Raw genomic sequence first — 72,089 nt, 5'->3', positions numbered from 1 at the left:
GGATGAAGATTTTGACATGATATGGAAACAAATTTATAATATTAAAGATCCAAATGTAATAATAGATGTTGATGACACTAATATTAAGAAAATAGTTGAACATGATAATCAACATGATGAATTTGATACTATTTCCCCACAAGATTTTGCTGATAATGTACATGACATGGTCAAAGATATCACTAGAAAAAAGGATGAAATCACTATAGAAGATATGCCTGATTAGGACCCTACCAAGCATATAAGAAAAGATGAGGACATCATTGTTAGAATTTTTAGAGCATCTAAGGGGGGGGAGTGGGTGAATTAGTTATCCAAGGTCTAGATGTACAATTCAACAATCAAACACTTAAACAAATTTAGATCTTATCATTCATTAGCTTTGTCTCTATAGTATACTTTCAATAAAATCAACTAGCAGTCTATTGTCTTAAATATAAAAGACTTATAGAATGAAAATGTTAACAGTAAATCACCACATATAATGTCCACACAAGTTTGACACTGGGATTTAACACGGGAACCCAAATTGGGGGAAAAACTACCAGTAACATGTCACCAATCTTTGCACTCTTCTAAAGTGATCTTTACTAGGAGCCAACCCTATTAAAGGTTACAAAATACACTATTAAATGTGACCTTATTAAAAGATTTAATCACCCTACTAAGAGTGGCCTTGTTAGAGGACTTTAAAAAATTTCATTAGAAGGTCACCTTGATTAAAGGATTTACATATGATTGTTAGGTCAACCTTGATTAAAGTATTTTAGATACTGATAGAATGGTTCTAAAGTAAAATGATGTAGGAGCATACTGGGGTAGTTGGATATCTTGCATGATTAAGGGATTTTGGTCGGGTTGAGTAGACCTATTTGGGTCTTGGGTATTAATTTTGATGTATTTAATAATTATTGTAAGCCTTTAAAGGCATTTGGTGTTTAATTCTTGTTGGAGGCTAACTTGTGGCTCTTCAAGTAGTTAATGTAAGGGATATTTAATTTGTAGCATATTAGGCCAACTTGTGGCTTAGATTGTTGTAAGTAGGGGTTGTGGTGAAGTCTTTAGTCATTATTCATCCATCTTGGAGAAGAGGAGTGAAATTTTGAGAAGGCTAGTAGAGGAGTGAAATTTTGAGAAGGCTAGTAGCAAAGGCTTGGGAAACAACTAGATTGCTTGGTGGGTTTGCGAGTACCCATTGGATCTTCCTTGGAGGTTTCTACTAGAGTGTGGATTTAGACTAGATAGGTTTTAGATTGGATCTTGAGGGATCTTGCAGAACTATTACTTGCTTTGTATTTGGTTGTAACCAAGAAGGCCTTATAGCCCAACACATAGCATGTAATCAATTATATCTATGAATAAATTATTGTTGCTTGGCTTCAAATCTTGAACTGTTGTTTATCTTCCATTGTGTTGTTATTAGTTGGGGGCTAGGACATCTCTTTTGGGGATTCTCCTACCTTGCACTACATCAAGCAATATTAGAGTGAAGGTTGTTCTTGAGTGTGTAGATCAAGCATCGAAGTTGAGGCAATTTGTACTAGGGTTTTGTGAAGTAGATTTATTAGGGTTTTCAAAAATCATGGAAGATGCCTCTAAGAAGATTGGACCCTAGGGTGATTGATGATCTTAGTGATGTTGTGGAAGAAAGGATCTTGGAGAGGCTTAATGCAGATTTTAGATCTGAAATAGAGGATGTTAAAGCCACTTTTAGATATGAGATCGTGTTGATGAAAAGTGATATGATCGCTAAGATCATAAGTGCTATAGGTGGTGTACCTCGATATATGGGTATTGAAGATGGTAATGAGGAAGCTATTGAAGACTTTGAATTTACTAGATCAAGTGGTGAGGCAAAAATTGATTGTGTTGAGAGACCTATGAGAAATAGGGTTGGTCAGTTTGCTAGACTTGGATATTAATTAAATTTGAGACATAAGATGGAGGTTTCTAATTTCTCTAGTACTTTGAATCCTAAAGACCTGATTGATTGGATTGGTGAATTGGTCAACTACTTTGAGCTTGAGGATATTGTGGATCCACCCAAAAAGTAATGTTGGCACAAACTAAGCTGAAGGGACATGTTGCTCTTTGGTGGAAGGAGCTGGAAAGAGACAAAGAAACTAAGCTAAAGGGACATGTTGCTCTTTGGTGGAACGAACTGGAAAGAGACAAAGAAAAAGAAGGTGAAATGAAGAACACTAGATGGAGGTTTATGGTAACTAAGTTGAAGGCTAAGTTCATTCCTATTGATTATGAACTTGAGTTATTTAAGAGGTTGTAGAATTTGAAGTAGAAGGATATGACTATGAAATATTATACTGAGGAGTTCTCCAACTTGACTATTCAATCTAGGCATAGAGAATTGTCAAAGGAGAAGGTAACTTGGTACATTAATGGTTTGAGATTCAATATTCGAGATGAGGTTGGTATGCTAAATATTTCATCAGTTCAAGATGCTTATCAGTATGCTTTGAGAGCAAAGGAGAAGTTACAGAGGAAAAATCAAGGTAGTTCTTGAGGGAAAGAGAAGTAGGACTACTTGGAAAAGGCTAAACTAAGTACAGAAGATGAACCAAAACTTGTTGATTAAAAAACAAGGAAAGGTAGAGGTGATTTTAAGTGTACTTGTTTCAGATGTCATGAAGAAGGACATAGATCTTATGAGTGCCTACAAAATATTGGTGACAAAAGAAGTATTGTTGTGGATGAAATTGAAGACCATGAACCTGAGCAAGGTGAAATTTTATTGGCTTGGCAAGCATTGGTTGCTTAGAGGACATTTGAATCTTGTCAAAGGAGTAATTTGTTCAAGACTTGTTGTAAGTCTAGTGGTAAAGTCTACAATGTGATTGTGGATAGTGGTAGTACTAATAACCTTTTTGCTGAGGAAATGGTTCAGAAACTTGGTTTGAAGAGAGTGAGACATTTTTATCCTTATAGAATTGGCTGGTTGTGAGATGAGCATGCTTTGGAAGTGAAGGAGTAGTGCCTAGTTGATTTCCAGATTGGACAGTATAAGGATCAAGTGTTGTGTGATATTGTGGACATGAACAATTGTCATATGTTGCTTGGTAGACCTTTGCAATATGATTGCAAGGTTGTGCATGATTGTTTCAAGAATGTGTTTACTATTGAGAAAGGTGGTAGGAAGCATTCCCTGATTCCTTTGTAAAATGAAGAGGTCGATAAAAGGAACCTGAGTATTGGTAGTCAAGTTGAGTCAGAAGATTCTAAAAGGGTTAGCAATCAGTGTGGACAGAAAATCTATGGGACATTGAGGATGGAGGTGAAGAAATAGAAGAAGAGAAATGGAAAGAATCTACAAGTTTAAGACATTCAGGACATGTATGTGAAGAACCAGTTTGGGATTTTTGTGTTGAATCCTAGAAGATACTCTTCTAGCAACTAAGAACATCTTTTCGCACCTTCGGAGTCTGATGTAGGAGCATCCTGGGGTAGTTGGCTATCATGCATGACTAATGGATTTTGGTGAGGTTGAGTGGACCTATTTGGGTCTTAGATAGCTAATTTTGATGTATTTAATAATTATTGTAAGCCTTTAAAGGCATTTGTTATTTAGTTCTTATTGGAGGCTGACTTGTGGCTCTTCAAGTAGCTAATGTAAGGGATATTTGAGAGGAGGCAGTAGAGGAGAAAAACTTTGAGAAGGCTAGTAGTTAAGGCTTGGAAAACAAGGAGATTGCTTGGCGGGTTTGCAAGTACCCATTTGATCTTCCTTGGAGGTTTCTACCATAGTGTGGATCTAGACTAGCTAGGGTTTGGATTGGATCTTGAGGGATCTTGAAAAACTATTACTTGCTTTATATTTGGTTGTAACCAGGAAGGCCTTACAGCCCAACACATTGCATGTAATCAATTCTATCTATGAATAAATTATTGTGACTTGGCTTCAAATCTTACATTGTTGTTTATCTTCTATTGTGTTGTTATTAGCTGGGGGCTAGGATATCTCCTTTGGGGATTCTCCTACCTTGCGCAACATCATAACAATAGGTTTTGATTTGACAAATACAACTCACTTTGCAAACTTAGATCTCAATTCAGCTCAAATATCAGTTCACTAATTGGCTTTATTGTCATCTTAGTATGTCATTCACTTGACAACCTTTCAAGCAATCAATCTTCACCTCTTCTCAACTCTTCTCACCCTTCTACTTTAGTTCACCAGTCAATAGCCTCAACAACTTCTCCAACCTTCAACAACAGTGAAAGTTAGTCCCTATACCTCTTTAAATAGGTAGTTCTAATATTTTTTTGCTTAAACACCACCATAGATTTTAGGTTTAGGTTAGATTCATTGAATCCTTCCAAAAAAAATTCTCCTCCTTTTTTTTCTAGAAACTTCTCCAAACTTCTCCTTCAATTCTCACATAGAAACACACAAATACAATTTATCTTTATTTGAATTGTCTAGGTCATCCATCCTTATCTTCAACATGCTTTCCATATCCTAATAAATCAACTATATCTACTAGAAATTATGATTTCTCATAAATTGTTGGAATGTTGCCCCTTGGTCACCACTATGTTGTGATACTCAATCATCACTAAACTACTTGGTCACTACTAGATTTCTTTTTCAACGCACATAATGTCACTTGGTCAATACTGATGCTCAGTCAACACTATTTCAGCTTGGCACTTACCATGGCTCGGTCCACACTAGCATCACTCAGCATGTATTACAAGTTCTTTAATCTTCTACTTTACTACTCAGTCAAGCCAATACATTTGGTATATCTTTTATCACTTCTTCAAGGCTTTAATATAATTGTCTTCATCTCTTTAAGTATGATTAAACAAACACTTTATCTTGTCAAAGTCTAACTAGTCAAGTGTCCATTTACAGTTTCCTCTTTAGAACTCAACCTTTCCTCTAGGTTATTTTGTTATGACCAACTTCTCAAATTCTCTTCATCGAATAAATAGATATGACACTCAAATCATATATAAAATTGTCTCACCAATAAGGTTTGACATCAATGAAAATATAGCAATTGTTCCAATTTTAGTTTCCAAGAATTAAATTGTCTATCAAGATAGACATGGAGGGAACAAAATTAGATGATTCTGCACATGCATGTATATCTAGATTTTATCCATTTATTCAATAATTAAAAGAGTTCCCCAAATCCAAGTATCCAAGTGAAAATGATACATGAGTATTGGATCCTTAAACATGTTAGCAGATACAACAATGAACATCGAGGGTTAGCAAATAGAAGGTGAAACCAAGAAATAGGCTCAATAAATAGAAGGGGGAATAAAAAAGATAATACTAAAGATTGTAAGAATCTATGTTAGAGCAGAATTTCCCCAAGACCAAGGAACTCAAAACACAATCACAAATTAGACCACAGTATGATCAGAATAACTATATAGTATTCAACTCTATGTTGTTATGTACAAGTACACTAGGAGTGCCTCAATATAAAGGCCTCTAAGATGCATCTAGAGTGCCTCAGAATTAGCACCATGATAAGTCCAAAAACTAGGCACATGTCCACCAAATATGTATTATCCTCCATTATGCACGAAATTAAGTGTGATGATGTGAGGATAAGCCTACAAAGGTGAGAACATGCACATCAGTGTTGTAGAAAGCATGTGCTAAATTAGGAGTGCAGAAAACTGTGTTGTCTACATGACAACTCAGGGTATAATGCAAACTCCTGTGGTGTAGACACCATGTGCATAAATAGAGTGGCGTACTTCTATGTTGTCTACATGACAACTATAGAAGATGTACAAACTCCTAAGTGTCTCATAAAGAGAAATAATGAAATAATGAAAAATAATAAAATAATGCTCTAACCTAAGTTAACTTAAGTAAAGTGTAAATAGTAAATATCTATTTACACCAACAAAGATGATGAAAGTGATACTAAACATACTAAAATTGGAGATGATTATATGGAGCACAATGTAGATACATTTGGAATAGGAGATCTAGCATTAGCCCATGGACCTCTAAGTGAGTAAATAATTAGGCATTGACAACTTGCACCAGCAAAAATTTTATTCAATTGTCAAGCTTTTCATTGTATCCTGTGTTTCTACAAACTATGGTTTTACAACTAACAGAGATGAAAGTACCAAAGACATCGAGTACTACTATTCAATACAAGGAGGAAAAACAATCACCATCGAGCATGGAATTAGTACTAGTTATACCAAAAATATCTACTGATGATCAAGAAAAGAAAAAGGGTAAAAAATAGAAATAGAGACTATAGTGAAAAATCTAAAAATTCAAGTTCCATGGCCACATATAGTGTGCCTGAGCACCAGAAAAGGGAAAAAACTTAAGAGAAAGGAGCCCTATGCAATTTGGTCAAACCTAGCCACCTTGGAAGAGGAGATTATTATATTGAGCTAGGATCCTAACACTCTTGATGATGAATAAATGGCTATCTATTTAGAAATATGTAAACAAAAGAAAGAACAAGCAAGGTTAAGGCAAGAGTGTAAAAAGAAGAAGGTGCTACATGATGTCAAATATATACTCTAATAAGCAGCACTTGGCATGGATTTGAATGAAAATGCACCTATCCTAGATCAACTAGTATAGATTATTGACAAATTAAATTCTATAGACACTGATATGAGCCAATTATTAATGGAGAGAGTTGAAAATAAGTTTGATAATAAAATGTTGGCGAGAGTCTCTACAAAGATTATTATTGAACAAGTGAATCTATATACTTCTATTACACCATTAGAGACCACAGTTCAAAATGGTTCATTATTATTTCAAAACTTATGTGACACTCCATTCAGTACCTGAGAGGTTAAAGATAAACTAAGGAAACTAGATGAAGAAATGAAGTCAAGTGCAAAAGCATTAAGCAAGGACCCGAGTATGTCTTTACAACACTATACTCAAGTCTGATTTCTTCAAGGACTTCAACATGAATTGATTTAAGAAGAGAATAACATGAGAACTGAGATTAATGAAATTCAATATTTTAAATTACCTTATCTAGAGGTTATGCAAACTCACATTAAAGATGCAAAGGATCTCATAGCTACCTTGAGCTTATCTATTTCTGATAATATAGTTGCTCTTATGATATGGATGAAGATTGAACTGCAAAGCTTCGAGTTAATCAAGTCTAATTGGGAGAAAAACTTGGAAATTATATTGAAATCACAAAGATTTCTTAGCACATCTTGGTCTACTACCCAAGTAAGTATGTTTCTACATTGAGAAAAATTTTCACATAAGTGTCAAAAAAGGGGGAATACTATATTTTGTCTCTGTATATATGGTTTCTTGTATGTATTTGGGACCTATAAGGAGATATTGTAAGCATATAGAAAACACTATCAATTTTGAAAAATACAAGTTATACTGAGTTGAAGCATTGTATAAGGGGAGATTTTTGTATGGAGGATAAGTTCTTTGTGCACATCTTATTTTTGACACTAATGTCAAAGGGGGAGAATTTTTTAATCATATTTCCTATTAGTGTAAAAATACGCATAACAATTGATTCATTATGTTTCCTAAGCAATAAAGGAGGAAATGGAAGACTATTATAGTTGTACCCAAGCTCTAGTGGAACCTGATTGATACTTTATCTATTGAGTCTTAGTTAAACTTCAAGTCACACCAAGTAACTCTATTCACACTAAGAAAAGAAAAATACAATGAACCCAAAGTATGAAGCTTACTGAATTATAAAGAGGATGTTGAGTGAATGTAAATTGAGTATCAAAAATGATGAACAATGTATTTACTGAGTGTCACGGGAATAAAAACAAAATTTTAATTCGTACAGATTCAAATGCTTCTCTATTTGACCGAGCCAAGACATATAGTTTACATGAATCAAGGCAAAGACTTGTAAATATTTTTTGGAGAATGTGCACTAATAATGGATGATTCCAAGGCTGCATAAAGCAATGAAAATAAATTTGGAAATGAAAGAAAGGAAAGATGATGCCATAACCATTAATCATGATCAAAGATCAAATCAAGAAGGTTCTAAAACCCTAATTAGGTCAAGTTGTGAATAAAAAATATTACTATAAAAAGAGAAGTTGTAGACAATTCAAAGTTGTGTTGTTGGTATAATAAAATATATTTTTGTGAATGAGATGAATATTGTAGAGTAAGGATTGGAAGGATCAAGCAAACTAACTTACTAATAATAATTGAGCAGAAGAGGATCTAATCAAGAAAAGTAAGTTGCTACTATAGGTCATTTTTGCTATTTTTTAACCATTGTAGTAGTTTCTTGAATAATTGAAAAAGGCGGACTTAACAGTCTTGCATGTAAATCTCTTAACTGAGTACACACATGATAAGTATTATTAAATCCTTGTAAAAGGTAGATCCTTACAGATTTATTGTATACTACTAACTAAGTAAGTCATCAAAATTGACAAACATTGTAGCCCTAATAAGGAAACCTCTTGCTGCAGCAGCAATGGATTTTTGGGTACCATCCCCGCCCTAGTTTTCTCTCTAACCAAGGGTTTCTACAATACCAAATTCATTGTTTTGTGTGTTATGTTTTCATGAGTTTGTGTTGAACTTGATTTAGTTGATTTATTTTGAATTGTATGCAAACTATTGTATGATTAATGTTAACCAAGTAAATGTAATGGTAAAGAAAGGCTTATTTTCAAAAAAGTTTCAGAGGATCTTGATTCACCCCCATTCTCAACATCCTATCTATGTTATATTTCCAACAAAAGTATAAACACATTAAGAAGGATTATAGAGGTAAGATGAATACTAAACTCTTTTCTATATATTACTGCAATTGCATTCTTTATGGACACAAATCACATGAATGTAAGAATCCCAATCAAAGATCAAATATAAGGTCAATTGAAAGGACTAGAATGACAACAAGAAAACCTTTGGGAATGAATAACATTATCACTAATAGAATTATGTACTAAAAATGCAACAACTTTAGACATATTTCTAGAGACTGTAGATTATACATTGATCAGTTTGGATGAAGGTATGGGTATTTAGTTATTTCATATCATAATTGTAATAACTTATGATATGCAGCTAGATTTTATAGATTCAAAGGATTCATGAACAATATGAGAACCTCTACTATAAGAATAAATAATTTTGCAAGAAGATTGAATTTTAATGCATATATAATATAAATTAAGCGTATTGATAAGATATTTGTGAGAAAAGGATCTATGATAAACATAAAAGTGTGGAAGGAAATGATAGGACATCACAAAGAACAAGGTTGAAGTATTTCCTAGCACTAAACCCTCTATCTCATCATGAATTATCATTTATAACCTAAAAGGGAAATATTCACCAATAAATCAACATACCCTTGAATGATCAAAGTAAGCTATATGAAATCAGATATAGAATTATCAGTATTATGGATTCTATGTAACACATCACTCGGGGACCCAAAATAAACAAACCAAATATATTACAAAGTTTACCAATTTTTATTTATTTAAACAACATCAAAGTAACAATGTAGAAGCAATATACATATACACAACAATCATACATATGCAATTATAGTATAGATTTCACTCCTCAAGGGTTCCTTTGCATTGAATCACATTTTAAAAGGTTTTTAAATAAGTTTACGTCTCAAGTACAATGTCCATAATCATAAAATGAATAAACAAATACATAATCTCACACACACATACATAAGAAAAACTAATATGATAAAATACATCCATATAACATCATCCACTACACATGTCATAAGGTATGCAATAATAAATATAAGTACATCAAAATATTATACAACATCACATAGGATCTCAAATACAAGATACATAATACACATACATACAATATCTAAATAGAAATATTTAGGATAATAATAAGAATGATAATGATATAACTGCATCAATGAACATCCAACATCTACCAATATGATGGGGACCCAAATGGTAAGAAGTCACTAGCTCCTGACCATGTGGTCACCTAATCAGGTTCCCACTCCCACCATACATGGGAGATAATGTATGATCCAAATATAAATATCAAATCATAAAATAAATCCTAGGAAAGTACTCCTAGTAGCCGAATCTACCCCAAGGGTACACAAACTATTGATAAAGAAAGATAATCAAATTTGAAAACACAATCATATAATCCCAAAATGACCACATACCAAAGTCAGCAATAAGATACCAATTCCAAAGAAAATATCAAAAATAGAGAAATATGACACTAAAATACAACCACTTCAAAATCGAATATCATGTGCCAAAAGAATAATAACCAACAAAGAAATAATTGTCATCAATAAAAATTTACCACCCATAATAAATAAGATACAATAATGAGTATCAACTCATAATAAATACATCCAACAAGTACACCACTAGAGACAAATATAAGGATTATTGTCACATGAGCCAACTCTAAGGTTATCTCAGATGTCTCTCTAGACTCAAGTCCCCTAATGACTCTATGGGGAACCAAAATACCCTCTTATGAAGATAAAAAACTAGTCACACCTCTCACTAGGTATCATCCCATTCCCATCCTTAGCCTATACAAGCACTAAAGGAATGGGAAATGCAATATCTCTAATGCATATTTTTTATGTGAATCCAAAGGATTTAATTACTATGTTATCACTTATTACACAAATTACAATGTGTTAACCTAGCAACCACTTTGGACGCCAACCCCTATTGTAAGTAAATCCCATAGGATGCACCTAGACTACCTTCCTAACAACAATTGTGTCCCATACTACAAAAGCAATACTGATCGGATTTGATTCTTAATAGGCAACCCAAAAATAACATTGGTTTTTAAAACCCAAGTCATTATAAATAAGTTCATCAAAATAAATCTCATAAATATAAATCTTAATTTGAATCATAAAATACATCATGAAATCAAGTCAAATAATCTTAAAAGAAATCTCAAAATCCTCTAGTGCACATCCTAGTTTGGCCAACTATACTATTGGAAATATAATAGGGAATTTAAGATGTCAAGAGGGAGGTGAGTGGTGAATCAAGATCTATAAAACTTTTAACACTTCAACCATGAATTATAATTGATATCTTCACCATAAAATCTTATCTCAATTTACTAGATATCAAATCAAACATTCACTACAATGTAATATAAGATATAATATCTAATTACAAGAATAAAACTCACAAACACATAACAACACATAAGCAATTCATCAACACATGACACTAGATATGGTAACATTGAAACCCTCAAAGGTGAAGGTAAAACTATACTAGAGATGACACCTACAAAGATCTAATGTAGCAATAAAGTGTGCCTATTAAAGTTATACAAAGTTTGATCACTTTTGATGATCTACCCTATGAGGGGCCTTCCCTTTTAACAACTTATAGGAATTATTCAGTCTACCTTGATTGAAAGATTTTAACTACACAATTAAGTGAACACTCTATTAAGAGATTTACATAGGCCTATCAAGACCACTCTGTTAAGAGATTTACCCTTAAACATTTTTTAAAATGTATTAGTACCTAATCCTTCAATTTTCACTTGAATGTTGATGATAGATCTCCTCTATTCAATGTGATATCACCTTTTTGTGATAGATCTTCAATAACTCTTCTCTTAACTATTCATTGCACTTCTCGTTTGCTCTCCTAATTTAGCTTTAACTTCGTGTGCATCCAATCTTTGAAATCCCAACCATATTTCTTGTCTCCATATCATGCTTAAATAGTTTCCTTATAAATTTCTCAATTTTGATCAATGATCCAGATCCATCCTTTTTGCCCCTTAGTCCTTGTAATTTTTGATTGACTAATCTCTTTGTATAGGGATAAATTATCTGTAATTCAAGGTGTAATTACGTCTTTAACAAATGTCTTGATCATATAAATACATCTCCAGCTTAGAAAAACTAGTTTACACAAGATTTTGTGTAATTCCAAACAAATATACAAAACTATCTCACTCAAATTTAATAGGTTGTTGATACTCCACCATGTTTGTTCTTCATGTTGTCAATCAGCTTCAACTTTATTTGACATATATTGTGTTACTCGGTCACTATTACACTCAAAATATGTATGCACTCGATGTGTTGGCTCCTAATTTAATAGAGACATCAACTACTAGGTAGCCAAGAAAAATTACATCTAAGGGAAATTATCTTCTATGATGGACATAATTTGTCTAGAACTTGGGCCAACTACAAGGCTGAACTCCTTCTTCTTTGGGCTTTGCAAAGCCTAGGTGGGTAGACCTTGGATTCATTCATATGGTAAAAATTGCCAAACTAAACATCTAAATCTGTATTAAGTAGATAAAACCCCAAATATTCTATGCTTATGCAAATGACAAAGGTATGAGATAGCTAGTAACATGACCTATGAAATTGAAAAGCTAAGTGCAGGTTATCCTTTTCAGCTCTGTAACATAAAAGAGAAATAGATATTGTTTAATTGATTGATTTCAAAAAAACTCAAATATAAAACAACAATATGCTTGTAGATCCTAAGAATGATTAGTGCTTTTGCTGATTCCCAACTTCATTGGCAGCTTCATCTTCAATTGGTATTCCTTCATAGAATTATACAAAGGATCTATAATCTTCTAGCTGCTTGGATTCATCAACTTAGACTTCTGCATACTCATCAAAATTTACATTTGCACTCTCCACAATCTTATTATTCTTAGTATTCAAACACTTATATGCTTTTCTTCTAGTGGAGTATCCAAGGAATATGCCTTCATCACTTTTTGCAAAAAACTTGTCATTTCTAGTATCTTTAAGAATATAGCATTTGCAATCAAATATTTTGAAATGTTTGACATTAGGTGAGTGACCATACCATAGTTCAAAAGGTGTTGCATTTGTTCCTTTCTTGACTTGGACTCTATTCAGGGTGTAAACCACAATACTTACAACTTCTCTCCAGTACTTTAGAGAAATATTTTTCTCCATCATCAATGTTCTAGCATAGTCTATTACTGATCTATTCCTTCTTTCTACAATGCCATTATGTGGGGGATTCTTGGTGCTGATGTTTGTCTTTTGATACCTCTATCATTACAAAATATCCCAAATTCTTTTGATGTAAGCTCTCCTCCTCTGTCTGATCTTAGGCACTTCAGACTTTTACCTATTTCCTTCTCAACCCTAGCCAAGTACCACTTAAAAAATTTAAATGCATCAAATTTTTTCTTTAAGAACATGGTAGTCATCATCTTGGAATAGTCATCTACAAATAGCATTATCTATCTATCTCATAGGTAGATTTGTATTTCTATTACTCCACATAAGTCAGTATGGACTAGCTCTAGTACTTCTTTGGAAGTGTAGGTTTTGCTTTTGAAGCTTGATTTGGTCATCTTTCCTAGTTGACATTGTTTGCACACTGTGTTTTCAGGCTTCTTCAATTTGGGAAAACCTCTAACTTTTTTCTTATTGCTGATGCTAATCAGATTGTCAAAGTTAACATGACATAGCCTTTTCTGCCATAACCACACATCATAAAATTTAAAAACAAGACAAGTTGCATCTTCCATAACTAGGTAAAATAGATTACTTCTAGTTTGTTCACCTTTTCCTATCAGATTTAAATCAGTGTCATAGATTTTGGCAGTTTTGTTTCCAAATTCTACTTTGCAACCTACATTGCCTAATTGTGATACACTCAACAAATTGTAGTTCAATCCTTCAACATAGTATGCATTATCACATGATATTTTCTTTGTAAGTTTAATTGAACCTTTTCCTTTGATTTGACATGGAGCATCATTTCCAAATCTAACACTATTTCCATCATATTGAGTAAAGGTAATAAACTTACTTTTGTCTCCTATCATGTGATGTGAGCATCCACTATCTATGATACACTGATCATTCTTGTTCACACAGGTTACCAGTATTGTTACCTCATCTTCATCCGATTCTTTCTTCATGGCTACGTAGACTACTTCATCATCATTCTCATTAGAATCTTCTTCAACAATGTAGCATATTTTTCCTTTGTCCTTGTAATATCCGCCATCATCTTCTCTTTTGTTCTTATACTTGTTTCCTTCTTTGTAGTTCTTCTTATGTGTACACCTTGTAGCAATATGTCCTAATTCATTGCAATTGAAACAAATGATAGGCATCTTACCTTTGAATTTTCCTTTGCCTTTGTGGAATCTTTTTGCTAGTAGTGCTTCCAATTGTTCCACATCTTCTTCATCTGTGATGATGTCACTAGATGCATGTTTTCCTTTTCTACTCTTCTTCTTTGATTTCACCTCTTCAGTATCTTTCAATGTTAGCTTGGCCTTGAAAGAAGATTCAAGATTCTTAGGTCTGTAGTTATCAAAGTTGGACAACTCAAATGTAGTAAGTCTTCCCACTATTCTTTCAAAGGTTAGTGTGTTTCCTTGTACATGCCTTAGCTCTTGGATGGCTAAAACTCTAATAGCATAAATGGGGAGAAAAGTTATGAAATATTTTCTATTAATACTATCATCATCCAAATGAACACCTAAACTTTTTATTGCACGTACCACTTCTTTCATTCTAGAAGCATATTGAGTAGCATTCTCACCTTCCTCCATTTTTATGTCATCAAACGTTCCTCTAGGGATTTCTCTCTTTGCTCTCTAAACATTCAGATCTCCTCCATAGATATCTAATAGGGATTTCCACATTTTGAATGCAGTATCACAACCTTTGATGTAATAAAATTTAGCATAACTAAGTGCAGAGGCAATCTCCAACATTGCCTTATTGTGCTCCTTCCTTTTGTTCAAATCATCTGCAGAGAGGAGTCCAGCTCGATCTACATGTTCTACTCTGATTAAGGTTTTTGGATAATCACCTATTGATCCAAGGTGCAATTCCATTAGACTCTGCCATGCAATGAAGTTATCTTTGTTGAGCTTGGGAACTTCTCTCTTGGAAATCTTGATCTTCTTGCTTCTAGTACCTTGAAACTAAATCAACAGATGGCTATGATACCAATTGTTATAAATGCTTTGAAATAATTGAGAGGGGGGGCGGGGGGGGGGGGGGTTTAAATCAATTATTCAAGGCTCAAATGTCCAATTCAAACTTTTCTTCTAATAAAGTGTGGCTAATAAATTGTTCATTCATCCAATCTTAAACATTCCTATTCATCAAGTTTCTATAAATCAGCATGTAAGATTAACACATGACATAGTGATTTAGATGGAAACCCAATTTGGGAAAAACCACCAGTAACATTCTACTCAATTCTCACTCTTATGATGTGATGCCCTATGAAAAGCCTACCCTATTAAAGGCTACAACACACTATTAAATGTGACCTGGTTAAAGGATTTAACCACTCTATTAGAAGTGGGCCTCGTTAGAGGACTTTAGAAAATTCACTTGGAATGCTACCTTGTTAAAGGATTTAAAAATGGCTATTAAACCAACCTAAGTCCATAATATTTTTACCCTAATTGATACAATTCTTAGAGAGTAACAATAAGGGGTTTTGACCTGATTATAGCATACAACTTATCTTGCAGATTACAGATCACTACTTCAGCTCTTCACAATTTTCTTGGCTTTCAATCTCTGCAGCTCTAATAGCTTGCCCTCTTTTCAAGCCTGGTCTTCTTGAGTCTGCATGCTTAATGTACCAGTGCAATCTAACTTCTAACCACTTATCAAAGTAGAGTTTTTGTGCTCTATTCTTCCTTCTCCTTGATGTCTTCTCCTTGACACCCTTCAACCACTTCACAATTTGGCACACTAGCAACTCTTACTTCTTGGTCTGTGACTCGTTAAATAGAAATATAGAATTTATTTTCCTACTCAATTCTTTCCTCCTTTGATTTCTATTTGAATGTGTTAGGTAGGATTTATTGAATCTAACCCACATTTTGTTTCTTCTAGAAACATCATGAAGAATCCTCTTGAATTCACTCAAAAATGGTTTACATAAAATTATGTGTCACCAGCTCATCATCCTTATCCTCCAACTAGTTCACAAAATTTAAGGTAACAAACTTGTCGGCTTAGATTTGGAAAATCTTTCACTTTTCAATAATGCAACAGCTCAGCACTATTGACATTCTAGTGCTCGGCACACACTGTGTTACTTGACATCAACTATGTTTTACTGATACTCAACATCTAATGTGGATTCACTTGGCATCCAGTAAGTTTTTTTGATACTCGGCACCTATTACTTTGATTGGCATCTGAACATGCTCAGATCCTTCTATATCACTCGGCACACACTAGATTTTTCATTTTCTCAGCACTAAAAAAAAAAATTCTCGGCTTGGACTAACTTGCTCGGCACTTACTACTAAACTTAGTTTAAGCTTTGCAATCAATCTTGTTCCAACTTATTCCTTCAATGTTTTTAAGTGTGGCCAACCTCTATATCTTCAAGTATGTTATCAATACATCATGTAACCATTGTCTTAATTGATCCTTGCACTTAATTGCAAAACCATAACTCAACCTTTCCCTTAGGTGCTTTTGTTGCATCTTGTTGATTAAATCCTCTTCATCAATCAACGAAGTGATAGTATGTGGATCTTATAAACAATTGTCATTCCAGCTAATAATAGGTTTTAACATCAATGACAAAACAATGATTAAAAAAATTCTTTTAACAACAATCTCCCTCTTTTAGCAATCTTCTTACAATGATCTTTTTCAAACAGATTTCCAACATTATTTTCTATTGATACAAAGATAAATGTTGAAAGAATGGTGGAATCACAACTATGGAACCTTTTGAAAAGTCTGGAACCAACCCTATACAATGAGAGAAGAAAGAAAGATACAGAAGAAGGAAGGAGTCCTAGATCTTATCTAGAATTGACACTTGTCCACTTGAATCTACCTCCATTGATGTTGTAAAACCTCTTTCTTCTCTCTAGAACTGAAAACTAGATCAAATCCCATCGTTGTGCCCAACAAATTCACAAATATCTTTTGAGAATGATGAGAAAAGCCCCTTTCTAATAAACTATCAGATCTAGTATCAAAATGCTACCAAAATTCACATTGAACTACTTTGGAGGTAAAATATTATATAAATCATTTTGATTTTTAAAAAAACCTACACAAGAAACAAATTTTTTTTAAAAATAAAACTCTTCAATTTTTCCTCTATTTTCCATCCAAGTCAAATTTGGTTGACCAAGCTTGACAAGTAGCACTACACCATGAATTAGTTCTGCATAGACACCCTGACATGTCAATACCCTCTAGAGACCTCTTCCACTTAGGCACCATGTGTCATCACCTGATTGGCCCACAAATTGCCACCTTACCTCGGACGCACTACCACGTGTCAGCCTCCTATTTGTCATTGTATTGTTGCATTTCTTATCCAACAAGCAACTTCTCGTAGCAACTATACAATAGCCATTGATCTTTGCCATGTGGCGTAATCTGGTGCATTAATTTAAAATCTTCCATGTCAACATTCTTTGATACATGTTAGCATATTTCTTTGTCACATGTTGAGTCAGCATTCTGCCATGTCATTAAGAGAATACGATAACATGCCACGTGTTACACTAGTCCATGTCATCACTTCAAGTTGTGTGCCACACCATCTACACCACCTCAACACTCCAAACATGTGGCAGCATATTGCTTTATCACATGTTGACTCATCAATTACCACATAATCTATGACAATCTGAGGACTCGCCAAGTGTCCTCTTTTGCCACATCACCTACCTCAACATGTGTGCCACATAGCAATCTTTCATTCATCCATCTGGCTTAGTCATCTACCTTGGAATGCATGCCATGTGTCAATTTTTGATTGGTCAAATTGGTTTCCTAGTCATCATCTTGTTATGACACGTTTCTCAAGATATGCATTTTCATCATAAAGCATGTGCTTCAGATACTTGATCTACTAGGAGTATTTCTTAAAAGTAACTAAGCTCCTCCCCATGCCACCAATGTGGGATCAAAATTTTGACAAAATGGATAAGGAAAAAAACTAGTCATGCCATTTTCAACTATAAGGCTCTTGCATTAAGGATGACTTGTTTTTTATATGTTTTTGCATTGACTCCTATGAAAATATCAAATGGGTGCTAACATGTAATACTTGTTCACACATACACAATGGAGGATAATGAAAAAATAATTTGAACTCAAATATTATGGTCATCCAAATGCATTGAGCCACTAATCACTCAGTAACATCATCACCTTTGCCTAAGTTACTTGTTCATTACCATGAACCAATAGTTCATCATTTACTTTGTTGATTGGAATCACTCAAATCCTATATTTATCCTAAGACACCGCACCATAACCCTCGCTTATCAAAATTGGCAAAGGGAAATTGGGCATTTGGCAAATTGAATGTAGTTATCTTAGCTCACTAGGTGAAGAATAGTAGGAAAAATCAATTACTTTCTTGTACTTAAGAGAGTGGACTGGAGAATCCTTGGAAATTTTAACTCTTGTTATAATCTAAGAAGCATCAACCTGATAACTCCACATTGCACTATGCATATGGCATCTCTAATTGCCTCTATTGGTCATTGACCTACATCTCTTTATGTTTCAACACCCAATAATTTCAAATTCTATAAAATTCCAAGCAAGCACCAACAATTTTAAGAGGATATGATGAAAAAGTTTCATTTGTTTTGTGTCTACACATTCTCTCTTCCAAATCAACCCAACATAGATCTCCCCAATTTTAGCACTAGTCATGTGAGTCATCTCTACTTCATTCACAACTATGTACTCCTTCAATCTTTCATTAGGAATGAGAAATTTAATCAATAATTTCTAATAGCAATCCAACCATCTCAAGTGTGTGGGTGATTATCTCTATCCTATTCAGCTCCTCCTTAATTCGCTTAGTCAAAATGTCAATTTAAAGGAATTTAAACTACCCTAGCCAATTCTATCACGCTCAAACATGATCTATGGCACTCATTAGCTAGACAAATCCAAGTTGGAAAAGTCATTGGGTTGACATTAATCGCCCAAACTCATTAAAAATTCTTTAATTCAAACCCAAGTTTGCTAAAATTTGGGTCATTGAGCCCCTTTCCATTCAACATCATTGTACTGAGAATTATGCTTCATTATTTCATTTAGATGACATTAGTTTTAGGGAAATACCTCAAAACATATATGGCATGCATTCCTTTTGTTGGCATACACAAGGAAAAGGATACCCATTCCATTTAAGATTTATTTGAATCCAACTTTGAACTATGCTTTTCCAATACATATAAAACATGTTCTCCTTTTGCACAATATACTTATGAGCATCCTCCTTGCAACATGTCCATGATTTTTTATTTTAAAATACATTCTTAAAAGACGACACACTTTTCTTTTGACTTAAAATCCATTTGAGTTCTATAAGTCATCACTATCAAGGCCTCCTTTTTCTCATGTAATTTGGATGAATAACATGATTAAAATCCCTTCGAGAGATCTGCAACTTCCATAGTATATTTTCAACTTGATGAAATTAGTTGGGCCCTACAGTAGGTCTAACTATAATTTCTTTTGAACTCAAACACCTGGATTTTGAAACTGATCCTAATTGAACTTCTTGAACTAATTTAGTTGCATTTGGATCATGGATATGACCGTTTAAAACTCATTTTAACATTTATTTGCAAATTGTCAACTTTCATATCGAGAGGCCTCAATGATGGCTTTAAAAATTGACAGAATCAAGCAATCAGGGGCTGAGACCTGACATGTATACTCTTTGGTAAAATACTCCTTTCCTATGAAATTTTGACTCATGAAAACATCAGGGTCAAAACTTATTAGCCTCTAAATTTGCCTCCTCCAAACCACCCTATAAACAACCAAGTTAGAAACATATAAGTATAGTCAATTTTGGCTTTGGAAATAATTCATATGACTAGTTGGGGGCCCAAAATCTAGGGCATTGGAGATTGTCATATAGAAAGTTTATGTCTATGATCTAGGCTTATGAAAAATATCTAGGCAGCTTTGGCAAGCATTCAAAGTTGGCCTTTGGGAAATGCAAGATTGAACAACTTATCAAAACAATGGTTTTTCGGATATGGAGTTGTCTTAGGAAAACATGCAAATAGATTCATCGAGATTTGAAAATTAGCATGCTTTAAGTATCTTCTATCTAGAACATAGTGGCGAAACCCATTTTTCTCATATTTCATGGTTTTAAAATTATAACATCTCGAATAGGGCTACCAATCAATTTGCACTTTCAATTACCAATGAAATGTCAAAAATTACATTTGGAATCGTGTTTGAAAACTAGTCAAATAGATTTTTCATAAGTTCAAAATCGAAACATAGAAAGTCTCTAACCCCTAGAATGAATATCATAAATAATTCTCTCAATAGGTTCAATTTATCAAAGTTATAACTTGTCAAATAGGGCTTCCTAGAATTCTAAACAATATGCATTAGCATGACAACAGTGAACAACTACCTTTGAGGGATTCAAAACTTGGTCAAAATATATCAAAATGATTCAAAATATGAAATATAGGTTCTTTGATATGCATAGTAAACACTCCCAAAGTGATGAGTCATAAAAATTAACTAGGTGCAAAATATTCAATTGCAAACTAGGCTTCTTGTCACTTTTTGACACTTTGGCAAAAAATGTAGATTTGAGAAATGCTCAAAATGACACTTCACATAATGACTTGAAATCGAGATTTTTCATCATGAGATGCATGCATGTACTAAATGAAAGGTGTTAAACACATGAAACACATTATAGGCATAAAAATGATGGTCGGGTACATATGCATGAAAAGTTTTTATAGGGGCTTAATTAGACTTGGTTTTCAAAACAATACTCTAATTCAGTGCTTCAACTTGGGGTCCCAACATGACGTGTATATTGTCTCCTGACTAACTCAAAAAATACTATAGTAGTCAGTGACCATTTACTTGATCAACAATGACTACTACTTGACACTAAGTGCAATACAAAAATGTCTTCTTTACATTACTCGACCTATATATAGAATGACTCAATTGCAATGATGATGGACCAATCCTACCTAATAATTGACTAAGTGTTTTGCACTAACTAACAATACTATGATTTCCTTTAGGGTCAATAGTGTCTACCTTTGACATTAGTAGCAAAAACACTTTATCATGATAAAAAAATTACATTCCAAAATCTAAAATAAGTACTCCCCTTTAGGATATAATCCATACCTATAGCTCAGTCTATACATACACTTTTGATTTGCATTTTTCAAAATCTTTTACAAAATATTTTAATATCACACATCTTTTGAGTATCATTCTAACTAACTACTTATTACTCCAAAAATTTACACAAAATTTTTTTGTCAAAATCTCATAAATACATACATGATCATATGTTTCCATTCTTATTGTCATACATTTATTGATCATGTATTACTCATTAACTCTCCCTTGTTTTTGTCACAGTTATTTTAACTTGCAACTGGGGACTAGGAAGTATACCATACTTTATCAAAAATATTTTGTGGGACTTCACAATCATTTCCATGGTGCTATCCCAGTTATTCTTGAGTCCTTCAAGAATTTTTCTTTGAATCTCCAATGTAGCTACATGATTAATCATGTTGTCTACAATAGATAATTGTTGATTAGATCTTTTACAATCTTTAAGTGTTTTTGCATGACTTCTAGATCTAGAGTCAACAATGCTTGAATTATAAGTAGCTCAATCCTTATTTTTCTCTACTCCTACATAATCTCTATTGCTTGCCTTAAAAAAATATTAACCTTGAAACAAGAACTAAATTTGAATTTAAATCCAAGGTCAGTGTGCTACCACCATGTTTAAATCAACATCAGTCTTGTCCATCTGATCTCTTATTTCTTTGATGAATGATGGGACTAGCACAACTTTACAAATAAAGAGGTTATATCATAAACCAATTTCTCCACATCATCATCTTGAGTAGAAAGTTCAACCATTTTAATGGCTATCTCACTTGACACTTTTTCCATGACCTTTTTATCATACTTTCTCTTAGCTCTTTGCGTAAAATTCTATTGAATATCAATATCAGGCTCATTAATATTTTCCACAATTTTTACCAATTCCTTGATGATAGGATCCTTCTCACTTATGGCATCAACAACTATAGTGTCAAGGAAGATATCATTGATATCATACAGACCTTGTTGCTATCGATGCTCTCTTATCATCTCAACTTTCTTAGCCATTATATCATATAGATCACTTAAAATTCTCATTTTCTCCTCACTTAAATTTGATTTTTCCTAGTCAAGTATAACAATATCTTCTTCTAAGGTAACTAATTTACCTCTCATAGCCTAGGATGAGTGTCTCTTATTTTTCTTCAATTTCTTGCTCTTGGAATCTAACGTTCTTGAGCTCAGCATAGTCAGTTGAAGACCTTGAGTTTGAACTACTAGATTTGACTTGTGTGATTCTTAAGACACGTCAACATTTTGTGTTTCCTTTCTCGTATTCTTATCTTTTTTGGTTTCTCTATACACAGTTGTGGTATAGACACCTCTAATTTATCTTTAATAATAGTAATTTGGAGTTCACTAGAGGAACTTGATTTACGAACCTCCTTTTCTCCCTCTTATTGATGTCCAAAGGTAATTATTCCACTAACTAGAGCAGACTGATGTAATTGATCATTAATGCTCTTCTCTCATTTCACTCCTTGTGTACTTTCAATACCCTTGTAGCATCATTTTTCTTTACTTTCTCATGTGACTTATTTGCTTCATTAGCCAACATGCTCTATTTCTAGACATTCACATTTTTTGGATCATCATGACTATCATTTGATACATCTAGTGATGTATCAACTACTTGTTCACATACCTGTATGTCTAGCTTTGGATACTCTTTGACTTGAACTAACATAGAATTAGGATTCAACAATGCCTCTTGTGTAGGCATTTGAATAGGAGTCTCCTCCTTTGATTTTTTCTTGGCCAACTCAGTCACATCATTTGTATTATCAACAAGTTCATCCTCAACATTAATTGTCTCTTGTTGCTCACTCGCTTGAACCTTTCTTTGTATTGCTTCCTCAGGATTTTCAGCACCATCATAGTATTATTCTTGGTTGTCCAACTCAACTTGTTCTAGCTCCTTCTACTCAATTTCATTGTTCTTTTCATTTACTAGAATTAATCCAAAAATATTCTTCTATATAAATTTTCTCTATTGCACAATTATTCTTCAACATAAAGAGTGTCCTTGTCTTTGGTACAAATCTATTTCTGTACTTCTCCATAAATTTTTCAATTTTCTTCTTAGTCAATGTCAGCACAATTTGAGCTAATGTAGCTTCCCTTATCTATCTCTCAATCAGTAATGAACATTGCAACATTTCATCAATTTTATTATACAATTCATTAGGAACATTGTTCCTTGTCTCTAATGGGGTAGTCATGAAGCTTTCCATTATGTCAATTATGTAATGCCCCGCCAAGAGATCCAAAAGAATTAACCTAAATTTTTACTAAGTTTGCTAAACATTTTTTTTTTTTTTAAAGTAAGAATGTATAACATACACATCAAACACATAGTAGCGGAAGCAATAACATGTAATCATCAACAATCATACATAACAAGTTACATTCCTTAAGGATCCCAAAACATTGAGTCACTTTTAAATTTAATTAATTCTAAGTCTAACAACTACCACATACATATGAAAGAATAATCAGAAAGTCCAATGTCCATAATATACATTTGTTCTGAATGCCTCTTGGCAAATTAATTCAGAATGCTCAATCATCCACTGTACATGTCACAGGGTATGAAAGTCTTAAAAGAATATTCATATGTAAAGATAAAGTTACATCATCCTCAAATCCATGATACAAAGTATAGTAAAATAAATGAAACCATTCACCATACATGATACATCCATACATCCATAATGATAAAACATCTATCATAAAATCTAACCATCCATCATAATAATCCAAGAACATAGTGAAGGTAAATGCCAACCAAGAAAGCTCCAGCCACGGCGACTACGAACGGATCTCAATGGTAAGAGTAAAAAGCACTACCACCCAACCCCGTGGAACCTAAATGGTCCACACCCACCGCGCTGAGGAGATAGTCTCAAGTCCCAAACAAGGTATCAAAACACAAAACACAAGTACTCTCTAAGTCTGGGAAATCCTAAAAGTACACTAACTCAAAGGTTCCAACATAGATAGACATCTAGACCCAAAGGCACCACAAAGACACGTAGGAAACCTGCTATGCAAGCGGGAAAGTGTCATCGCAAAAGTCACGTTGGAAGTTACCGGAGCAATCCCTTAGGAATCCCGGGTCCCCTGTGATCCTGCGGCCACTAGTACCCTCTCATACTGATGAGGCATACTACGAAATGCAAGGTTGTAACCAAGCGTTCTCTCTACCCCATCCTAGTCTGTACTAGCACTCAAGGCATGGGAGAGAACATACAGTTATCTTATTAGGTTCATTTAAGTCAGTATTTAGGTGAGATGTTTTCACTTATTAAAACAAACAACTTATAATGAGTCATGCCTAGAGCCACTTCGGGTCTCTCATCCCTCATTGCAAGCCACTTCCTGACACTACACATAGATAACCTACCCTAGGCTCATGAAATCACAAAACACAAAATCACCTCAGTCCTATACAAGTGACTGGAAAGCATCAAAAGATAAACCACAATAGTCACATCAATTCTCCATGAGAAATTGGAAAGCATCAAAAGATAAACCACAATAGTCACATCAATTCTCCACGAGAAACTGGAAAGCATCAAATAATAATCATCATGATCACAACACTTCTCTATCAGCAACTGAAGGCATCCATGATAAATCACAATACTGATCGAAGACTCCAAAATGGTCAAGTCACACATGTCACAACATGGCATCATCAAGAACATAGAAAAACACTTCAGTCCCATCAAGGAGACTGAAAAACAACCCAAGTACAATTGATTAATGACTCAAAAATGGTTAAGTTAGGTAACTCAAATATATACACCATCAGCTTCTCACCAGGAAACTGGAAAGCAATAACAACCAGTAAAAATAATATGTCATAGAGCATACTAATCACATTACCATGGTTGAGTTAAGAAAGATCGAGACCAAATCCTCATAACATCACATTCTCAAACCCCGAGCCTCTGGTAAACGTCCTAAACTAGTCAAGCTAAAACAACCCCCAACACCCCCAAACGTAAGCAGTACAAAGAACACATAAAAAGGACAATCTATAGTTTGGTTGAATTAGAAAACACATAGTTTGAGTTAAACAAGAGGGTTTCAGTTTCAGTGTTGAGTTCAAGTAAATAATCTCATATTTCAAATTGGTTGATAATATACTATTGAGCCAATGTAAGGTCTCTATTGCCAGTTTCATATATATTTCAAGTAATAAGTTTTTGCAATTACCCCTTTATATTTAAAGTCAATTAAGTCAAAATTTAATAAAGCTAATTATTGGTTATTTATAAAATAACCAAATAATTAACATTTAATTAATCATTATAATTTAAATCCTTTAATAAATTTTAATTATAATCAACAGCTATATTAATCTTTTATTAAATATTAATTACTTAATAATTATCATACTATTAAATAAACTATATTAAATTTAATTAATATTAATTGATTTAACAACTATTAAAAATAACCATTATATAAAAAAAATCCATATTAATAAATTAAATATAATATAACTTTTTTTTGTTTAAAAAAAAAAATAGTAATAAAATATCCACCATGCGTTTTAAGGCCCGCCGGCCAAAAGGCTACGGCGCCTGCCGTGCGGCAAGTGGACTGCTGTCGCCGGCAGTCCTGCATGCAGCAGTACGCTTGCACACGCAGGCCATGTACTTGGGAATAAGGGGATGGGGTGGGGTAAAATCCCCCCCTCCCAAATTTATTGTTTTAAATTTCTTCTTTTTTATTTATTTATAAAAATTATGTTTTTATTTTAATTTAGCTTTGTCATAAGCTAATTTTGTTAAAACAATTTCTTCTAAAAGAAATCTACATATAATTTATTTATTTCATAAAATTTACTAAGTTATGAAATTTATAATTATATAAAATTATTTAAATAACTCTTCTTCTTCTTTTTAATATATATATATATTTTTTTTTTTAATTTTGATTTCCACAGTATTTTGGTAAAGGAAATTATATCAACCATATAAATTTTTAAATCTAGAATTTTCATTTTTAAATTCAAACCCTTCCCAAATTAAATCTTAATTTCTTTAATCTAGAAAACAAGGGTTTCTAATAACTCTTCTATTCTCCACGTATACAGAAATTATTGATAAGCAATTAATAATTCACAATATTGACAAGTTTAAACTTTCATCACAGAGAATTCGGATTTACAATCCCCAGACACGAAGAAGACAGGAAAGGATAATTGCGTATTTAATCGATGATCAAAACACAAGACCCTACCTGATCCTGATGCTATTATGCAATCCCCAGGAACTGTAAGAAAATTCGCTCCTCCTCAATAACCTTCTTCCGAGAATCTTTCTTTGAAATTAGCCTTCTGAAATTCGCTTCCAAAAGTTGTCTCCCCAAAAATTCCCGTCCAAAATCGTGTCCCTCCAAAAATGAACCCCAAAGTTGTGATAAGAAGTTTTCTCCTCAAATTGGGGCACTAATTGTGCATTCACCCGAGAAGACTCTTTGCTCAACTGAGTTAACTCAAAATTAACTTTTATTATCTTTTCTTTTATTTTGCATTCATCTTTTCATGCACATTAAGTTGAATTATTAAATAACTTTATTTAATATTCACTTGACTTCTATTTTAATCTTTATTACTTTTAAACCCATGCGCACTTTATGAAATTAAAACAACATTATAATTTTCTCTTATTTTATCTTTTTAATTAATTTTTTTTTTTTTTTTCAACTCATGCTTGCATCATGCAATCTTACAACTTTTAATAATTAATATATTTTCACTTTTTAATTTATTTTAGAAACTTAATTGATAGAATATTTAATTAACTTAAATAACAATAATATTTAGCATTTATTTAAAAATGAACTCTAAATATATATTATTATTAAATTGAATAAATATTATCACGTTCTAAATTTATCTTTAAACTTTTATCTCCAAATTTAATTATTTTTATTTAATTAATTTTTTAATTAATTAAATATAATTAAATATTAAAATATCATAATAATTTTCTATTAAATTAAATCATTAATTAACCTTTTTAATTAGACTTAATTAATAGAAAATACACCAAGGACTCATAAAGCAACATACGAAAACCCATCATAGAAAGACACATACTAAAAAAAAAAAAGGGTTATAATCATGAATTAACGGCATCTGACGCATTCAGAGGGTACTCAACTTGGATACTTGTCCTAATTATCAATTAGGACAAATGGCTAAAGGGTTTAGGATTTGGACTTAAGATTTTATCTCCCCTCTCTTACCATTGAGATAATGCGATAGGGTACGCTCATCCTGGCAATTTAGGGAAGTCGATACCCGGTACCTGCAACCTGCATAAAGTTCATGCATGTACAAACACAATATTCTAAGCTAAATAGATAATGGCAGGAAGTGGTGCATCGTGTAGATCCTAACTAGCAGGTGACTACGACTCCCTTCCTTAACCACATCAGAAACACCATACATAAAGAAAACAAACACGCACACCATACACATGCAGTATGGGGTAAGTATCCATAAGAAAGCACATGTGATAATAAACCATCTAACTAATCATCATCGATAACTGAAAACATTGAATAATCATCATACATGCATGAAATATAGAGTACCAAGTAATCTCATCATATAATAAACTGAGTGTAAAAACAACATCTAATAATCTCTAAAATAATAATACTAATCATCAAACATAACATTGGCCTAAAAGAGTTTGGCAAGGATGACAGAAATGCGACTTAGGGGCAGGCACTACAAATTAATAGTTTTTCAATCTTGGCCTTATCTATCTTAACTAACTTTTCACGCTTGAAAATTTTGAATCCTACCTTTACTTCCTCTAATGTTCTTACATACCTCATCAATAGTTTTAGGAGGCTTGTACATTGCAAATCTGAACTGATTAATGTCATCAAACTCTATTCTATCATCATCTTCATCATCATTATTTTCCATTACTACCTTTCTTCCTAGATTCATTTCTATCTTACTGGTCTCAACCTCTTATCCAGTAGTAGTGATCCTCCTCTTTATTAACTTCTTCCCTTGAGTAGGTTTGACAATACTAGCCACTCCTTTCTTGGGCCTTGCCTCAACTGGAATGGTAGTTGCCCTAGTTCTTTTCCTAGTAACCCTTGATGTGTAAGAAAACTTAAAACAAAGAATATAATTATTTCCATATAACCCATAATAAATCTAAAATAAACATGGAATTAAAATCCACATGCAACAGAATAGACAAAAAACCCACAAAATGTGACACTAGATATACCCTAGGAAACCCTCATTGAGGGAAACACCTAGCCTCCAAAAGTATCCATCACCATGTATTATTAAGCCAAAAATACTATTGCAATACAACCATGGAAGCCTTCAAAGCCATAGCCACAACCAAGCAATCTATGTGAACAACCAAGAATCCACACATCCCATGCCATGCTTCCAACCTTCATAAATGGTCCCTTGGCTAACTTTGTCAAGCCTTGTCCTACTTGACTCTTTCCTTTTTTTCCCTTCTATCTTCTCACTCTACACCAACAACTACCCTTGTGGCTGCTTATATAGTAGCAAGTCCCACAAAACCACCAAGTGGTATTACATAAACCATGTGCTAAAACCATTTGCTACCTAACCCACTGACCCCATATTTAATATTGAAAATTTTAATTTTTTTTCCCAATATTAAATAATTACATCAAATATTATCACAATGTTACAATACAACTCATCAATTTTATCTCATGGGAATCTTTAAATGTTGTACGTCCATCTAGGTGCAACATTACATAATAAAATATAAAAATATTATGCAATGTGTGCAACATCCATTATGTCAGCAATCTTTCACTTGTTGTATATATTGCAGAGATTCAATCTGTAGCCACATAAATGAACAAGGGAACAATCCCTCCCAGCACATCCACCATCATGGATCAAAGTACACAAAGTGCTCCAATATGGTACTCACAAAAAAAAAAAAATATCCAATAGCTCAAACATGAATGAAGCCACCTCCTATCATGTCACTGCCACTAGACATACATAGAAGTCATCCAAAGAGAAAACCACCCAACATGTCACATTAGAAGATCATAAAATCCTGTAACAACTAAAATTCCAAGCACAAAAACCTGATCCAAAGGTAATCACATATATTCGTAGTTTTCAAAATATCTATAGTTGAAATAGCACCCACAACAAGTGCTAAACCCATCCAATTATTCATACCTACCAAAGGTATACCAAGTGAATCTCACATCATCAACATATCTAATCTGTAACCTACAACCAGCAGCCTCAAAAGCAATACTTACCACATATTTACCAAGAAGCTCCCACTAAAAAAGATAATGTCAAATCTATAACCAATCTACTCACAACATCTAAAAGAAGTGAGTCCATGTAGTCTCAATGACATCCACAATACATAAACCAATAACCTGCAAAAACAACTCTCATAAAAAGTCTCCAATAGTCTCGCAAGCTCTCCAAAATCAATAGAGGAAAGAGATAAGGGAATAATCATGTCATCTCTCACATGGCATACATGAGCATAAACTAGTGATCACAATCTCCAACCAATCTCATATCTAATGTAAGTGAACCGAACATCTAGGAAGATAACCAAGACAAAAGAGAAACCATGCAAATCATAACTTGTATCATGTTCTTCTACACACACCTCTGGATGTAAACTATGCAAGTATGATCTCCTCCATAAAACCCCAACAAGAAGCCACAACAACACCCAAACCATACCATATAACTAATCATGGATGTAAGCCTCTCATAAGAAGATCAAACTCATAAACCATTCCTAATATGAGGAATATGCCCAATATAAAACCATCTCCCAAACATTACTAATATAAAAACATATGGAAATGGAGATAGCCAATGCTAAACCATCTCTCAAATGAACCCTATAGAACTAACTCATGTACCATAGCTCAAGATCCATATCCACAAAAGATAAGCATAAATATAATACACTCAACAGAAATAATAGGTTATACCTCTCAAGTAGAAAATTACCAAGTAGACCAAGAGTGGGAATGAGAATTCTCATCAAGATTTCCAAGTCTCCAACCAAGACTCAAAGAAAAATCTCCTCTCAAGTCCATATCAGGGGACTAGCCCTTGAACTTCCTACTAAAACCATCAATTTTCCCAACAAACACATCTCTAATCCAAGAGAAATCAGCATCACCGCTGTCTCTAAGTATCCATGAGCACCTATAACCAATGAATCCATGCTAACTCCAAATGAAACATAGCAATATCATGAAGTATCTAGCTTATGATCAATGTCAAAGTTCCAACCATGGTCTCAGGAACATAGTCATGACAACATGATCTAACCATCTCAACCAAAAAGATAACATGCTCCATATGAACATACTATAACATGTCACAACTCTAAATGTGTATCAAAAGTATACCATGACATAATAGTGAAACCATACTCACACCAAGGATAACATGTCAAATGAAAGCATAAACCACACCTTTACCAAGAACCATGTGAGTCCTCAAGATGCAACCATCTCCACACACCATGAAGAAACCCATCTACACATACCATGAAAAACCATCTCCATACACCATGAATATAACCAAGAACTTCATGAGTCCTTAAGATCTAACCATCTTCACACACCATGAAGATAACCAAGTGCACCATGCAAATGTTAAAGATGCTTCTACAGACACAAGATCTAAGATAAATCTCCAACATCTACAAACACTCAATAAATATATAAATGCCAAAAAAATCCCACTCAACTATGTTACCAAGTCATCTATGGCATCATAAAATCCATCTACTACATGAAGATCCTCTAGGTCTACACTCATACAACCAAAGTGTCAATACCAAGTGAAACCAAGATCTCCAAACCAAGAAGATGCAAACCAAACTAGGAACTAAGCCTACACTGTCACCCCACCACTATCACAAGCTCCCACTAAACTATGTATCCAAGATATCCATGACATCATGATGAAAAAACCATCCTCTAACCATGAGAATCAAAAAAGGCATCAAATAATCAAAGAACTCAAAGTGCACATCATGAGCTCCTCAAAAAAAAAAAAAAAACCATTATCCTCAACCAAGAAGATATACCACCATAACCAAATCAAGAATCCAATCTAATGAACATCAAGGATGTTTCTCTATATCTAATCATGTCATGCCAAAATCCATGGCACCATGATCACTTTCATGAGCCGAGAAACTAACTCTCAATATATCCAACCTGTCAACATAAAATAATCAACCACAATCCTCCACCATGACTATACTGGGTAACAACATCTCATCCCGTTTATATGACAAAAAATTAGCAAATAATGTGAGTTAGAGCATAGACAACATAAATCCAAGCCACCAATCTGAATATGCATCAATAATGAAAGATCAAGGGGTAAAGACAACCCATAAACAAGCCATAAATACAACCTGTAAGTATAGACTACTTACAACACTACACAACTTGTAGACCCAAATAATCATCATACATATCCAAACTAAATACTGATAACCATATAATCATAAGACCAATCTAAAATATGAACTGAGTATACAATGACATCAAATCTTAAATCTTCAAACATACAATGTGATAAACTCACAATGTTACCATAGTCATTATATATCATAAACTGTTTAGATCAATATATCACAAAATAATCCATGCCAAACCTACACCAAATCTAAACAAATTTGTAGAGTTCTCTAAGATCTTTCCATTGACTACTCGAAGTCCAAAATCCAACTCTATATGCCCAAGTTATGCACTAATTTGTGCTTAAAATAAACAACTTCTAAATTTTGGGCACTTAAAACCTAACAAAATCTCAAAATCATAGAACCAAACCTATAGCATGTTGTAGTGCTCTAAATTATCTTTCTAATGCCTATAAGAAGTCTAAAATCTGATATCATGAGAGAAAGTTATGGTCATTTTACAAAGACGGTCTTTTTACCATTTTCACTATGCTTTTTTTTGTGATGAAAATTTTGATGGGATTAAATTTGATAGCTATCACGGGTTGAAACTAAAAAACTCTTTCATTTTCTTTGCTCATGGCCAAGCTAGGGCATATTATATATCAAAATTTATGGAAACATCAAACTGGATCCAATGGTGAGGTCTATTTTTACCTAGGAGGTCATTTTTACAAGCTCCTCCCTAAAACCCTCATTTAAATGAAACATCCAAAAAAAAAAATTGTCCAACAATTTCACATGACCAAAATCTGCCAACATCCCATCATAATAACAAACCCAAAACTCTCATATCTGCAATAAAAACTCATATATCTTGCCATTTCTTTTATCCTCTCATACACTCTCATGGATTCAATCCAGGGTTACAATAATAAAACCATAGCTTTGATACCACTTGTATAGAAACTTGCAACAAAGAATATAACCATTTCTACATAACCCATAATAAATCTAAAATAAACATGGAATTAAAATTCACATGCAAGAGAATAGACAACATACCCACAAAATGTGACACAAGATATACCCTAAGAAACCCTCATTGAGGGAAAAATCCAGCCTCCAAAAGCATCCATCACTATGTATTATTTAGCAAAAAATACTATTGCAATACAACCATGGAAGCCTTCAAAGCCATAGCCACAACCGAGCAATCTATTTGAGCAAGCATGAATCTACACATCACATGCCATGCTTCCAACCTTCACAAATGCTCCCTTGGCTAACTTGTCAAGCCTTGTCCTACTCAACTCTTTCCTTTTTTTCCCTTCTATCTTCTCACTCTACACCAACAACTACCCTTGTGGCTGCTTATATAGTAGCAAGTCCCACAAAACCACCAAGTGGTATTACATAAACCATGTGCTAATACCATGTGCTACCTAACCCACTGACCCCACATTTAACATTGGAAATTTTAATTCTTTTCCCCAATATTAAATAATCACATTAAATATTATCACAATGTTACAATACAACTCGTTAAGTTTATCTAATGGGAATCTTTACATGTTGCACATCCACCTAGATGCAACATTACGTAATAAAATAAAGTAATGAAATATAACAATATTATGCAATGTGTGCAACACTCATTATCTTAACATGATGGTGTATGGGTAAGCTTTGTTACTACCTTTTTCAAACTTTTCTTGACCGAGGGTTCAACAATGATAATCTATTTATGCTTTTGACCTTTGGTTTAGGAGGTACTAACTCCTTACCTTTTCCTTCTACCTCTCCTTCTCCTTCATTATCATTATCCTGTTCATCACAAACACTTTCACTACTTTTCTTATGCTCACCTTTGCCTTGTATGATTTGTAGAGGCATCTCCTTCTTTGCACCTTCACCTAGTGACTTATCCAAGTCTTTAACCATACTTTTTCTTTTCTTATTCATTTTAGAGGCTTTTAAATCAATAGTGATTTTAAATTTTCCATCCCATACCTATTGAATGGCTCTACATTCTTTTCCATTTCCTCTACCAGTAATGTAGTAATTGTTGTAGTCACTTCATCTATGTTGATTTCATAGGGAAAGGGTCTCAACCATGCTCCTCTAGGAATTACTACCTATAAATAGGTATAGTTCATGTTAATAAGAAAATAAACTTCATTGTAGTGCTTATCAACCAAGGATTTAGGTATCCTTGTACTCTTCATTTTCCACTTGAATTCCTCAAAATATCCACTCATAACAATGTTAAAATTATCGCCTAACTAATGAATATACGTATTAATATGTTGTGTGCTAGGTCTCCTTTGATCCCAAACAACATTTCCAAATGTTGGAAAAGAATTTTGTATATAAAAAACTATACATATAATCAATGACCCCAACTTACACATTGTATTTTTTCCTTGTGGATTCTTATTCGACTATCAGCTAGTTGACTCAGTTAAAACTTAACAAGATCATAAGCTTGATATTTCTTTACTATCTTCCATGCTTGATCCACTGCTACACATTGAACACTATCAAATTGGATTGACTAATAAAATTTGTGTGTTATAAACCTTACTACAAAATCTATCTCCACATCTTGAATTATGGAAATGGTTAATCCTCTCTTGTTCCAAGTTGTTAAAGTATTATCTTCAATTACATCTCTCCTTTGACATCACCTTTTCTTCTTCCTATGCATAATAGGGTAACCAGTAACACGGTGGATGATTTTTTTCACGACTTTCCACTGGTCCATTCTCTAGCTATAATTGTATATCATGAATCCTACTAAAAAAAAAATTTATCCATTCTACTTTGAAGTTTCTAAGGAAGCTTATGGTATGAGTCAACCATATCTTGGAAATGTGTTTATGTTCATCTTTCAACACTTATTCCTTACATAACTTATCATAAGCAACTCTCAAATCATAATCTCCTACTTCACCTACTTTGCACATATAACATGACCTAACATAATGAATCCTAACAACTCTAGGTGGACTCAATGACAAGGCATCTGAGGAATAATCCTTCATCACTATTTCAGGTTATGCCTTGTACTTGGATGGGGGACATGCATCATTCTTGACTAATTGAGCATTACTAATTCTTAGTTGGAGACATTCTTGATGCTATTTCTTCAAATTTGGGGTTTGAACATAATTTCTATGTAACTCAGCAACCACAGTTGCATCACAATTCACTATAACATTGAAGAACACATTTCAAATTATCTCTAAATCTCTCCTCAATTCTATTATGTTAGAGTTCTTTCTGGGTAAGGAACATATCATATGGGTTTAAACCTAATACCAGGAATCATAAGATAGGTTAAGCCTAAGGATGAGATAAACCTATGTTTTCTTAGAATACTTTAGAATAACTAAGAGTAGGGGGTGAGTCAGTTATCCAAGATCTAGATTTATAAATAAAACTTTTCATAGCTTACTAAACCAATAAAACATTTATACTCATGCATGCATCCATAAGATTATGCAATCACTTAAAAACTTGTAGATTATTGTTAAATCAACTTACAAGAATGTAAAGCATGAAACATAATAGATTCATCAGCACACTTAACACAATGATTTACGTGGAAATCCAATTTGGGAAAAACCACCAGTAACATGCTACTCTTTTTCACTCCTCTGAAGTAATGCCCTATGAAAGGCCAACCCTGTTAAAGGTTACAATACACATTGTTAAATGTGATCTTGTTAAAGGATTTCAATCACCCTATTGGGAGTGAGCCTTGTTAGAGGACTTTAGGCCATTCACTTGGAATGCCACCTGGTTAAAGGATTTACAAATGACTGTTAGGTCAACCTTAATCTAAAGGATTTACCTTAGATTGATACGATTGTTAGAGAGTAATAGTAGAGCTTTTATTTGATACAACTTGCAACTTCTCTTGTAGATTACAAATCTATGTTCAATCCTCAATTCTTCTTATCCTTCATACTTTGCAGCTCTAATAGCTTGTTCACCCTTTAAGCATTCATCTCCTTAGCCTTTTTGCTTAACATGCCATTGTAGACTCTTCTTTTAGGTCACTTGATGAAGAAAAATCCTTACCTCCTTCTCTTCCTTAGGTTTTCATACATGACAACTTTGCTTCATGACCAAACATTCCTATAAATAGAAAATTTAGATATCTAACCCATATCGCATACCTCTTCTAGAAGTTTCTCCTAGAATCTACTTTGAATTTACCTAAAAATAGTTTACCTCAAGTTCTGTGCCACTACCTCATCATCCTTATCTTCCACTTGGTTCATAAAATTCAAGAAAATAAACTTGTCACCTTAGATTTAGTGAATCTTTGAGATTTAAAATAATGCAACAGCTTGGCATTATTAACCTTCTGATGCTTGACACATACAGTGTTACTCAGCATCAACTATACAATCACTCGGCACCAACTAAAGTTTACTGATGCTCGGCATCAACTAAACTTAGCTTAGCATCAATTGTCTTGCTCGACATCCACTAGAATTTGCTTTCACTCAGCTCCAACTAACTTTTTACTTGACTTGCACTAACTTTTCTTGGCACCTACTATCCACTCGTTCAAGCTTGGCAGACAAACTTTGTGTAACTTGTTCTTCTAAACTTTCTTAGTGTAGCCAACATGTGTAACCTTAAGTAGATTATCAATACATCATGTCATCATTGTCTTAACTAATCCTTGTACTTCATTACATAATCATAACTCAAAATTTTCTCTAGGTTCCTTTTTTACATCTTATTGATCAAATCTTCTTCATCAATCAACTAAGTGATAGTACTTGAATCTTATAAGTAGTTGTCTTACTAGCAAAAAGTAGGTTTGACATCAGTGACAAAACAATGATTGAAACGCATAGTCTTCTTCAAGAATCTCCCTCTTTCAATAATCTCTTTCAACAATGATCTTTCAATTAGATCTCAACATATTTAGCAGGGCTAAATATTAGTTGTGGGCAAACATTAATAGAGTCATCAGGATTCACTTCACTTCAGGCTTTGTAGGGCCAAGGTGGGAAAACCTTAGGGATTAATATTATTAAATTTGTATTTGTCTCTTCAAGACTATCCCCTATAGTAGATATTGGTCACAAATTCTTCTTAGGTTTGCAATAAATTCCTTGACAAAAATAGCTACCTATAATCCATAGGAAAACTACCACAAATAAGTATTGACTAGAAACTTTAGTTCTTGATTACCAAAATGGAAAATTGGTTGTAATTGATGTATATTTATATATTGCAATTGTATAATATATCAACTTGCAACTGAAATTAAGTGACCACTACCTTATCCATTGTCATATAGAGTTAGTACCAATAGTCTTGGACCTATTTAACTTACTTGCAATTAAATTTGTCGATAGCAAAATCTGGACTTCAATCTTATCATATCCCTCTTATATACCTAAAACCCCACCTCTTATTGAAAGCAATTACTTAATTCCTTGAGCTAAATGCAATCAACATGAGATATAAAATCTATCTAAACTGTATTAAACTGAAAGAACATTATTCATTTCAATCTCAAAATCATACATATGTAAGGAAGGAGACAAAATTTAGATACACAGATGTACAAAAATTCCCTTTTGTATTAATTTTCTTTGAAAAATACATATAGCACTAGATATAGACTCACAATATAACATAGAACTTCATAATTTGATCTTTCATATTCATTAGTCTCTCAAATTCACAAGCTTCAATGCATTTCTAGAATCAAAAAATTGGATGGATTGTAAATATAACATAAATTGAAAAATATATAGACTTCCTACCTCAACTCCTCATGTTGGAAATCCTTGAATAGGATTGCAACATCCTAGAGATGGAAGGAGGACACATGTCATCACCTTAATGGAAAAGAGAAAGGTAAGACATAACAAAAAGATAATAATAATAATAATTTCTCTTGCACTTAATCCAAAATTAGGAGGGTAGTTGAAAAGTCAGCAGGTGGCACTTTAATGCAGCAACTTTATCTTTACTCTACTTTGTTTTCTTCTGTCATCCATTTCCTCAAAAGTTTCAAAATTTGATAGGCCGATTTATGAGTGTTTTATCCTTCTGATAAAGTGATCAGTGTATTTGATCTTATCTTTTAATCTCTTATTTACCTTTAACCTTAATAAAGTTTCAGTTGCTTCTGCTGGTAAGGCCTTTATTTCTCCCACCACTTCCCACACATAGATTTCTTGCTTGGTGGGCCACTATGTACTTCTAACCTCTTCTAGGTCTTTCATGGCTTTAGTCCACCTAGGATCTGTAATTGCTTTAGACTCAATAGAAAACTTGTTTAAGTCTATCTCTGCTCTGAACAAGGAGTCAATCAAGTTATTATATGGGGTATCAAAGTTGTCCTCAAAAATTCTCATAGTGGCCTCCTGAGTCAAAATGGCACCAAAGGAATCAAACCATTCTTGCCAATCTCTCACTATACTAGTGGTATCCAAAATTGGTGGTATACAAGGTTTTATTCCCTGGTCTATAAAATTTTCAGTTTACCTTGTATAATTTACAATTTATGAGTAAAGAAGCCAATTAATTATTTGACTACCTCTAAGTCATCCTTCACTATGATTATCTTATTAGGAAACTCTGGATTTTTAGCCATCAATACAATAAGCCTCTCTAAAAATTGTGTATATGGCCCCCATAGATTGAATGTGGGTCATAACCATGAAAGTGCCTCATTGTGAAATTGCTCAGTACTTTGTAAAGAAACATCAAAATTATGAGCCTGTTGTGATATATTCTTCAGAATCTCAACCGTATGGCTCATCAAACTTTTAAGGACCTTAGTCCTTACCTCACATCCTTTCTAAGTGTGTGGAGCATCAGTTCTCATTCTTCTTGGTTCTTTGTATCCTCTACCTCCAAACCATTTGTTTGTGTTGGGGCCTCAGTTATTTCCTTGGCTGGTTGCTCTTGATCCTTCTACTCTTGTCTTTGTTTTCTAGCAACCACCTACTCTAAATTTACAAGTTTCTCTCTTAGAGATGCAACCTCAGCCTCTAGTGCTTGGACCTTAGCCTCAATCTCTATAATTTTCTCCTTATACACATGGCCTTTTCTAAGCTCATCCTCATAGAGTTTCCTTACATCAATGTAATCATGTATGGACCTTGAAAGTCTCATCTCAATCTTCTCTACGTTGGTGTGCCAGAGGTGCCCTAAAAAATCCACACAATCATGTTACCCTACTCTGTGCTCTATACATCCATTAGCTTTAGTTTATATGATGATGGAGTCATGCTCCAAACTGCCATATATTTTATATCTATGTTGAATCCAGTTCCTCTCTATAGTCCATCAGCACCAAATGCCTTATATGAGATTGCATTCCACTATCTCTCTATTTAATTAAGCATAAATGCTTGCTCCAAATCCCATCTGGGTACTAACAACATTCCACTCCTCTACATAAGGTCTCTTGCCTCCTCTAGAGTATTGATTTCACTCTCAAGATCATAGGCCTATAACTTCTCAACTAGTTCCAACTTTTGCTTGTCTAATTCTACTAGATTCATCTTCAATACCAACTCACTCTATTTTATTTTGTACAAAAATCTCTTGAACCCAGTCAATTTGATGAATTCATCATCTTCTATGAATTTTTGAGCCTAAATGATCCTAACATCTAGCCTTGATACTGCTAGTTCCAAGTTTGTGAGTGTGCTCTCAGTTGCATTAATTCTATCTTAGAGATAGCCTTGCCTTAAGCTAGCAAAATACTAACTATTGGCTAGTAAAATTTGTAGGGTCCTATGTTTCACCTCTACGAGGATATGGACCACTTTCTATCTCTTATTTCCTTTTGTGATCCATGATGCCTCAGAAGTGTCATCTTCCTCTATTTCTAGAGTCACATCAAGTTCAAGGTTGTCTAGGCACACCCTCTCTTCTTCTCTCATAGATCCCTCTGGAATTTTGGCCATGATCTTAGCATGGTTAGTAACCATCTTCCTAATCCTATGAGGATAGGGGATATCCATATAGAATCCCCTAAAATTTGGATTTACTCTCTTGATTTCCCTCTCCACCCTAAAAACATCATCCAACTTTACCAATTTATCAAATGCCTCACCCTATTCAACTATATTTGGAATAATATCCTCATGTTGTAGCTCCCTAGTGCTAGGCAGCACATAGTTCCTTATTTCCTTAAGGGTTCCCTTCATCCAATTGTTAGAATCATACATCCTATAGGGACCAGTTGACAAGTTATAGTGGTGGAGAAAAGAATGGATTTGATCAAGGGCCTCCTTTCTAATTGAAAAGTCCCCCACCCTAGAACATCTACACAAGAAAGTCTCTTTATACACTTTAGGCCCTAGATACTCCCTATTGACCATAAATAATTTCCATATGAATTCCATTATACCCAACCTAGGGGGGATAAACTTTGGTAATATGCGAGGTGGCTAGGGACAACCATAGACTCTCATTAAGGAAAAAATTGGAAATAAGAAAAAGTCTCCCCAATTATGGTCTAATCTTTTACCCTCAAGAAGTAGGGTTGGTCTCAATAGACTTTTCAAAATATCAGGTGCCCAAAAATAACCTAGATCTAACATTCTAATTATTACACTACTAAAATTATTAAAGAATGAAACAAAATCAAAAAAATGATCATTATTGTCCCATACCTATGTCCACAACTAAACTAGCAGCTCTTTATTTGCATTAGTGGTATGATCAATGAAATAGGAGCTTACATACCCCATGTTCTTATAAAGGATTAGGTACATCAGTAGTGAATAATGATGGAACTTGAAATTTTTTAGCTCTCCATTCTGAGCTAGGGCAATGTTTTCCTTTATTACGTCTAAAATGTATTCAACATAATCAAACTCCACCCCATGGTAGGAGTCTTACAAGTCCCTAGCAATGATAAATTTGGCACCATACACCATATCAGTTCTATCTACTCCAACCACCTTATTTTGAAATCTGATTGAAAAGAGATTTTTGAAAGAGGGAGATTGTTGAAGAAGATTATGTGTTTCAATCATTGTTTTGTCACTAATGTCAATCCTACTATATACTGGTAAGGCAACTACTTATAAGATTCAAGTACTATCACTTATTTGATTGATGAGAAGGATTTGATCAATAAGATGTAAAAAAAGAACCTAGAGAAAAGGTTGAGTGATGATTATATAATGAAGGACAAGGATCGATTAAGACAGTGATGATATGATGTATTGATGATCTACTTAAGGTTACAAATGTTGGCTACACTTAGAAAGTTTAAAAGAACAAGTTAAAGAAACTTTGTCTTCCAAGCTTGACTATGTGAACAATAGGTGGTGAGAAAAGTTAGTGCAAGCTGCGCCAAAAGTTAGTGGAGTTGAGTAAAATAAAATTCTAGTGGATGTCGAGCAAGAGAATTGATGCTAAGTAAAGTTTAGTTGATGTCAAGCACCAGTAAACTTTAGTTGATGGTGAGTAATTTTGTAGTTGATTTCAAGTAATACAGTGTGTGTCATACATCAGAAGGTTGATAATGCCAAGCTGTCGCATTATGTTAAAGATCAAAGATTCACCAAATATAATTTGACAAGTTTGTTTTCTTGAAACTTGTGAACTAGGAGGAAGATAAGGTTGATGAACTAGTGGCATAGAATTTGATGTAAACCATTTTTTAGGAAAATTCAAAAGGATTCTAGGAGAAGCTTCTAGAAGAGATACAAGATATGGGGTAGATACATTGTATCCTACCTAATCCATCTAAACCCTAAATTGAATGACGAAGAATGAGTGGCAAAAATATCTAATTTCCTATTTATAAGAATATCTGGTCATGAAGCAAGGTTGCAAAATGCAAGAACCCAAAAGAGGAGAATGAATTAAGGGTTTTGCTTCATTAAGTGACTCAAGAGAAGAGTATGTAATGGCATGTTAAGCAAGAAGGCTTAAGGAGATGAATGCTTAAAGGGTGAACAAGCTATTAGAGTTGCAACGTATAAAGGCCAAGAATAATGGAGGACTAAACAGAGATCTATAATCTACAAGAGAAGTTGTAAGTTGTATCAAATCAAAGCTCTACTGTTACTCTCTAAGAATTGTATCAGTCTAGCGTAAATCCTTTGGATTAAGGTTGACCTAAAACTCATTAGTAAATCATTTAATAGGGTGGCATTCCAAGTGAATGGCCTAAAGTCCTCTAAAAATGCTAACTTCTAACAATGTGATTGAAATCCCTTAACGAGGTCACATTTAATAGTGTGTATTGTAACCTTTAACAGGGTTGGCCTTTCATAGGACACCACTTCAGAAGAGTGAAAAGAAGTAGCATGTTACTAGTGGTTTTTCCCAAAATGGGTTTCTACGTAAATCATTGTGTCAAGTGTGTTGATGAATGTGTTCTGTTTTATGTTTTATATTTCAGCAAGTTGATTTGATAGTAACATGCAAGTTTTAGTGATTCTATAATCTAGTGAGTTGCATGCATGGGTATGAATGTTTTATGAGTTCACTAAGTTGTGAAAAGTTTTATTTATACATTTGGACCTTGGATAACTGATTAACCCTCCCTCTCAATTATTCTAAAAGTATTCCAACACCTTGTGGACACCATATACTATTTTTACAAAGTAATTCTTAAACTTGTCCAAAGGCATCATTTTTTCCACCTTCTTAGGGTAACCACCCACACTCTTTAAATCCATAGGAATATGATGCAAAATAGACTTCCCAGTATAGGCCTTGGTATTTCTCTCAAACTTCTTCTACAAATCCTCCAAATCTATAGGTTGGCCCATGGCTCCATAACATCATCCACATATTATAGTAGGATTAACAATCATGGGTGGAGAGCTGGAGAAGAATCATAGTTAGTTGCCCATAGAATAGTAGGGCCAGTGCAAATGTAGAGGCAAAACTAACTATCGTAATCTACATAAAAGCTTGGCCCCCTCTTTATTACCAATCCAAAAGCTTCAATGAATGATGCATAGTTAAGTGTACAGAGGAAAATTCCATCTCTCCTATGGAAGGATTTGGTGGTTATATTGTATGATCAAATTAGGGCCTTCACCAGGTCTACATCCACAAAAATCTTTGCAAATATCAACTTCGCCAGGTTCTTCTTCAATGGATTACACATCGGGATCTTCTTCTCCCTATTATGATAAAAATATTTGAATAGCTCAGAACCCATGGCCCCAAGACATGTACCATCTCTACACAGGGCATATGGATTGATAAAAGCATGGTCGTCTATAGCATTAGCATTTGAGGAATGGGGAAAAAGCTTAATCCACTCTTCAACAAACCTATTAAGTTTTCTTTGAAGTTGAATTTTTTGCCACTTCCATGTCCAACACTTGAATTTCTTCTACTTTCTCATCAGACATCTTGAAAGTATGCTAAAAAATACTATATGAATTTCGCTCTCTGATACTGAAAAAAATATTCTGTATGCCCTAATACTCTACACTTGCTCAAAATCCTTTTCTCAACAAATGATAAACTATAATTGATTGATAAAATTTCTTCATAGCTTGATATATATTATCAGCATTCATCTTTGCATTGATTCTTAGCATGCTCGAGCCATAAAATCATCTTATTCTATCACCTTAGGGGAGTGTAATCATTATTATCAAATGTTGCACTTTCTATTCACTATTTAAATCTCATTGGTTGAGAACCCTTTATCATTTCCATCTCAAAAAACATTAAAAAAAAAAATGTCACTTAGGGTTTATGATCCTAGGATCAACCCCAAAGTCAAAAACCCTCATAATATCTTAGGCAGGGAAGAGATGTCTTTCAATCTTACGATCTCCTAAAGTAAAAAGCCCTTATCACACTATTGCAAGGCTTGGAAAAATGTCTATGACCTCATATATATTGGCTACCATGGCATTAGAGCTTTCCTTTAAAATCTTTATGATCACATGACATGCAGTTTATACTACATAGGGTAACATATCATGTTTCCCTTCAGACCCCTACAATATTACAAGAAAATATTGCCTCTCTTACCGTAGCATTGTGGGCTTTATCTTTTACTTTTATGATCTCACAACACAAACCTCTTCGTAGCATCATAGAATTTCATTCATCAGCTTGAGATCTTATGATACACTATTTATCATAAAATAGGATATTACACTATGCTGCATAAAAATATTTTTTTGGCCCCACGGGTCCAACTAAGCCACCACATGGTGTACATTTTACAATTGAAAAATCAAGTTCAGACACTTGTCACTTGTCTAACATAGTACTACCACTGAGCCCTATCACTTGGAACCTTACGATCCTATGATCATAAGTACCCTAGAACATCTTAGCATTCTTAAACCCACTCTTTGAACTTATGGCCAAGACTTAATTATAACATCTTGCAACTTTTCAAAAGACCTCTTGATGTCCACATCACCTTCTTTTTTGTAACATTGCATACTAGACTTAGAACCTCTTTGACATGACAGACAACCATATGATACAAAGGAATCCTAACATTAGGAATTTTAACTTTCTTATCTATGATACTATGATGTACTACATATCTTAAGATTGGGGAACTAAAAACATTATGCTATGATCCTCCACTAACCATTATGTCATAGCATCGTAAGAGACAATGTAAAAGACAAATAAGCTCCCACTCAGATTTAAAACCCAAGGTAAGGGTTAGACTTTGTCTTTTATAAAATTTCTTGTAGGATAAGATGAGAAAGTAACCTGTAGGGCATCACTTTTCACACTAGGGCTAGGAAAAATAATTGGATTAGGGAAAAATAGTCAATTAGGGCTATCCTTTGGAAATGGAAACTGATAACAAATAAACCCTAACATTAAAACACTCCTTTTAAAGCATTTTAACACTTAAAATTAATAGATTTAAGCTCAGTGAAAATAGGGGCTATCATCTTGAATTCTCTAACTCACTATGCTCTTTGAAAACTCAAACACTACATGCTCAAAATGACTTGTAAAACTCACTATATACCTCAAAATTTTAATATTTGGGCCTCATCAATACTCTAGACAAATAATGGGTGAATTATAAATGTCTCAACCAACATGGGATAACTCAGTCATTACACTTCCACACTCCATCAACTTGGTCAATGTAACAACTTGGTCATAACTACCATTTCAACTTGCTCATTTAACACTTTCCAGAACCTCAACACTAACACTCGATCAATACTAACAACTCAACTCAACACCAACATACATTATTCAATTCAAACTTTAAATTTGTCTTTGTGCATCCATTATCACATAGATTTAGACTTCAATGCATTTAATCCTGGAATTGATGTAAGATTTAACAATTTGAAACATAGTTCCATACATACCTAGTTGCTTTAGTTTGAGGTGGGGGAATCGCCTAATCCATTGGATTGGGTGACCATAATTTCACCATTCTCATTGCTACTACCATTATATTTCTTCTTCCAAGTTTGAGTCATTTAATTTCTTACTTATTTTACATTGACCTTTTATTTTTGTTTATTCTCTTCAACATTAAGTTTTGATGTTCAATTCTTATAGTCTCTACTTAGGTGAGTGATCTTGATCTTATAAAAATGAAAACACACTAGTCCAAGATTCCTCTAGTTTCTTGATCTTCCTCTATGATGTATCCTTTCTTAATTTTCCATAGTGTGTGCATACTTCCCACAAAATTGACAACTAGCCCAAGTATTGTAATCCTAATTTATGGTATTACCTTGCCTAGGTGTTTTACCTTGGCCTTTAGGTGACCAATTGTTCTTTTCTTTAGATATACAATGTTGTGCCTTATGACCATACTTATAACATGTGTGATAATAGCCTTCAAATCTATATGTGGCTTGTGACTTACTAGTCTTTGATCTACATTCATGTGCTTGGTGTCCATATTTTTTGCAATTAAGACAATTTCCATTGAATTTTGGTCTTGAATTTGACTTGCCAAATTTTCTCCTACGAAAAAATCCTATATGTCTTAGTTTTCCACAATGATAGCATGTAGGCTTGTTGTTCTTTAGTTTTCCAATCACATTCCTATGTTATCCTTTCTTTGAGGACTCTCCAAGCTTGACACCCGATTGGAACTCAAGATAGCCTAATCCAGAAGTTTCATGAGGTCTCTTTAGTGCATTTATTTGTTCATTAAGAAATCTTGTAGTCTCTTTAGGTTTTTTCATCCTTTCAATAATTTTCTTGTCAACTCTCGATTCACTCTTTAGTTGATCATTTTCAGATCTCAGATTTGTAATCTCTTCGAGCTTTCTAGAAATGTCATGATTAGCACTTACTGACTGATTGACCATGTCAAATTGATTATGAGTCGACCTTTGTACCTCATTTATCCTTTCATCAAGACTTGTAGCCATTTTTCTTTTATCTTCCTTAGTCATTGCCTTGTCATTCTCAACTTTTTTCTTTTGTTTAGTCACTTCACATAGCCTTACTAATTGTATTTCATGTTCTCTTTTCAATGTCCCCACTTCTTCATTTAGGATGTTCTTATTCTCTAATAGATCTTCTATGGCTACATCAGATTCACTAGATCTTCCTTCTTCAAACATGTCCTCAATAGTTTCTTCTTTGTATTGTGTGTCATTTTGTTGAATTTCCATTTCTTTCCTTCTCTTCAAGGATTTTATAAATGTCTCCTTTGTCATCTTAACTTTTGCAAATGCAAGATGAGAATCAAGCTTCCAATTTTCAATGATCTTTCCCAGTTTGTAGGCTTCCATTCTTCAAGATCTTTCACTTTCAAGTGATTAGACTTCTGCTAAGAGATCACAACTCTGATACTAATTGTTAGAAATCTAATAGGGAAAGTAAGATGCTAAGAGGGGAGGGGTGAATCAAGATCTAAAACCTTTAAAACTTCAACCATGAATTATAATTGATATATTCACCATAAACCCTTATCTCAATTTACCATATATAAAATTAAACATTCATTGCAATGTAATATGAGATCTAATATCTAACTACATGAATAAAACTCACAAACACATAATAAAACATAAGCAATTGATCAACACATGACACTAGATATGGTAATGCAAAAACCCTCCAAGGTGAAGGTAAAACTATGGTGGGGATGACACCCACAAAGATCTTCACTACTGTAGCAATAAAGTGTGCTTGTTAAGGATACAAAGTTTGATCACTTCTGATGATCTACCCTATGAGGGGTCTTCCTTATTAAGATCTTACAAGAATTATTCAACCTACATTGATTAAAAGTTTCTAACTACATAGTTAAGTGAGCACTCTATTAAGAGATTTACATATGCCTATTAGGACCACTCTATTAAGAGGCTTACCTTGAAACACCTGTTAAAAAGTATCAATACTTGATCCTTTAGTTTGCACTTGAATGCTAATGACAGATCTCCCCTATTCAATATGATATCACCTCTTTTTGATATATCTTCAATAACTCTACATTTAACTATTCACTACACTACTCAATCTCCCTCTTGATTCACCCTCAATTTCACATGCATCCAATCTTCAAGCTCTCAACCACATTTTTTTGTCTCTAGATCATGTTTAAATAGTTTTCTTAGAAGTTTCCATATCTTGATAAATGATCCAGATCTATCCTTTTTTCCCCTTAGTCCTTCTAATTTTTCGATTGGCTAATAGCTTTGCATAGGGATTAATAATTTGTTATTAAAGGTGTAATTACCTCTTTTAAAAACTTCTCAGTCATACAAATACATCTCTAGCTCAACAAAAATGGTTTACATAAGATTTTGTGCCATTCCAAACAAATATAGAAAATTGTCTTGTTCAATACTATTAGGTTGTTGATACTCAACCAGGCTTGTCCTTCATGTTGGCAATCAACTTCAAATTTACCCGACATTTACTATGTTAATCTCTATTTCACTCAACATATGTATGTACTAAATGTGTATAATGTTTATTGACTAACTCGGCTAATATTGGAGTACTCAGTGGCCATTGACTTGCTCAGCAGTAACTATAATATGAATATTACTTGACCTATATAGAATGGCTTGGTCATAGTGATGAATGACCAATCTTGCCTAATAATTGACTTGCACTAATTGAAAATACTATGATTGCCTTTAGGGTCAACATAGACAAGTCACATAAAACCCTCATGAAATAAATCATGAGACTCTAAACAAATCATAAAGAAACACATTTTTTTCAGCCATATAGTTTAATTCTATAATATTCTATGTTTAGATTGAGTCATAAGGATGTGTTTAGCAATAAAGTAAGAATATACATGTAGCTAATATACTTCATTAAATGAAAATGTATTTAAATGTCAAGTCTCATTGTACTAATAAAATATCATGCATTATTATCATGTTATTAATTTAAATAATCTTAAATTATAAATGATTTAATTAGTGACATAAATGTGTATTATTAGATTAAATATTAATATCAATTTCATTTCTAAATAATTAATTTGACTTCTATTTAAGTCCAATATTAATATTTGCTTTTCCTTTAATTCATAATGCAACTAGAGATAACTGAAATTTTAAAAAATTAAAATTAAATTATTTATAATTTTCTCTCATAATATTAAATATTCATAAGTAGATGATTATATAGTGAACTCCATTAGAATATATATATATATATATATATATATATATATATATATATATATATATATATATATATATATATATATATATATATATATATATATATATATATATATATATATATATATATATATATATATATATATATATATATATATATATATAATTTCATTTCAATGAATAAATATATAATAGGTTATATCCAACTAAGAGTTTTAAGAAATATTAATATTATAAATCCATTTCTTAAAAAAGGTACTATTTTTTAAATAAATAAATAATATTTTTTTTAATTTCAAAAATTAATAATTAATAAAAATATTTTGTTTTTATTTTTTATAAATCTAAAAATTTAATTATATTTTTATTAAATAAAAATAAGCATGCAATTATTATTTTCATAAGTCTTTGATCTTCGAAAACATGCAAGCATAATATATTTCATTTTCTATCTTGAAAATAGTTGTTTTTATCCAATTTTCTATTGTTAAAACTCTCATATTAAAAGGGTGAGATGAATATTAAAATCATATTTTTTCAATTTTTTAAAATTTTAGTGTGAACTTTCTATTGGTTGCTCAAATCTAGATTTTTTAATAAAAATTTCAACAGCATGATTATATTGTTTACTTCTCACAAAGTTTCTCAAATAATACATGTTTCAAATTCTATTTCTAAATTGCAAACCAGAATTGTTCCCAAGATCTCATTTCATAAATTTCAACAAATACTTTTTAGCACTATAGTAGGCACGAGGTAGACATATTTTTCAAAATAGTTTTTACAAATGGCTTCTTAAACACTACCTCAATCTGAAAGCTAAAATTTTGGACAATCTGATGAATACAAGCAATCTCAAACCATTAGAAACTTTCAACAATTATTTTTCTTTGATTCTAAATTTGCTCTCTCAAAACCTACGTGTGAAGAAATGAGCTCGAATATCTTTATAAAGACTCTAACCCTACCTAAGTTTTAGTTTCAGTAACATTCAAAGACCTCTCATTAAAATAATCTTTTATTATTATAATTTAATTAATCCTTTATGCACTCTTAGTGTCTTTAATTAGAATAATATTTTATTATATTATTCCTACTTAGTTTCTAATTAGGAAGATAAATTTAGAAAATATAATTATTATTGTAACTAATAATAATATTTAAAGCCCATTATTTAAATGTAACTTCTAAATTTGTTGTTAAATTAAATAATTATAATTACACTAATTTAGTCTTCATCATTTTAATTACTTTTAATATCCAAGACTGGACTTTTAGATCAAATCTTTTAAATTGAAGCACATATTTTATTAATTTTTCAATTGATTAAATATCATCATATTTTTAATATTTTCCTTTTAAATCAATAGTATTTAATAATTCTAATATCATAAGATTAATACCAAAGTCATATTTAAATTATTTACCACATAAATCACATAGCCAAAATCACACAAAGGCAACATAAGCAAGACCGACCAAAAATAAAATCAAACCACACACGCAAAGATAAACTCATGGATTTGAAAATGGTAGGCTGTCAAATACATGTCCTCCTTCCTAGGACATGTAATTAAGCTATGGCTGTGATTGAACCTGGTCATTATCTACCCATCCTTACCATTGACTTATTGTGATAGGGCACACTCGTCTTGGAAATTCAAGGAAGTTGATGCCTAATATCTATAAACTTGTATAAAAGATAAGCATGTACATGTGCATATATATCTAAGCTAAACAAACAATGACAAGGAGTGGTACATCATGTATATCCCAATTAGTAGATGACTATGACTCCCTCCCTCAACCACATTAGACATGTCAAATAGAAATGTAAAACAAATACACACACCATACACATGCAAGTATGGGGTAAGTATAATGATAAATCTCAAACATGAATAACATCATATTCTAACATGAACATCTCATCTCCATGAGGATACAATAAATATCCTTCGAAGACACATCATATGATATCATCATGAAATTAATTTCATTAACTAACCAAGAGAAATTACAATATCATAAATGCAAGTATGCAATCACCACTAACTTATATAAATCAAATAATCTACATTTCCATTTATTGTTGTTCGAAGATTACTAAGTGTTGAAAAGTTCACATAAGGCTTGATAGAACTTAAACAATGAAATATACAATGATAGAAAATGAGGGGTATTACACTCTAAATGTTAATTCACAAATCTAACTTGAAGATATGAAACACTACTAAAAAAAATTGTGGAATCTATAATTTTTATCATCTTTTTCATGCTTTCATTGAATGCAGTTAAAGAAAAAGTGTTTTTGGAAGAATTTAAGAGAAATTCATATGCATTCTTCTTCATTTTAACAAAGAGATCGAAGAAAGAGCCCAAAGAGTGATTGGAAGGTGATCTAAAATATTTTATAGAGAAGTCATTGATGCCTTAACATGGAATTGAATTGAACTATTTAACAAATTGCAAAGTAATGTAAGTCTTAATTTTTAGTTGTTTGAAAGAAAGAGATAGTGTGGTTACTCCACAATTTTTTAAGATTAAAGATAGGCCATGATATAAATTCAAGAAACATCCTTTCATATCTTGTATCATCTTAAAATGGAAGCACTTTCATGTTAAGAGCATTTAGCCCTCTAAGTAAGTGGTATGGGGTCATGTCAAGCGCCTTGAATGGGTTTTTGCATGAATCTGGCTATTTCCCTCCCATTCTACTTCTCTCTATTTCCAACCTATTTTCGACAAACTATTCTATGAATCTGAGGACTCTGGCCTCTAGGTCAAGGATGACCTTTTGGGTCAAGCATGATCTCAACCCTTACCTAGGTCAAGGATGACCTCAACCCTGACCTAGTGCGGGGTCGACCTCATCCTTGACCCAAGTCCTATTTTCAATTTCTAAGAGTTTCGAGGTCTTGAGATTCAAAAAGTTTCTTACTTGCTTTTGGGCCAGTGGCTTTAGGTTTCAGAATGGTAGACTCTTAAATCACATTTAATCTAGGTCCATTCCTAGGGGTTAAGGTTAAATGGGATTTAATGCTCCTATGTCAGCCTTCTCTAGGAGTTTGTGCCATAGATCTCTATATAAAGAAGCCTTCTTCCCTCATTTTGACATCCACTTTCTATGAACGACTATCTACAATCTATCTACATTCCATCCAATTACTATGTGAGCATCCACATCCACTTATCATGTAAGCAAAGAACCTAAGAGTGCATACGAACGATTACTATCTATGAGCAACTACCTACTTTTCAAGATCAAGCAAGCATTCTATCATTCAAACATTCAAGTTTTCCATTGAAGATCAAGGATTGAAGCATTCAAGCATTTCAAAGGATTTGATTCAAGCATTCAAGATTCATCATTCAATACCCTAGATCTAGCCATCATGGTGGTGTGATATTTCTTCAAGATCCTTTGTTCATGTTAGAAATTCTTTAGAATAACTAAGAGGGGAGGTGAATCAGTTATTCAAGGTCCAAATGTCCAAATAAAAATTTTTTATCAAGTAAAGTGAGCCCATTAAACTATTCATGCATCCAAGCTTAAACTTTTCTACTTAGCAAATTATTGTAAAGTCAACATGCAAGAATAACACATGAGAAATCAACACATAACACAGTGGTTTACGTGGAAACCTAATTTGGGAAAACCACCAGTAACATGCTACTCAATTCTCACTCTTCAAAAGTGATGCCCTATGAAAGGCCTACCCTGTTAAAGGGTACAACACACTGTTAAATGTGACCTGGTTAAAGGACTTAACCACCTTGTTAGAAGTGGGCCTGGTTAGAGGACTTTAGAACATTCATTTGGAATGCCACCCTATTAAAGCATTTACAAATGGCTATTAAACCAACCTAAGTCCACAGGATTTAACCCTAACTGATACAATTGTTAGAGAGTAACAAAAAGGGATTTTGACTTGATACAACTCAAAAACTTAACTTGTAGATTTGATATCTTTGTTCAACTCACAACATTACCTAGCTTTTAGTCTCTTTAGCTCTGACAGCTTGTCCTCCTTTCAAGCTTTGTCTCCTTGAGTCTCCATGCTTGATGTACCAGTGCAATCTCCTATATGGCCACTTATCAAAGTAGAGTCTCTATGCTCTGTTCTTCCCTATTCTCCTTAACACCCTTCAACAACTTTGACCTAGCCACTCTAGCTTCTTGGCCTGTGACTCCTTAAATAAAAGTTTGGAATACTTTTCCCTCTCAAATCTTCCTACTTTTAATTTTAGATTGAATGAATTAGGTAGGATTCAATGAATCTATCCCATATCTTGTTCCTTCTAGAAACATCATAAATAATCCTCCTGAATTCACCCAAAAATGGTTTACCCAAAATTTTGTGCCACTACATCATCATCCTTATCCTCCATTTGGTTCACAAAATTCAAGGTAGCAAACTTGTCAGCTTAGATCTGGCAAATCTTTGACTTTTCAAATAATGTAGCAACTTGGCACTATTTAAATTCTAGTGCTTGGCACAGATTGTGTTACTCAGCATCAACTATGCTTTACTGATGCTCGGCACCTACTATGGATTCACTCGGCATCCACTAAGTTTTTTTGATGCTAGGCACCTATTACTTGCTTGGCTCCTTTTATTTCACTTAGCACACACTAGGTTTTGTATTTACTCAACACTAACTAAAAATCTGCTCAGCATGAACTAGCTTGCTTGGCACTCACTAATGAACTCAGTCAAGGTTTGCAAACAACCTTGTTACAACTTATACTTCTAAAGTTTCTAAGTGTGGCCAACCTCTGTATCTTCAAGTATATTATCAATACATCATTCTACCATTGTCTTAATTGATCCTTTCACTTCATTACAAAGTCATAGCTCAACCTTTCCCTTAGGTGATTTTGTTACATCTTGTTGATTAAATCCTCTTCATCAATCAACTAAGTGATATTACTTGGATCTTATAAGCAATTGTCATTTCAAAAAATAGTAGGTTTGACATCAGTGACAAAACAATGATTGAAAACATTCTTTATCAAAAATCTCCCTCTTTGCAAGCAATCTTTCTTCTTCAACAATGATCTTTTCAATCAAATTTCCAACAATCTCCCTCTTTGGCATTGATGGCAAACCAAATTGATCAACCAAGTTATCAAAATGCTAACTAGGTTAAAATAGTAAATCAAATGCCAAAAAGAAATTGTGTAACAATCAATTTTCACATCTCCCTCTCTAATTCGCTATCCTGATTTCTTTGCTTCAACTTCTCCCTCTTAGCTGCTATTTCCTTTTTGTTATTTCTTCTCTAGATATTGTTTCCTTTTTGCTATTTATTCTCCTTCTACATGCCTAATCAGTTCCTATATGACTCCCTCTTTTCTATAACTTACCTCTTTGATCAACTTTTCTTTTCTTAACTACTATTTCTCCCTCTTACATTTCCATGCCATTTCTCCCTCTACATAGTACTTCTTCCTCTGTATGAATTGATCAATTTTTGCTATTCTGGTATCAGCTACTTCTCCCTTTGTCCATTTGATTCTATAGATTTGATTATTTTTTGTTATTTCTCCCTCTTTGAAAATAATGCCAAAGACATACTATTTGAGCATCTTAACATGTAGGTGTAACATTTGTAGGTACTCCAATTTCTCCCTCTATCACCTTGCTTGTGATTGATTTGGAACTTCAACACTTTAGTTACTTCAAGAAAAATCCTAAAGTATCTTCTACATCAATTTGCAATATTTCATCATTCAACTCATTATGCAAGGCAATCTTGTTGTTGCTCAAACAACCTTGGATAAGGGTATCACCCCTAATTTACCTCTACGATACTCAAATGCATATTTAGGTAGTGCCTTTGTGAAGATGTCAGCAATTTTTTCCTTTGAGCTTACATATTCCATCTTCAATTGCTTGTCTTCCACCAATTCTATTACATAGTGATACTTAATTGCAATGTGCTTTGTTTTAGCATGCATCATAGGATTCTTTGATTGTTGATGGCACTTGTGTTATCACAATAGAGTATCACAGATTCAGTTACCTCTTTACTCATACCTTGCAGTAGATGTTTGATCCATACAATATTGGTGCAGGTGATAGTAGCAGCAATATACTTAGCTTCTACTGTGGACTGTGAGGTACAACTTTGCTTTCTGCTGGTCCAAGTAACCAATCTTTTACCTAAGAAATGTGATTCTTCATCGGTGCTCTTTCTATCATCAATATTACCTCCCCAGTCTGCATTAGTGTAGACTTTCAACTCAAACTTTTCACTGTTCTTGTAATATAATCCAAAGTCATATGTTCCTTTTAGGTACCTCAATATTCTTTTTATTGCCATTAAGTGATTTTCTCTTGTATTTGTAGAAAATCTTGCCACTATTCCAATAGCTAATGCAATATCTAATCTTCTATGCACAACATACTATAACTTTCCAATCATTGATCTGTACATCGTCTAATTTACTTCAGCTGACTCATCATTCTTGGATAACTTATGTCTTGTTACCATTGGTGTACTAATAGGTTTTGAATCTTCTAAGCTAAATGTCTTGAGTATCTCCTTGATATATTTTGATTGAGTCACAAATATGCCATGCTTTAGTTGATATACTTGCAATCCAACAAAGAATTTGATTTCTCCAAACATTTACATCTCAAACTCATGTTTTATTTCATCAGCAAAATCTTTTCATAAGACACCTTTTCCTCCAAATATTATGTCATCAACAAAGATTTCAGATATCAGAATATCATTACCTTTTTCTACTTTGATATATAGGCTCTTATTATCATCTATTCTCTCAAATCCAATCTTCAAAAGATATTTGTGCAATCTCTCATACCATGCTCTAGGTGCTTGCTTCAAACCATAGAGTGCTTTATGCAATTTACAAACCATATCCTTGTTGTTGTCATCAACAAATCCCTTTAGTTGTTCTATGTAGACTTCCTCTTCTAGTATACCATTTAGAAAAGAAAACTTTACATCCATTTGGTAGATTTTGAAACCTTTGTAAGCAACATATGCAAGTAGTGTTCTCACGCCTTCCATCCTTTCCATAGGGGAAAATATTTCCCCATACTCTAGTCCTTCTTCTTATGCATAACCTTTGCAAACTAGTCTAACCTTATTTCTTGTAATCTCACTATTCTAATATAGCTTGTTTCTAAATACCCATTTGGTACCAATCATATTTTTATCAGCTAGTCTTGGAACTAAAGTCCAAGTTTTGTTCTTCTCTATCTAATCTATCTCTTCTTCCATAGCTTTCTGCCAATTATCATCTTGCAATGCATCTTTCACTATTTTAGGCTCAATCTTGCTCATCAAACATGATTCATTTCTTAGTTTTTTCCTTATCATTGGTCTAGCTTCCTTGTCACCAATTATTTGTTTAGCAGGCTGATGTCTTCTCACATACTTGGGTAGTCTTGGTTCTGTCCTTCTTTCCATGTTTGATCGTTCAATTGCAAAGTCATTGTGCACATTTCTTTCAAATATTTCATCATCTCTTTCATGTGTACTAATTTCAGAATTAGAATGTACATTATCTTCATTCTACAACTCAGCTTCTAAATGTAGCTCGACATTCTCTAGCTGTAATTCAGCTGATACTAAAATTTGTTGTTGATTTTCATCTTGATTGCCAGCTTCATCTTCAACAGGCATCCCTTCATATAAATATACAAAGGATTTGTATTCTTTTGATTTCTTGATTTCATCAACTTGAGCTTCTGCATGCTCATCAAAATTTACATTGCACTCTCCACAATCTTGTTAGTGTTAGTATTCAAACACTTATATGTCTTACTTCTAGTGGAGTGTCCAAGGAGTATGCCTTCATCACTCTTTGCATCAAACTTGCCATTTCTAGAGTCTTTAAGAATATAGCATTTACAACCAAATACTTTGAATTTTTTTACATTGGGTGAGTGACCATAACATAATTCAAAAGATGTTGCATTTGTACCTTTCTTGACTTGTACTCGATTTAGGGTGTAGATAGTTGTACTTATAGCTTCTCTCTAGTACTTTAGAGTAACATTTTTCTCCATCATTAATGTTCTGGCACAGTCTATCACTGATATGTTCCTTCTTTCTGCAATGCCATTCTAAGGTAGAGTACTTGGTTTTGATTTTTTTCTTTTAATTCCTTTGTCATCTCAAACTCTTTTGATGCAAACTCTCCTCCTTTATTTGGTCTTAGGCACTTTAGACTCTTTCATGTTTCTTTCTCAACCATGGCCAAATACCACTTAAACATTTGAAATGCATCAATTTTTTGTTTTAAGAACATGGTATTCATCATGCTAGAGTAGTCATCCACAAACAACATTATGTATCTATCTCCTTCGTAGCTTTGCACTTCTATTGGGCCACATAAATTAGTATGCACTAACTCTAGTACTTCTTTTAAAGCCTAGGTTTTGGTTTTGAAACTTGATTTGGTCATCTTTCCTAGTTGACATTGTTTGCACATTATATTTTTAGGCTTCTTCAGCTTAGGCAAACCTCTAACTTTCTTCATTTTTCTAATGTTGATCAAATTATCAAAATTGAGATGACATAGCCTTTTATACCATAACCACACATCATCAAATCTAACAAAAAAATAGGATGCATCTTCCATATCTATGTAAAATAGATTACTCCTAGTTAGTTCACCTTTTCCTATCACATTTCCATCAATGTCATAGATTTTGGCAGATTTGTTTCCAAATTCTACTTTGCAACCTATATTGCCTAATTGTGACACACTCATCAGATTGTAGTTCAATCCTTCAACATAATATGCATTATCACATGAAATTTTCTCTGTAAGTTTAATAAAACCTTTTCCTTTTATTTTACATGGAGCATCACTTCCAAATCTAACACCATTTCCATCATATTGAGTAAAGGTAACAAACTTACTTTTGTCTCCTATCATGTGATGTGAGCATCCACTTTATATGATCCATTTGTCATTTTTATTCACACACTATTGCCTCATATTAATCTCACTCATCCTTCATGGCTACATAGACTACCTCATCATTATTTTCCTTACAATCCTCTTCTTCAACAATGTAGCACTTTTTACCTTTGTCTTTGTAACCTCTACCATCATCTTCTCTTCTGTTCTTTTTCTTGTTGCCTTCTATGTAATTCTTCTTCTATGTGCATCTTGCTACAATATGGCCTACTTCATTACAATTAAAAAAAATGATAGGAAGCTTACCTTTGAATTTTCCTTTGCCTCTATGAAATCTTCTAGCCAGCAATGCTTCTAATTGTTCCACATCTTCTTCATCTATGCTGCTATCACTAGATGCATATTTTACCTTTTTCTTCTTCTTCTTTGGTTTCACCTCCTTAGTGTCTTTCAATGATATCTTGGCCTTGAAAGTAGATTCAATATTTTTAGGTCTGTAGTTGTCAAAGTTGGACAACTCAAATGTAGTGAGTCTTCCCACTATACCTTTAAAAAATAGCTAATTTCCTGGTACACACCTTAACCCTTGTATGGCTGAAACTCTAATAGCATAGATGGGGAGCAAGGTTCTTAAGTATTTTCTATTAATAGTGTCATCTTCTAAATGAACACCCAAACTTCTTATTACACTTACTACTTTCATTCTAGAGGCATACTGAGCAGCATTCTCACCTTCCTCCATTTTCATGTCATCAAAATTTTCTCTAAGGCTTTCTCTTTTTTCTTTTTGAACATTCTAGTCTCCTCCATAGATATAGTTCAAGGCTTTCCCCATCTTGAATGCAGAGTTGCATCCCTTGATGTCATCAAATTCAGCATAATTGAGGGTAGAGTCAATCTCCAGCATTGCTTGATTGTGCTCCTTCTTTTTCTTCATATCTTCTACAGTAGGTACAGCTGGATCAACATGTTCTACTTCAATTGAGGTTTGTGTATGATCACTTATTGATCCAAGCTACAGCTTCATCAACTTTTGCTAGACAGTGAAGTTATCTCTATTGAGCTTGGGAACTTCTCTCTTGGACACCTTTGATCTTCTTGCTTCTAGTACTTTTAAACTAAATTAGTAGATGGCTCTGATACCAATTGTTAGAAATGCTTTAGAATAACTAAGAGGGGAGGTGAACCATTTATTCAAGGTCCAAATGTTCAAATAAACTTTTTCATCAAGTAAAGTGAGCCCATTAAACAATTCATGCATCCAAGCTTAAACTTTCCTACTTAGAAAATTATTGTAAAGTCAACATGCAAGAATAACACATGAAGAATCAACACATAACACAGTGATTTATGTGGAAACCCAATTTGGGAAAAACCACCAGTAACATGCTACTCAATTCTCACTCTTCAGAAGTGATGCCCTGTTAAAGGCTACAACACACTATTAAATGTGACTTGGCTAAAGGATTTAACTACCTTATAAGAAGTGGACCCAGTTAGAAGACTTTAGAACATTCACTTGGAATGCCACCTTATCAAAGGATTTACAAATGGTTGTTAAACCAACTTAAGTCCATAGGATTTAACCCTAACTGATACAATTGTTAGAGATTAACAACAAGGGCTTTTGACCTAATATAACTCACAACTTAACTTGCAAATTTTAGATCTCTATTCAGCTCACTACATTGCCTAGTTTTTAGTCTCTTCAGCTCTGATAGCTTGTCCTCCTTTCAAGCTTTGTCTCCTTAAGTCTCCATGCTTGATGTACCAGTGTAATCTCCTATATAGCCACTTATTGAAGTAGAGTCTTTGTGCTATATTCTTCCCTATTCTCGATGCCTTCTCCTTGACACCCTTCAATTACTTTGACCCAGCCACTCTATCTTCTTGGCCTGTGACTCCTTAAATAGAAGTCTGGAATAATCTTCCCTCTCAAATCTTCTCGCTTTTAATTTCAAATCAAATGAATTAGGTAAGATTCAATGAATCTACCCCATATCTTGTTCCTTCTAGAAACATCATGAAGAATCCTCTTGAATTTTCTCAAAAACTATTTACCTAAAATTGTGTGCCACCAACTCATCATCCTTATCCTCCATTTAGTCCACAAAATTCAAGGTAACAAACTTGTCAGCTCGGATCTGGTGAATCTTTGACTTTTCAAATAATGTAGCAGCTCGGGGTTATTGAAATTCTGGTTCTCAGCTCATACTGTGTTACTCAGCATCAACTATGCTTTACTAATGCTCAGCACCTATTATGGATTCACTCGGCATCCACTAAGTTTTTATAATGTTCAGCACCTATTACTTACTTGGATCCTTATTTTTCACTCAACACACACTAGATTTTGCATTTGCTTGATACTAACTGAAAATCTACTCATCATGAACTACCTTGCTCACCACTCACTAATGAACTTAGTCAAGGTTTGCATGAAGCCTTGTTACAACTTATATTTCTAAAGTTTCTAAGTGTGGCCAACCTCTATATCTTCAAGTATATTATCAATACATCATTTTACCATTGTCTTAACTGATCCTTGCACTTTATTACAAAACCATAACTCAACCTTTCCCTTAGGTGCTTTTGTTACATCTTGTTGATTAAATCATCTTCATCAATCAACTAAGTGATAGTACTTGGATCTTATAAGAAATTTTCATTCCAACAAATAGTAGTTTTGACATCAATGACAAAACAATGATTGAAAACATTCTTTATCAACAATCTCCCTCTTTGTAAGCAATCTTCCTTCTCAACAATGATCTTTTCAATCAAATTTCCAACAGTTCATCTTCAAGATTTATTCATACTTCTTTCAAGGTGGATTCTAAGCATGCAATCATGGATTTTTTCATTTATATTTGTTAATTTTATGTTCAAGCTTTCATATTAATATACTTTTTTACATTTCAAATACAAATTGCATATCTATTGAGTATCATAGCTTCATTGTTAGATTTATTTCTACTACTTGCTAGCATTCTTTATTTCAATTCAATTATTAAGGTTGATTCCAAACTGAGGTTTGGCCAAGGCAAACCCCTCATACAAACAAAAAAACTATTTTTGTTGCAGATACAGGTGTGGAATAGTGAATTGAAGAGTAGATTTGGATACCCTTTTTGTCAAACTTGCAAGATCTACAAACAAAAATTTTGCCAAAGTAGTGCAGGTCAAGGTTGAATTTTTGGGGTACAATTGTGCCCTAAGGTAGGATTGTGCCCCAGTATCATGGTCAAGTTTGACATCCCTTCAAAAGGACAAAAGATTTATGGGTTTTCTCCGTCTCAACATTTCTAGTCTAGAAAAAATTGCATATTTTCTAGAAATTGGATACAGACATCACATAATAGCACTTTCTAGATTCAAGGTTAGTATTTGTCTTTTATCTATTTTAGGATTTAAGCACAAACTCTCCCATAATAGAAAGATTATATAACCTCCTTTCTCCCTATTTTCCATCACTTGATCCATTTCTACATTGATCACTCTCTTGTGCTTAATAATTTGGATCATCACATTGAAAATTAGGGTTAAGAAAGGAAACCTTATTTTCTTCCTATTCATATCCATGGGAGATTCCCCTATGGATAAATTTTCACAAACCCCTGAGGGATTATTACATGTTGAATACATAAGGGCTTACATACATTTTAAGTTAGAGACAATTGGAGATAGGGATATTAGCTCAGATCAAGATTAAGTATACTACGATGACAAGTCATTTAAAATAGGTTTTGAACACCTAGGAAATTTGAACATATTATAATACATTGACTATGAGAAGTTTAAATAAATGGAATGGATTAGAATAGTCTTAAGCTAGGTCCATGATGGAATTTTTTGGATAGGATACCAACTTTTAATGATAGCCAAAGAACTAATACATCAAGTAACTCGAGTAAGAAAATATGACACTATATCAATAGCTACCAAGATGGTAATTTTTCTTTTGAAAATAATATAGGAACAATATGGGATAGGAGAGGAATGATCATATATAACATTAGGAAAATTATTCTTAGATTTATTATAAAAATAATTACCTATAAGATGCACTAAAGTATAAGGAATGACTTTGTTTCAACAGGTGTAATCCAGGTTGCATATATAAGACATTTATAGATAGAGAATAATTTTATATATGGGAGTTCTTAATAAAATAATTAATTGAGAATATAAGAAGGTTTAAACATAATAAGCATTGGCCATTTAGATTTAAATCACTAGTTATGTACCTATTCCTCCATATTATGCATAGATTTTTTAATATGCCACATACTACATGGTTATTAAACAAGTGCACTTTGGAGATTATGAATATACCACATACTAAATAATCTTTCATATATGAGTTATTAAATCTAATGAAATACCTAGAGGGAAGTATAGTGGAGATTCTAGAATGTGTTGGTGATGAGGATTTCCTCTTGTAGGGAGTTGAGTTCTCTATTTCTCCTAAAAGATGCATCTTTGTAGAAATTTACTAACATCCCAATTAAGGATCTCACGGGACTCTACTAGAAATTGTTACAAATACTAAGGGGGTATTATGGACACTTACAAACAATATCCCCCTTAGTACTACCTGAGGGGATTTAAACCTATGACCCTTATCTGATACCATTTCTAGGGATTTGACTTGGTTGTTTCTCCCAAAAAATGTATTTATTAAGGAAACCACTACCATATTGGTTAAGGTTTTGGCATCTCTAGTTATTCAAACACTTATTCATTTACCAAGCAAAGTCAAATGGTCATGATTGCAACTAAACTACTCTATATAGGTTAAGTCATGTACATAAGTATGTATGTAACAAGCTTTATAGGCACCAAGAAAGTATGTGGTCACCAAGTATTTTCTATATAAGCCGAGTTCAACACCTACCAAACAGTTCAAGAATTTAAGTGTTTAGTCACATAGTAAGTGTCGAGCATAATATAATCTAAGTATTAGCAACAATATCGAGTATCAGAGAATAGTAAGTGTCTAGCAATGCAGAGTTTACATAAAAGTTAGAAATGATGCAAACTTTGAGGTAGATCATTTTCAAGATGACATGGAAGGAACATTTAATATTTGAAGAGATTATTATAGAGATTTTTTAAGCATTTATGATGTGGATCACAAATTTCTATGTTTTGAATCAACGATTTAGATGGAGAGGAAAAATATGGAAGCATCTAGAAAAATCTTTACAAAACTCTTTAAATAGAGAATATTTTAACCTAGATCAGAGTGTGTCAGAAGAGAGATATACAAACCAATCAAGATCATATCAAAAGTTAAGTATTTTGTTACCTCATAGAAAATTAAGTAACCTAATTCATGTAGTGAAGGGGAAGAATTTTTTTATCAAATTAGAAGAGAGGATCAGTTTGCAAAGAGAAGACTCAAAGTCAACTTACAAAGCATACCAAGAGTCAGGTATTGAATTAGTTTTAATTAACTTGAATCAAGGTAAATCTATTAACAACGTGATCTTATCAAATCTTTGTAAATCTCCTAACTAAGTCCTTACTTTATTATAAGTGTTAAATCCTTTAACAAGGTGAGACCTACCAACCTCAAACACTTTTAACAAGGCAAATTCCTCAAAGGGTGATCATATATTATGGTCAAACATTGTAACCCTAAGAAGTTAACTTTATTACTGTACTAGTGAAGATTTGTCTAAAGAAATCCCTAAAAAGAAGAAAGGAATTGGCTATCTAGGATAAAATAATTTTCCTATGAAGAAGTTGAGACTAAAGGACTATTTGAACTAATCAATCCAAATGATAAAATATCTATAGATCTACATGAAAAGAACAAAATGTTGAATGAAGAAATAAGAGGACTAAAAAGAGAACATGAAATCCAATCAATACAATTATTGAAGTGGACGATCAAAAAAATAAAGTTGAAGAAGACAAGACTGTTGCCAAGGAAGACAAAAGGGTAATGGTTACTAGACTTGAAGAAAGGATACTAAATATGCAAAAGCTCACAAACACTCAACTAGACATGATGAATCAACCGATGCTTGGAAATTAGGAATTGAATCAAAAGGATGTGGAGATAGCAAATCTCATATCACAAGAGGATATGCTAAAGAATGAATTGTTAGGATTAAACCACGAATAGAAATAACAATTACATGCAAATGTAAACAATATCAGAAAATAATAGATCTCGTAGAAAAGAACACAAGACACAAAGATTTAATGTGGTTTACCCAATACTTGGGCTACGTCCACCAAACAACAAGTCCAATATTATTACAATCTAGTGATTACAACCTGATTACAATATGTAATCCCTTACAGCTCAATACCATAGCAAGAACCAATTTTCACATCACCACACTAAAACAATCCCTAACCCTAAGCCCTTTTATACAAGTATTTTTACCATTTTAGGGTTATAATTAATAATTACATGTCAGCCCAAAATCTTGATAAAATAGGGCCCAAAAAAAATATTCTTAGGGGCTCCACCCTAGAACCCCCAGACAGCGAGCCCTAACAGCCCCGACTGTATAGGGGGCTACTGCCCCCAAGCCGCTCAAGGCCCAACCCTACCTTGAACCCCATCAAGGAATTATGGAGTATGTATAGTACTTCCCTGATCAGTCACCATAATCTAACAACCTCCCACATAGAGACTGATTAGGCTCCACACTAAACAACATGAAATGAAAACTGAGAAAGAACTTATGGAAAGATTTAATAGACCAAAAGAAGAAATGCAATACTTTGAGTAACTTATGAAGTCATCTAACAGTACTAATGGCTTAATACACCTTACCCCCTAGGACTGACATAACTTTGAAAGAAAACACACGACTGAAAGAAAAAATGTAACACCTAACTACAAAGACTAAAAAAGACTAAGAAAAAAAAAAAAAAACTTATTTATAGAAAAACTCAAATAATAACAATGTGGGGTAGTTGTTAGTAGATTTCTCATCATGTGCAATAGTAATGAACCACCCCATGTAGTTCTCAAAAATGTTGACTTGTCTTTGTACTTAGAAAAATAAAGTCTAGACAATCTTGGTTCAAATTTCGGGCACAAATCACACAAAATTAGAAGTTGTCGTAACTCTTTATGCACATGATTAATCCACAAACAAGTTCTCTTACCTTTAGCATCATATTCAAATTCAAAATCATCAAACTGAGAGGGATAATAGAAAGATACCACCTGATCCAGCAAGTCCCACACCATAGGGGTACACTCACACATTGTAATTTCTCCTTCTAGTGGTCTCATCTCATGGTACACCACTTCACGTGCACATAGAGAAACTTTAGGTTCTACTCTAGGCTCCCTTAGACTAGGAAACTCAATCCGCAGCCTCCCTTTCGAATTACAGGATTCATTACTATTATCGATCAAGATGTTTTCTACTTCATATCCCAAAGAAGCTTGTTCAAAATCATACTTTCCCTCCATTGCGATCTCCCAAGCTAACAAGAAATTAGGGCAACTTTCTTCTGAATGGAACCCAAATGGATGGATTCTACATGACTCAGTTATTGCATGGTTTGATATATGTGTAGAGTACCCACAAATAGACATTTCCTCAGTCAAGCTTGAGACCAAATTGAACACTCTATCCATCTCTTCTAATGACAAATATTGTTTTGAGGGAGGTATCTTATCATTATCCAATGGGGAATCAATATCATAGTAGGAAGAATTGGTATCTTCTTCTTGATGACCTTCTGATTCAAAAATCTCACCAACCTTAGGATCTTCTACATGTCCATCACCTTTTGTAACTTCATGGAATTTTGGAACTTCAAAATTTCCCGTGTCCTCAAAACTTCTTAGCATATCCACACTTATTGTGACATCAACACTTGGAAAAATTTCTTCATTGAATGGGAACACAAACTCCTCTTGATCATCTTCATCAAATTTTCCTCCTGTGGACTTATCACGTGATTCAAACATCATTGCACTAAACTGCAAAGGTTGTTTCTCCATGATTTGGGGAGGCTGATCTGAAACATCATTTTGCCCATACCCATTTTTACTTGGACTCATTCCTGTAATACGATTATTCTCATTGTTGATGTTCCTATAAAGGCCAAAATTTCAACTCTGATTTTGAGAATAATTGTTCTGGGTAGCAAGTTGTCTTGGATGATTGACTTGGTCTCTTGAAGAATTTGACTTTATTTTGATGAGTTCATTGGATAAAAGAGACATCATCTCCTTCATGGCCTTAAGCTCTCTAGCCATATTATTTTTTGTTTCAGTGGATCCAACTACCTTTTTCTCAAACAAAGCGATCTTTTGAGACCCATATCCAGAATATGTAATTGTTGGCATTGGAGCAGCAGTAACTTGACTTGTGAATATAACAGTCTCCTTGAAAACCTTTTCAATGGTATCAATGTCTCTAGGTGGGAGCCTTCTTAGAAAAATAGAAGTTAATGAACTCATTGTTCCAAAATAGATCTGGATGGTAGCCTCCTGTGGTACAGTGTATGGAAACTCCATTCTTTGATACATCCTATAGAAGCGATGATTAAACTGTGAAATAGTCTCATGGGGATCCCTCTTAATCGAGATGAACTGATGATATAGAAGATTTGGATCAACATAGATCTTGAATTGTTCCAGAAACTTGCTCTCAAAGGAGTTCCAATACATTATTGATGCTGGTGGCAGATTGAGGTACCAATTGAATGCCATTTCCCCCAAAGTGTAAGGAAAAAAATAGCATACCACATCCATATGTTGAATCTAGTTTCGATTACAAATCTCTTTGAAAATTTTGATATGATCTTTTTTTGTTCATGATTCTCCATAGATGAACAGTGGGCACAACTTTTCAAGATTTTTGGGCAAGTCATGTAATGGTCCAATTAGGTTTAAAGGTGAACTTTGGGCATTGAAGAAAGACATGGTACATAATGATGGAAATGTGTGAAGTGGAATGTAAAGCGAATGATGATGATGAAATGTGTAATGTGAATGGGTGGAGTTTTTGGAATCCCTTTATCACTGTGATGCTTGTGAAAGTGACTAAGTTCTAACAACTTGTGTTTATTCTAGAAAAGTGCACCTCTGGAGAAACACACTTCCTCAAAATAGTGCACCACAAAATTTTGCAGACCTATGGATCTGCGGAGCTGTAGACCTGCGGACCTGCTCACTTGAATTTCTGAAAAACTCAAAAAAATTTTGAACTTGTGTGAAGTGCAGATTATTGCAAGAGTGCAAAACTTTCGAAACTTTATCAAATATTTCTTGTTTCCAAGAGTAGGTTCTTTGTTTTTAGGCCCTCCTTCTAGTGCCACTTATGTTGGGTGTTCATTTTGCATGAGGTCAATGGCAGGAATCCATAGTGTAATTCCTCTCTTGAAAAGAAAATCTTTTTAAGGATCCACTCCAAGGTTTGGTGTTTGTCTTGCGACGTACCAAAATCCACTGAATAGAAGATAAATGTGAATGTTCACGAGGAGGAGGCCTTTGCTGGTTCCAAAAAACTCTTTTACCTTGGAATCAAGTAAAATCTGTTCGCTGTCTCAAAATATCACACCAAAAGAACAATATTTTTTGTATTTTCTATTTTTCAATGAATGCAACTCTAACAATGCAACTACTATGAGGTCATATTCTAACAGGGGGGTTAGCAAAGCAAATAATGAAACTGAAAGCAAATAACATGAAATCAAATAACTTGAAATTGAAATTCCTAAATGGACATAAGCTACAGAACACAACATGCTGTGAGTTAAACCTTCAAACAAATCAGTAGGAAACCAATGAAAACATGAGCAGCGCTTCCTAGAATCCACTGATGCAATCATTGGTGAGAATCTTTAACAAATCGAATGATGTTTCACTCTTCATCAAATCGCAAGGCCACAGAAAGTGCACTCATGCGAGACAAAAAGCTATGTAGACACAATCAAGTGATCTCTTCTCAAGCTTGTTATGTCAATGGAATTCATATATCTGTAGAAAACACCAGAACTAAAAGATCACACAACCAAAAACAATGCAATAAACCTTTGGCTCAATCAAAATCTCATGAATAAAATTCACAAAACAATGACACATTCAAGTAAGAATAACTACACTCCAAATGCGAGCACCAAAAGCATAATTTTATTACATAATAACGGTGGCCCTTTTTACATTTTACAATGGGGTATTTATAAGAAATTCTCTCCTTAATTTGTGTTGAGAGTGAGAGATATCTTAATGCAATAAAATGCTTTTAAAATATTAAAACAAACTAAATATATACAAACTGGTAATCTAACTAATGCTTAGAGAGACTCCATCCATATTTTATTCATTAATTGGATGCATGAACCCTTTACATGTCAAAAACAATGAAAGCATGATAGAGAAAGTAGGAGGGAGCCATCAGTTGAAGTAGAAGTGCATGGAGACACCAAAAATAGAAGTTGGCCCTTCACTAGGTGTGTGTCAGAGTTAACTTGCCATCAGAATGTGCTCTCAATTCATGGAAAGTGTTATTTTTGGAACTGGCAGTTAATTGTCAGCACACCTCTGAATTGTAGAGCTACAAGAAAATGTGAAGCTGCAGACCTACGGACCTGTAGATCTGAGGACCTACGGAGCTCAATTTGCCAAAAAATCAAAGTTCTCAATTTTGAAAATGGGTTCTAGGTTTTGCTCAAATGAGGTTTTAGATCACTTTTTGTATACACTTCAATGCCCATTTCTAATGATTTACACCCTCTTTATAGCCAATTACTTTCATAAACTTACACTCCCTCCGCTTCTTTAATCAAAAATCTCAAGGCACCTGCGTTGAATCTTGTCCCCAATAGCTGCATAAGATGAGGAACCTTATTTTCTTTTATGCATCCAACCTCTGTATCTTTGACCTTTTTCTTCTCTCCACCTGTCCAATCCTTCCTGGCGAGAAACCAAGTGATCCAAATTATCCAAGATGATCAAATGTTTGCAACTTTTTCATATTTTTTCACAAATTTCCTAACCATTTTTAAATGACCTTTCTAGTGAGAAACCAAGTGATCCAAATTATCTAAGATGATCAAATGTTTGCAACTTTTTCATATTTTTTCACAAATTTCCTAAGCATTTTTAAATGACCTTTTTGGAGGTCTTTTGCTCAAAATTTCAAGTTGAAACCTTTGTCGATCCTTAAAATTGGGCAGCCAAAGGCTCATTGTTTTAGGGATTGAAAATGGATCTTCAGTTCTTCTTTCCAATGGTGTAAGCAGTTCAGAATTCTGAGGCTCGAGTCAAAAGTTATGACCTCGACAAGTTGAGGATGCCATTTTTACCTACACAAGATGCAAACATTAGTCTGTAGAGTTAATAATGCATTGTAAAGACACACTAGCTACTCAAACAAAACTAGAGATGAATCCTAAAATCTAGCTAAGTCTAAAATTTTGAAGCCCTAAAATTTGGCTAAGTCTAAAATCTTGAAGCCCTGAAATTTGGCTAAGTCTTGATTTTTGAAGCCCTGAAATTTCTTAGAATCTTTACCTTATCTCCGAGGGGTCTAAAACCTATCTCAAAAGATTCGTCGCATATATTGACATATAACTTAAGTATAAGAAATTAAATATATGTCAACTTAAATGTATTATTTTAAACCCCTTCTATGGCTATTCAGACAAAATTGGAGGTGAAAGGGTAGATTGGCAAGGGCACATGGTGCCTTGGGAGTGCGGCGGCACAAATGTGCACTAAGCACGCAGCCATTTGTGGTGGCACGCGCGCTTGAGATGTGCGGCCCTTTGGGCATGCGCGCACTCCCCTTGGTAGTTTGAGCTACTTTTAGGGGCGTGTGTGCACTACCATTAGAGGCACGTGTCTGACCTTTGGGGTGCGCTCGCTCCCTTGGCGGCGCGGGCGTGCGGCCCTTGGTGGCATGCACGCGCCCTCAGCAATGCATTTGATTTTTTTTTATTTTTATTTTTTTGTGTTTTGTTTTGGTTTTTCAATTTCTAATTTTTTTGTGTTCTTTCAATTTTTTGATTCTTTTGTGATTTTTGGACTCATCTTTCTAACTTATTTAACTGAGTTTTCTTCTCCCAGCTCCCAAACTATGAGTCTGGGAGTCAAAAAAAGTAGGAGGTCCCCATTCCTAGTAAGGAATGGAGCGTGTGTTGTGGAGACCACAACAAGAAGCATATGAGAAGTTATTTAATGAAGGGATCTTGAAGGATGAATTTAAAATTGGTGAGAAAGGGTTAACTCATGCCCTGGAATTTTCAAGGAATTTCAAGATTGAATGGATCAAAATTATTCTAAGTAGGATTCATGACATGAAGTTTTAGTTATAGAATGGACCTGTAGAGGTCATGAAGAAAATGATTCACAATATTGGTTATCCATCCCTGGATAAGAAGAAAACCATGTGATGTGTGAGTCGAGAGAAAATTAAGAAAAAAGCAAGTGCTAAGTAGAATGGATGAGGTTTGTCCATTACCAACATTTATGATCTATTAATTGAATTTACTATGAGGGTTATAGCTCATAAATTCTACTAGTCAAGCAAATTGAATAGTGTGTTATGTATGGTAATGGATCAAGCATGGAAATTAGTGATGAAAGATCAAGAATATGATCTTGCCAAGCTTCAAAGACTACAATTAGAAGAAAATAAATCATCTATCAGAAAATCAAAGAACTCAATGTGTGAGTTTAGATCCCTTGCTATGTATATTTTCTTTTATATACAGAAATATTTTCATGGTATTGGTGATATTATTTGGCAACAAAAAAAACTAGTGACAAGACAAATAAGTGAATACATTACTCAATTAGCAACAAATTTTGAGAATCTCATGGATATTTACTTTGAGGAATTCAAGCAAACAATAAAGACGAGGATGAGAATACTTGAAGAATTGGTAAATAGCTTTTATACTGTATATATTTTCTTGTAGATACAGATAATACATATGTATAGGCAATAAATCCAAGGAGGGCTTGGTTACAAGGTTTTGATTATAAAATTGACAGTGACTTAGTGAATGCAAATATTATTGCATTATTAAAAGAAGAAATAGACACTGAGGCTAATTCTTTTGGAAAATGTGAGGAAGCTAAGGCTAAAATAACTGTGAATATTAAGATAGCTTCTAAGGAAAAGAAAAGGAAAATAATGATTGAAGACCTAGAGGAAAAACTAGGCATCCTAGGCAAAGGCAAGGAACCACTACAGATTACATAAGGTCTTGGAGAGAAATAAGAAAAGAATAGTGGAGATGAGGAAGAGGAAGAAGAAGAAGGATACAAGGTTAAATCCCTAGTTATTGTCACTCCACTATAAAAAAAAGGCTGAAAGAACTAAAAGGAAGTCAATGGTGACACTCCTCTCTCCTCCAACACCAACTAAGCCAAGAACTAGGGCATTTGCTAGTGCTGAGAAGATAGCAAAACAAAGAGTAGTAGAGACTACTGAGCCTAATGCATCTAAACCAAAGAGAAGGAAATTGGTCAAAGGACCACCTAGAGGGAAAACAAAGTCTATTGATGAGGTATGTGAAAATCTTAGAAGATCTTTAGGATTATCTAGTTTTAGATTTGTAAAATATGACACATTGGATAATACTAACAAAATCAAAATTGAGGAGGCTATGGTAGATATGATTTCTAATCATAAATTAGTTCCAAGAGAAATTGAGAAGAAAATATCCACATATTTGTATGATAGACTAGAAAGAATGTGGCTACAAGAAGACGAAGAAGAGAAGAAAAAAAAAGAACTGACACTTTAGTTAGAGTTATGCTTGATCTGTCTCAAGACCAGAAGGAAATATTTTTGGAGAAGTATAGGAACAAATTTGTTCCTAAGTGTAGAATTTTTTTGATATTACAAAACAAAATGGAAGTTATAGTACAAAAAGATGAATTACTTTGGAAAAGCATTATTTGGTTATCTACTAAAGGAGCATATACAAAGAAAGGAAGTAAGACTAAGACCAATGAAGATGATCATGGTAGTGGAGAAAGTCCATATGTGTTGAGTCTACAAGGTAGCATGTCACCAATATATTGTTGATCTCATATTGGTTTTGACAAATGAGTGTCTATAAACTTAAGTCATTTACTTAGTTCATGTTGAACAAGTAACATATGCCAAGCATAACATATAAGATAGAGCATGTTGAGTCAATAGTGAGTTTCAAGCCACTTGTCGAGTCACTTAGATGCCAAGCAGATAGTATGTGCTAAGTGATTCAAGTGTCGAGCAAGCAGTGCATGCCAAGTCATTCAGATGTCAAGTAATAGTATTGAAGTTACAATTATTGTTGAGCACTAAGGACTTCAGATGCTGATTAGTACACTTTTGACATAGTTGTTTGTATTGGCACAAACTACTATGTAAACCATTTTTTAGCCAACTTAAGTATTATTTTACAATCTTTGTTGATAAGGAAGAATCTTAATTATGAATCCCTATGCATTACATGCATCTAATCTAAAAAAGGAAAGGTTTAAGCAGAAATATGGGCTACTCTATATAGGTTGAGTCATGTACATAAGTATGTATTTACCAAGCTCTTTAAGAGCCAAGAACGTATGTGGTCACTGAGTATTTTCTATTTTATGTTGGATACAATCATTCAATTGTATGTTGTCTTTGATGTTTCACAAATTTCAAGTATATACCGAGCAATAAGTCTATGGCGAGCTCAATGGAGAGTCAACGAAAGTTCCAGTGTATGATGTGAGTTTTTCAATGCTAACCAAGTTCAAATTTAGTGTCTATTGAGCTCACTTGATCGCCTAAGAAAAGTTGGCATGGAACCAATGTTAACTAAGATCACTTGGTTACCAAAGGAAAGTCTTTTCTAAGTTAGTTTTGACCAAGTTAGGTCAGCTAACGAAGGATTTTCCTTATCAATATATTTGATCTAATAGTTTTGTTGGTTAATTATAGCTAACTCATGGGATGAATTTCATTTTCTTGAAAGTATATTCAAG

The sequence above is a fragment of the Cupressus sempervirens genome, chromosome 9 (genome assembly GCF_028749045.1).
Source record: "Cupressus sempervirens isolate cs-2001-9-10 chromosome 9, ASM2874904v1, whole genome shotgun sequence".
NCBI classification, from domain to species: Eukaryota; Viridiplantae; Streptophyta; class Pinopsida; order Cupressales; family Cupressaceae; genus Cupressus; species Cupressus sempervirens.
This window is presented reverse-complemented; position numbering follows the sequence as displayed.